Genomic DNA, 60,948 nt, shown 5'->3' on the forward strand with positions numbered 1-60,948 from the left:
TACAGCACCTCTCCCCCTTAATTGTGACCTCCACAGCAGCCCACCCCCTTAACGTTAACCTCTACAGCAGCCCGCCCCTTTAACAGTGATCTCCACAGTGCCCCACCCTGTTAACTGTGACCTTCACAGCCCCCATAATAGTGTTCTCCACAGTGGCCCGTCCCCTTAACACTGACCCTCCACAGCACCCTGCCCTTAAATTTGACCTTCACAGCAGCTCGCCCCCCTAACGGTGACCTCCACAGTGACCTGACCCCTTAACAGTGACCTCCACAGAACCCCACCCACTTAACTGGGACCTTCACCCACTTAACTGGGACCTTCACAGTGCCCTACTCCATTTACACAAATCTACACAGTGGCCCACCCCTTAACATTGACCTGCACAGTGCCCCTCCTCTTTAACCACCCCAGGACCGCCTAACGCACGGATACGTCCTGGAGGCGGTCGATTCATTCCTCCTGGACGCATCCGTGTGTCATCTCGTGAGAGGCGAGATTTCCTGTGAACGCGCGCACACAGGCTCGCGCGTTCACAGGATCGGAAGGTAAGAGACTGGATCTACCGCCTGCCAGCGGCGATCGTTCGCTGGCAGGCTGTAGATGCGATTTTTTTTAACCCCTAACAGGTATATTAGACACTGTTTTGATAACAGCGTCTTATATACCTGCTACCTGGTCCTCTGGTGGTCCCTTTTGCTTGGATCGACAACCAGAGGACACAGGCAGTTGTGTAAAGTAGCACCAAACACCACTACACTACACCCCCCCCTGTCACTTATTAACCCCTTATGAACCCCTGGTCACCCCATATAGACTCCCTGATCACCCCCTGTCATTGATCGCCCCCCTGTAAGGCTCCAGTCAGACGCCCGTATGTGTTTAACGGATCCACGCATCCATGGATCGGATCCGCAAAACATATACGGACGTCTGAATAGAGCCTTACAGGGGGGTGATCAGGGAGTCTATATGGGATGATCACCCCCCTGTAAGGCTCCATTCAGACGTCCGTATGTGTTTTACGGATCCACGCATCTATGGATCGGATCCGCAAAACACATACGGACGACTGAATGGAAACTTACAGGGGGTGATCAGCCCATATAGACTCCCTGATCACTTCCCTGTCATTGATCAGCCCCCTGTTAGGCTCCATTCAGAGGTCCGTATGTGTTTCGTGGATTCACGCATCCATGGATCGGATCCGCAAAACACATACAGACGTCTGAATGGAGCCTTACAGGGAGGTGATCAATGACAGGGGGGTGATCACCCCATATAGACTCCCTGATCACTTCCCTGTCATTGATCACCCCCCTGTCATTGATCACCCCCCTGTAAGGCTCCATTCAGCCGTCCGTATGTGTTTTGCGGATCTACGCATCCATGGATCGGATCCGCAAAAAACATACGGACGTCTGAATGGAGCCTTACAGGGGGGTGATCAGGGAGTCTATATGGGATGATCACCCCCCTGTAAGGCTCCATTCAGACGTCCGTATGTGTTTTACGGATCCACGCATCCATGGATCAGATCCACAAAACACATATGGACGTCTGAATGGAGCCTTACAGGGGGGTGATCAATGACAGGGTGGTGATCACCCCATATAGACTCCCTGATCACCTCCCTGTCATTGATCACGCCCCTGTAAGGCTCCATTCAGACGTCCGTATGTGTTTTGCGGATCAAATCCATGGATCCGCAAAACACATACGGACGTCTGAATGGAGCCTGACAGGGGGTGATCACCCCATATACACTCCGTGATCACCCCCCTGTCATTGATCACCCCCCTGTAAGGCTCCATTCAGACGTCCGTATGTGTTTTACGGATCCACGCATCCATGGATCGGATCCGCAAAACACATACGGATGTCTGAATGGAGCCTTACAGGGGGGTGATCAATGACAGGGTGTTGATCACCCCATATACACTCCCTGATCACCCTCCTGTAAGGCTCCATTCAGACATTTTTTGGCCACAAGTTAGCAGAAATAGATTTTTTGTTTTTGTTTTTTGTTTTTTTCTTACAAAATCTCATATTCCACTAACTTGTGTCAAAAAATAAAATCTCACATGAACTCACCATACCCCTCACGGAATCCAAATGCGTAGCATTTTTTAGACATTTATATTCCAGACTTCTTCTCACGCTTTAGGGCCCCTAAAATGCCAGGGCAGTATAAATACCCCACATGTGACCCCATTTCGGAAAGAAGACACCCCAAGGTATTCCGTGAGGGGCATATTGAGTCCATATTGAAATTTTGTCCCAAGTTAGCGAAAAGGGAGACTTTGTGAGAAAAAAAAAAAAAAAAAGATTTCCGCTAACTTGTGCCAGAAAAATAATAATCTATGAACTCGCCATACCCCTCATTGAATACCTTGGGGTGTCTTCTTTCCAAAAAGGGGTCACATGTGGGATATTTATACTGCCCTAGCTTTTTAGGGGCCCTAAAGCGTGAGAAGAAGTCTGGGATCCATATGTCTAAAAATGCCCTCCTAAAAGGAATTTGGGCCCCTTTGCACATCTAGGCTGCAAAAAAGTGTCACACATGTGGTATGGTCGTACTCAGGAGAAGTTGGGGAATGTGTTTTGGGGTGTCATTTTACATATACCCATGCTGGGTGAGATAAATATCTTGGTCAAATGCCAACTTTGTATAAAAAAAATGGGAAAAGTTGTCTTTTGCCGAGATATTTCTCTCACCCAGCATTTAAATATATAAAAAGACCTTAACAGTGACCTCCACACCAGCCTGCATCCTTAACAGCGATCCCCCCACAGCGGCTGACCCCCTTAACAGTGACCTCCAGAGAATTCGGCCCCCTCACCAGTGACCCCCCCTTAACATTGACCTGCACAGTGCCCCTCCTCTTTAACCACCCCAGGACCGCCTAACGCACGGATGCATCCTGGAGGCGGTCGATTCATTCCTCCTGGACGCATCCGTGTGTCATCTCGCGAAAGGCGAGATTTCCTGTGAACGCGCACACACAGGCGCGTGCGTTCACAGGATCGGAAGGTAAGAGACTGGATCTACCGCCTGCCAGCGGTGATCGTTCGCTGGCAGGCTGTAGATGCGATTTTTTTTTTAACCCCTAACAGGTATATTAGACACTGTTTTGATAACAGCGTCTTATATACCTGCTACCTGGTCCTCTGGTGGTCCCTTTTGCTTGGATCGACAACCAGAGGACACAGGCAGCTCTGTAAAGTAGCACCAAACACCACTACACTACACCCCCCCCCCATCACTTATTAACCCCTTATGAACCCCTGGTCACCCCATATAGACTCCCTGATCACCCCCCTGTCATTGATCACCCCCCTGTCATTGATCACCCCCCTGTAAGGCTCCATTCAGCTGTCCGTATGTGTTTTACGGATCCACGCATCCATGGATCGGATCCGCAAAACACATACGGACGTCTGAATGGAGCCTTACAGGGGGGTGATCAGCCCATATAGACTACCCCCTGTAAGGCTCCATTCAGATCACCCCCCTGTAAGGCTCCATTCAGAGGTCCGTATGTGCTTTGCGGATCTACGCATCCATGGATCGGATCCGCAAAACACATACGGACGTCCGAATGGAGCCTTACAGGGGGGTGATCAGGGAGTCTATATGGGATGATCACCCCCTGTAAGGCTCCATTCAGACGTCCGTATGTGTTTTGCGGATCCATGCATCCATGGATCGGATCCGCAAAACACATACGGACGTCTGAATGGAGCCTTACAGGGGGGTGATCAATGACAGGGTGGTGATCACCCCATATACACTCCCTGATCACCCCCCTTTAAGGCTCCATTCAGACATTTTTTGGGCACAAGTTAGCGGAAATTGTTTTTTGTTTTTGTTTTTTAGACATTTATATTCCAGACTTCTTCTCACGCTTTAGGGCCCCTAAAATGCCAGGGCAATATAAATACCCCACATGTGACCCAATTTCGGAAAGAAGACACCCCAAGGTATTCCGTGAGGGGCATATTGAGTCCATGAAAGATTTAAATTTTGTCCCAAGTTAGCAAAAAGGGAGACTTTGTGAAAAAAAAAGATTTCCGCTAACTTGTGCCAAAAATAAATACATTTCGATGAACTCGCCATGCCCCTCATTGAATACCTTGGGGTGTCTTCTTTTCAAAATGGGGTCACATGTGGGGTATTTATACTGCCCTAGCTTTTTAGGGGCCCTAAAGCATGAGAAGAAGTCTGGGATCCATATGTCTAAAAATGCCCTCCTAAAAGGAATTTGGGCCCCTTTGCGCATCTAGGCTGCAAAAAAGTGTCACACATGTGGTATGGTCGTACTCAGGAGAAGTTAGGGAATGTGTTTTGGGGTGTCATTTTACATATACCCATGCTGGGTGAGATAAATATCTTTGTATAAAAAAAAATGGGAAAAGTTGTCATTTTCCAAGATATTTCTCTCACCCAGCATTTGTATATGTAAAAAGACACCCCAAAACACATTCCCCAACTTCTCCTGAGTATGGCGATACCACATGTGTGACACTTTTTTGCAGCCTAGGTGGGCAAATGGGCCCACATTCCAAAGAGCACCTTTCAGATTTCACAGGGCATTTTTTACAGATTTTGATTTCAAACTACTTCTCACGCATTTGGGCACCTAAAATGCCAGGGCAGTATAACTACCCCACAAGTGACCCCATTTTGGAAAGATGACACCCCAAGGTATTCCGTGAGGGGCATGGCGAGTTCCTAGAATTTTTTATTTTTTGTCACAAGTTAGAGGAAAATTATGATTTTCTTTCTTTTTTTTTCTTACAAAGTCTCATATTCGACTAACTTGTGACAAAAAATAGAAACTTCCATGAACTCACTATGCCCATCACGAAATTCCTTGGGGTGTCTTCTTTTCAAAATGGGGTCACTTGTGGGGTTGTTATACTGCCCTGGCATTTTAGGGGCCCAAATGCGTGCAAAGTTTTTTTAAATCAAAATCTGTAAAAGATGGCCGGTGAAATCCAAAAGGTGCTCTTTGGAATGTGGGCCTCTTTGCCCATCTAGGCTGCAAAAAAGTGTCACACATGTGGTATCGCCGTACTCAGGAGAAGTTGGGTAATATGTTTTGGGGTGTCATTTTACATATACCCATACTGGGTGAGAGAAATATCTTGGTAAAAGACAACTTTTACCATTTTTTTTTAAAGTTGGCATTTGACCAAGATATTTATCTCACCCAGCATGGGTATATGTAAAATGACACCCCAAAACACATTCCCCAACTTCTCCTGAGTACGGCGATACCACATGTGTGACACTTTTTTGCAGCCTAGGTGGACAAAGGGGCCCACATTCCAAAGAGCACCTTTCGGATTTCACCGGCCATTTTTTACAGATTTTGATTTCAAACTACTTTGCACGCATTTGGGCCCCTAAAATGCCAGGGCAGTATAACTACCCCACAAGTGACCCTATTTTGGAAAGAAGACACCCCAAGGTATTTCATGATGGGCATAGTTAGTTCATGGAAGTTTTTATTTTTTGTCACAAGTTAGTGGAATATGAGACTTTGTAAGGAAAAAAAAATTAAAATTCATCATTTTCCGCTAACTTGTGACAAAAAATAAAAAGTTCTATGAACTCACTATGCCCATCAGCGAATACCTTAGGGTGTCTACTTTCCTAAATGGGGTTATTAGTGTTTTTTTTTTTACTGTCTGGGCATTATAGAACCTCAGGAAACATGACAGGTGCTCAGAAAGTCAGATCTGCTTCAAAAAGCGGAAATTCACATTTTTGTACCATAGTTTGTAAACGCTATAACTTTTACCCAAACCATTTATTTTTTTACCCCAAATTTTTTTTTATCAAAGACATGTAGAACAATAAATTTAGAGAAAAATTTATATATAGATGTCGTTTTTTAGAAATATTTTACAACTTAAAGTGAAAAATGTCATTTTTTTGTAAAAATTTCGTTAAATTTCGATGTGGGCCTGCGAATGCCCCTTCTGGGAGAGCAGCCCCTGGATGAGTGGGTGACAGAACTGGAGAGCCTGGTATGGAAGGAGCTTTGGCTAGACAACGCTTACCAGGCACTCTGGTGGTATGTGATTCGGCACTTCCCCTGGATGGCTGAGCATGATAGACCCGAGGGTGAGGGTCATGATGGCCCTGGCCTGTTGTTTGAGGCCTTCGCAGAACCGGAGTTCGGAGATGCTGGAGAGTCCGGTTTCTAGGATATCTATGACTACAGGGAGGCTATGCATGATTGGGCTACAGCAAGAGAGGTGAGACAAGACCTGGCATCTCTAGTGTCAAAGGAGTGGGAGCTGGAGCAGGATTACCAATACCTCTTCAGCTCAATTCGGTCCCAATATACACTGCCAGAGAGCTGGGTGGCAGTCCCAGACCTACAACCCTACAGCTGGGAAGACCCGACTGAAGTATCCCCTGCTTCAGTACCAGCTACAGATGTAGGGCACCTCATAGACTGGTCCTGGGGGGAAACCCATATGGCAGGTGGAGATGGGACCGAGATCTCTCCACCTGCCCTACAGGGATGCTGGGCAGTCGATTCAGATCCGGCAGCCGGAGTTTCAGGGAGTAGGGACAGTTGGTCCTGCTGCCCAGCGGCAATGTACTTTGAAGGGAGAGGAGACAACCGGTCTCTCTCCCCAACCACAGGGGGACAGCACCCCTAACTCCAATGATGCAGATGGCACCGCAGTCTCTGCACCAGGCCTACCGGGATGCTGGACGGCCGGTACAGAGTCCCCACCAACCCCGCAGGAATGCCAGGAGGAGGAGGTAAGCGATCCCTCCTCTCCACAGCTGATCCATCCCAGCAGAAGAGCTGGCATCTGCCAGCGGCGCTCTGCCCTAACTTTCCCTTTGTCACTGGGCAGGACTATACCCCGGTTGCTCCAGCGGAAGAGCTGGCAACGGGGCAGAGCACAGTTGGCCTCTGCCCTCCTTTGTCCCCTTGTCCCAGGCTTGTCTATCTGCAGGTCCCCCCAGCTAAAGCGCTGGCACCAGGGCAGAGTACCACCGGTCTCTGCTCACTCAGCGACCCACAAAGCCAAGAGACCGGTGCCCATCAAGCTTGTTCATGGTTCCTGCTCTCTGGATTTAGGAGAGGTTCACCCACTGGAGCCTGGAGTCTTATCGTAGGTCCAGGGTGGGTAGGAGACGGCGAGACCTCAACCAAGCTTCGTCGGTTCGTGGGGTCTGCAGCGCTTACAGTGTCAAGCAGAGTGCTTGAAGTCCTCGGAAAGCACTAGGAACATCTATCGACGGAGGTACCCGTTCGGGGTTCCAGGAGATCCGTTACATTATATATATTAAGAGATAGTATATAAAGAGGGGACTGGAGGACAGTACCTACTGTATATGTGCACCCCTCTACATACAGTGCACCCCCAACAGAAAAATAAAAATTGCAAGACAAAATAAATAATGCATTTGTGATTATAATCGATAATCATCCATAAAGATTTTTTTTTTTGTCATAACCACCCAGCCCTAGTCCCATTGGTAACCAGAGGCCTAATAAGGGCCACGAGGGTTGCAATGTATGAAAGCCAAGCACTGACAGGGAAAATACATTACAGTGCTGAAGTAGGGCAATGTATTTATTTATTTATTTTATGCACTTATATAGCGCTACTATATTCCGAAGCGCTTTACAGACATTAGCATCCAATTATCCCCAATGGGGCTCACATTCTAAGTTCCCTATCAGTATGCATCTACCAGTGATCAGATAAGTGTAAGTTTAAAGGGGTTATTCAATGTTTAAAACATGCCCACCAATGCACAGGCCTCTCATACAGATTATACTTACCTCGCTCCCCGGCATCTGCTTCGCTCCTGATCCATGCATGGCCACAGCTGCATCTCCCAGTCGCCTGGATCAAAACATCCAGATGCGTTAAGGAGGCTCATCCCCGTCGCTACATGATATGCCTAATTTTTTTCTGCAGGTCTCGCTCCTTTTTTTGTCCTGCGGCAGGCGGGTCTTCATCATGGGTCTCCACTTTAGTAGAACCTTCTGTGGACTCATACTTCGGTAACCTCGCCAATCACCCCGTCCCCCACTACTGCATCTGCATTTGAATGCTGGCAATTCCATTCATGTGCGAGTTTGCCAAAGTGGCCACCCTGCTGCACTCATAGATTCCAGGAGGTAAGTATGGGCCTTTCTCCTTTTATTTTCTTTATCCACCTTAGTGCTTGTGTCCTCTACCTTCCTTTGCCCCCTTTCTTCTGCCAGGACTAGGCCTTGCCAGTCTCACCGCCTCCCGAGACTCAGGCGCATTCTTTGCCCAGGATGACCATTGCTTCTCCCGGGGTGGCTTTCAATGTAGTATTTTTCTTTTTGGGGTGGTTCGTTCTGCACCGCAATGTTTCATGGCCTGAAGCTCCAACAGTGCCTAGTTCCTGGCTTTCTACTCGAGGCCCCAGCTTCCATCCTAAGTAAGCTGTACCTTTCTCTGCCTCTTTCTTCTTCCAATTCTTTTTTTTGGCGCCTTCCCTGCCTTCATCTATTCTTGGGAGGGGCTTCTTTCCCTCCCAATACTTTCAAAGCGTGGACTCCCTGTAGGGGGGCTTCTCCAAGACTTCTTCTCTACTTCTATTTTGTGCTTTTACCCGGCGATCATCAGTTCCTGTGTCCATCACCTCCCATGAAGAACCTCCACCTCCATATAATTTTTTTTTTTGGGGGGAGGGGGTATCTGGGGTCCAGTAGGATAGCCTCTGGCTGACTTTTTTTCTCCTTCAGGCTTTTTCCCCAGGCTCTATGTCCTCTTCTAAGGAAGGCACCCACAAGCCTCCCTTACTGCACCGGGATCACTACATATTTCACGTGTGCCCGTGTCACAATATTTTGCAGGTCACACTCCACCTCCAGAGACAGGTCCCATAAGCAACCTAGGGTTTTGTCTCACAAGTTCTGTTCCTCTCAGCATCCTCAGGTCTCTCTCATTACGGCTGGCGATCTCACTTCTATGGTTCTTTCCACCGCCTCAAGGGACAACGCTGATTCAGATTTTTAATATGAGCAGAGTGGTAGGCTATCTTTGGCCATGCAGAATCTCATCAAAGTGTTAATGTAGTGGGACCGCGCTGCTCCTTGTTCACACAAGGCGTTTTTCCAGGAATGCAGGTAATCACTTTCTCTGGCTCAAGACAGACACCCTTTAGTTGGATAGTGGTGTGCTTCAACCCAGATTGAAGCTCAGCAAATCTATGCTGGATCGTTAAAGGCTTTTCTGCAAGATGTCATAAATCACACAATAGTGAGAGTACCTCCGGCACAGTAAAAACTTTCTGTTTTATTATACTCACAGAAGTAAGAAGGTTATTCAGTATATCAATATGATAGTATTCTTTCCGCACAGCCCGACCCGGGTTTCACATAAAGCTTTGTCAGGGACGAGAATCTACCATGCCTAGGGTAGGCGGCTATTTAAACCCCTTCCCCCCACATGGCACACCTGATGATTGCATTACTAATCTAATTGCTCCAGGGATTTCTCCAAAGTGCTCATTTTCCAAATAAAATACATAAAGAATAAATAAATAAAATGCAAATAAAATCTACTCCATCAAACATTAAACTTTCACTAAAAAGAAATCGTAATTTGTTTTTATTTTTTATTTTTATTATTTACCAAAAATTCTTTCACAATACATCGCAATGGTTTTTTCATGCTGACTCTCCCCTTTGGGAGTTATATTCTAAACACGGCTAGATCAACCAATGACTGACTACAAAAGTGCTTCATTCATGAATTCACTGGTCCAGGTGAGTGCCCTCCCCTTCTGGACCATTCCTTATTCCACTACTGCGGCTCAATGCAATGTCAATACCATAAATATACCTAAACCAGGCACGGCTAGAGATAAAATTCTATATTCATCCCTTTAGGTTGAAGGGTGCCTAATCTGTATATCCATTCGATCTCTCTTCTATTTATTCGCATGACTGAGTCACCACCCCGCCAATGGGGTTTAACTAATTCTACTCCCATGAACTTCAAACCTCTAGGGTTCTTCTCATGGTGCTCCTTAAAATGCATAGAGACACTATGGGTGGTTAGACCTTTTTTAATATTACGGATGTGTTCCTGTATTCTAACTTCCAGTTTTCTGAGGGTTCTTCCCACGTACTGGAGGCCACAAGGGCACTGCAGTACGTATATCACTCCTTCATTCTTACAGGACAGGCCCTTTTTCACTTTAAACTCTTGTTCATTTACTGTGGACTTTACTACCCCCACATGCTGCATTCCCTCTCTCAGGGTTCTATTCTTGCAGGCTACACAAGAGCCGCACCATGTGAATTTCTGTGTGTCTTTCTTTTTGGGGACAGTCGAAATCACGCTATGTACTAAGCGTGTATTCAGATTAGGGGCCTTCTTATATATTATTTGTGGCCTCCTTGGTATCTCTTTCCCCAAAATGGGGTCATTCTTCAATATTGCCCAGTTTCTTTTAATTGCGTTTTTCAAAAACCCTGTATTGACATTATATTGTGTCATGAAGCACACCACTATCCAACTAAAGGGGGTCTGTCTTGAGCCAGAGAAAGTGATTACCTGAATTCCTGGAAAAACGCCTTGTGTGAACATGGAGCAGCGCAGTCCCACTACATTAACACTTTGCATTTGTGAAGAACCCACTTCATTTCGGGAGACCAGCAGCGCAAGTACCGTTGAAACCTAGTGACTCATTTTATTTCTTTTTATTGCATTTATATTTGTGAGTTTTGAGTCACAAGGGTGACAATGGACATCTTCGATTTTAGAGCGAACTTTAAGTTTGATGTTGATTTTTTATCGTTGAAATGTGTTGAAGATGAGGATAAGGGTCTAATGAATCTGTTTTCAGAGCTGGAAAAAGAGCTGAGCAGGGAGGTGAGAACCATATTGGATGTTGCATCATTAGAACGCTATCTGGCTGAATGCAAAATCCCAGATGGCCTAAGATGGCAGCTACCCCTGTGCTCTGAGGATGAGGGGGATTTAGTGGAATGGGAACAGTTAATGAACGAATGTGGCCTGAAGGTCGTGCGATTCATTATTAACATAAGCAAAAACTAATTGAAACAGATTAATAGGAACATAGAAGAATTACAACACAAAATTCAGCCATTTAAATTGGAAATAAAAAGGAATATGAGGATTTGAGCATCAAATGTAAACAGATGGTAGTGAAAAATGAAAGTGAGATTCGAATAAAAAAAGCAGAAGAAGTTTGTGAAAGTTTGTGAGGATTATGAAAACAACAGAGTGTATAAATGGAAAAATAAAAATATAGATTCTAGTGTAATGCAGGTAGGAACTGCTGACTTAGGTTTGCCAAATCAGGGCAATCACACCGAGAGGAAAAACTGTACTTTTGAACCCTATGGGAGAAATAAGAACAACCCCAAAAAAATTTACCAGCAAGGAGGAAATTATAGAGGAAATAGATACAGAGGATACACCAATGACTACTACTACCAGAATGAGAATGTCAGAAGACAGGGAAACCCGAATAATTGGTGGAATGGGAACAGGCAGGAGGGATATTACCAACCACCAGGGAGGAGACCCCCAAACTATGGGAACTATAGAGGAAATGGAAATTATAGGGGAGAGGACGTGGTGGATATTATAGGGAGGAGAGATATAAACCACAGAACTATGGAGTTAGGGATAAACCCCCACAAATTGAGGCACAAGAAAGAAAAACTACCGTATATCCAATAGTCAAAATTTTCCACACCAGGCAACAAAGGGAGTACAAAGGAATATGGTGGGGAAACAAGAGATAGAATGGAATATGACGACCCCACAAAAAATAAATCATATAGAGGTAGGAGAGGAAATGGAAAGAGAAAAAACAAGTCCAGACCCCAAGAAAATCAGGGGACAATAAGAGGCATTTTCAACCTGAGTTCATACAATCTATCAGAGGAAGAAAACCAGATACTAGGGAGGGGTCTAAAATTTGCGTCCACGAAACTGTTAAATAAATTTGAGACGTTCCTAGATATACACAGATTTGTGAAAAAACTGAACATTGCGAAATATTGCATGAGTAATCAGAGTGCCCCCTTGAAAAATGCAGTCAATGCACCATTGGTTGCGTCTGAAAAAGACGCAACCAAGGAAAAGGACATAATACACACCCAGCTTCGGGAAAAATCAGAAGTTTTTTCCGAAAAATACCAACAATGAATGCATTGATGCCTTTAAGAGAGGACTTCTGAATGAGCTGGATAAAATGGAGAGTAAAAAGAAGTATAATAATCTCTCTCTTAAGGAGAAAAAAGCCCTGCAAGATCTGGAAGCTAACCCTTTGATTGTAATAAAACCTGCAGATAAAGGAGGGGGGTAGTCGTGATGGATAAGGAGAAATATGAGACGGAAATGTGTAGATTGTTGGCAGATGAGACTACATATAGGAAGTTAAAAAGTGACCCCACAAAAGAATATAAGAACATTTTGGATATATTATTAAGAGACAGTCTTAGGGATGATATATTAAATAAGAAGGAATTTGAATATCTAACGGTGAAATATCCAGTAACCCCTGTGATATATCACCTACCAAAAATACACAAGTGTCTCCTCCATCCCCCAGGTAGGTCCATAGTCTCGGGAATAAATTCCCTTACAAGTAGGATCACAGAGTACATAGATTCCCACCTACAAAAATATGTCACACGTATTCCTTCTTATTTGAAGGATACGGGTAGCGTATTAGATCTCATAAAAAACTTGAGACATATGGAGAGGAGGTATGGCTGGCGACAGTCGATGTGACCTCATTATACACCGTGATACCGAAGGCCCTAGGAGTAAGGCCCTAGGAGTAAAAGCCATAGAGAACCAGGTGTCAAAAGATCCACTAATGACAGACACACAGGGTACTTTTATCGTGAGATGTGTGGAGTATTGTTTAGATCATAATTATTTTTGGTTTGACGGGAATTTTTACGTCCAATGCACCGGAACCGCGATGGGCGCGAAATTCGCACCAAGTTTCGCGAATATTTTTATGGGGGCATGGGAGGAGGAGAACATTATCCCAATATTAGGAAGTAAAATTGATGGAGGTGAATTGCGGGTATGGAGGAGATTCATCGACGACTGCCTCTTAATCTGGGTAGGAGAAAAAAGTGGTCTGGAAGAACTCATTCAAAATTTAAATGAGAACAACTGGAATTTGCACTTTACCAGCAATATAAGCAATGTGGAGGTAAATTTCCTAGATCTGTGTATTTCCCTGGAAAATGGAAGGTTGGTCACGAAAACTTACTTTAAAGAAACAGACTGTGAATATTGATAAGACTAGCTGCCACCAGGATATATGGTTAGATAACATCCCAAAAGGGCAGTTTAAAAGAATAGCACGTAACTGTACAAAAGTAGAAGATTATAGGAAACAGAGTAAAGTGATTAAAGGAAGGTTTGTGGAAAAAGGATATGAGGAGGAGGAGTTGGAAGAGTGCCGTAAAAATTTGGAGGTCTACACAACAGAGGGTGACTGTGGAAAAAGGTATAAGAAGGAAAGGGATTTCCACTTCATGTTCATGACACAATATAATGTCAATACAGGGTTTTTGAAAAACGCAATTAAAAGAAACTGGGCAATATTGAAGAATGACCCCATTTTGGGGAAAGAGATACCAAGGAGGCCACAAATAATATATAAGAAGGCCCCTAATCTGAATACACGCTTAGTACATAGCGGGATTTCGACTGTCCCCAAAAAGAAAGACATGCAGAAATTCACATGGTGCGGCTTTTGTATAGCCTGCAAGAATAGAACCCTGAGAGAGAGAATGCAGCATGTGGGGGTAGTAAAGTCCACAGTAAATGGACAAGAGTTTAAAGTGAAAGGGGGCCTGTCCTGTAAGAATGAAGGAGTGATATACGTACTGGAGTGCCCTTGTGGCCTCCAGTACGTGGGAAGAACCCTCAGAAAACTGGAAGTTAGAATACAGGAGCACATCCGTAATATTAAAAAAGGTCTAACCACCCATAGTGTCTCTATGCATTTTAAGGAGCACCATGAGAAGAACCCTAGAGGTTTAAAGTTCATGGGAGTAGAATTAGTTAAACCCCATTGGCGGGGTGGTGACCCAGTCATGCGAATAAATAGAAGAGAGATCGAATGGATATACAGATTAGGCACCCTTCAACCTAAAGGGATGAATATAGAATTTGATCTCAAGCCGTGCCTGGTTTAGGTATATTTATGGTATTGACATTGCATTGCGGGGAGGGCACTCACCTGGACCAATGAGTTCATGAATGAAGCACTTTTGTAGTCAGTCATTGGTTGATCTGTTTAGAATATAACTCCCAAAGGGAAGAGTCAGCATGAAAAAACCATTGCGATGTATTGTGAAAGAATTTTTGGTAAATAATAAAATACATTTTTTTTTTTTTTTTTTTTTTGTGAAAGTTTAATGTTTGATGGAGTAGATTTTATTTGCATTTTATTTATTTATTCTTTATGTATTTTATTTGGAAAATGAGCACTTTGGAGAAATCCCTAGAGCAATTAGATTAGTAATGCAATCATCAGGTGTGCCATGTGGGGGGGAAGGGGTTTAAATAGCCGCCTACCCTAGGCATGGTAGATTCTCGCCCCTGACGAAGCTTTATGTGAAACCCGGGTCGGGCTGTGCGGAAAGAATACTATCATATTGATATACTGAATAACCTTCTTACTTCTGTGAGTATAATAAAACAGAAAGTTTTTACTGTGCCGGAGGTACTCTCACTATTGTGTGATTTATGACATCTTGCAGAAAAGCCTTTAATGTTCCAGCATAGATTTGCTGAGCTTCAATCTGGGTTGAAGCACACCACTATCCAACTAAAGGGTGTCTGTCTTGAGCCAGAGAAAGTGATTACCTGCATTCCTGGAAAAACACCTTGTGTGAACAAGGAGCAGCGCGGTCCCACTACATTAACACTTTGCATTTGTGAAGAACCCACTTCATTTCGGGAGACCAGCAGCGCAAGTACCGTTGAAACCTAGTGACTCATTTTATTTCTTTTTATTGCAGAATCTCATCAAGGCAGTCAATATTGCTGTGTGTTCCTGGCTGAACTCGGGTCTACTACTAATGTTGGCATTATGCGAGTACAATTCAGTACATACGCTGTTGGGCAGGAACACGCAGCATTATAAATTTTAAGGCATTGAGTTTATCAGTTTCAGACACTGCCGTCACACAGAGTGCATTTCACGGACTGTATATGTTGATGTGAAATTGGTCTAAGGGTGTACTTAGTTTTTCACACACAGATTCTGAATTGCGGCTTTGTTTTTTTAATAAGTTTTCTCTATGAGGTTGGATTTACTCAGTATCTTCTAATCTAAGGACTATTGGGGAGATTTATCAAACTGGTGCAAAAGTAGAATTGGCTTAGTAGCCCACAGCAACCAGATTCTACCTTTCAGTTTCCAAAGGAGCTTTGAAAAATGAAAGGTGGAATCTGATTGGTTGCTATGGACAACTAAGCCAGTTCTACTTTACACCAGTTTGATAAATCTCCCCCTATACGTTTTTTTCATTATGTCCTGATACATAAATCCATAGAAGTCAAGAGGGTGTACTATAGGGCAAGATAATAAAGTAGTATTTCCCTTTTAGGTGAAAAAAGTCAATATAAGGCTTGAGCTATTTAAACAGGAGATGCTTAAATGTGTTGGTCTGTTTCTACCCTCCAAACAAACTAGAACACCTTTATGGTATCATGATGTGCTTCCCAGTGTTGTCGTCTTCTTTTTCTGACTTCTAAATGCACTATAAATGATCTTTATTCCCAGTTCCCACTGTATACTAATGAGAACTTCACAAAACATCAACTACTGCACGGAAGTCAGCCTAAACCCCCCCGCCCTCTCCTTCTACTGGGAATGTCATCCCTGGTCCTTCCTGAGATCTCGCCTGGCCTCTCGTTGATGTGATGTTGTGTAGCGCTTTCAGCACACGAGCAGTAAGGCTGGACGTACTCATTCTTGTTCTCTTCACTGTGCTCGGCCTGAACTCCGAGAGCATGCTCCAGAACAGAAGTGCACAGTGAGGAGCTGACCTCATGGCAGGAGCTGCTGGCCTCCTTTATCATTAGCATACAGTGTGAGCAGAGAATAAAGATTATTTTTAGTGCATTTAGAAGTCAGAAAAAGATAACAACATTGGGAAGCCTATCATGCGACAGCCTCTACAAAACTTCGGCAGATCCACCGCAACTTCTAAACGTAAGACAGCTCCCTTGCTGTCTTACATTTAGACCTTTTTCTACGCCTAAAACAGGTGTAGAAAATGGTAAATGAGACAGACCTGCTGGCCCATCCACGCCCACAGTTTTAGACCTGGTGTGAGCGGGAAAAAGTTGCAGATTGCGGCTCAACTAGCTGTTGCGCCTGAAATTCACCTAATATAGACATATTTCAGCTTCATAAATGACCCCCAAAGAGGCTTATTATATAGTCTTTGGTATATATGCTAATATGGTAACGTCCTGACACAATAAATTCAAAGTGTCCTATACTAGTGTCGCCTTCTAAGGATTTCATATCCCATGCATTAGCCATGAGAGTATATACAGGTCCTTCTAAAACAATTAGCATATTGTGATAAAGTTCATTATTTTCTGTAATGTACTGATAAACATTAGACTTTCATATATTTTAGATTCATTACACACCAACTGAAGTAGTTCAAGCCTTTTATTGTTTTAATATTGATGATTTTGGCATACAACTCATGAAAACCCAAAATTCCTATCTAAAAAAATTAGCATATCATGAAAAGGTTCTTTAAACAAGCTATTAACCTAATCATCTGAATCAACTAATTAACTCTAAACACCTGCAAAAGATTCCTGAGGCTTTTAAAAACTCCCAGCCTGGTTCATTACTCAAAACCGCAATCATGGGTAAGACTGCCGACCTGACTGCTGTCCAGAAGGCCATCATTGACACCCTCAAGCAAGAGGGTAAGACACAGAAAGAAATTTCTGAACGAATAGGCTGTTCCCAGAGTGCTGTATCAAGGCACCTCAGTGGGAAGTCTGTGGGAAGGAAAAAGTGTGGCAGAAAACGCTGCACAACGAGAAGAGGTGACCGGACCCTGAGGAAGATTGTGGAGAAGGACCGATTCCAGACCTTGGGGGACCTGCGGAAGCAGTGGACTGAGTCTGGAGTAGAAACATCCAGAGCCACCGTGTACAGGCGTGTGCAGGAAATGGGCTACAGGTGCCGCATTCCCCAGGTCAAGCCACTTTTGAACCAGAAACAGCGGCAGAAGCGCCTGACCTGGGCTACAGAGAAGCAGCACTGGACTGTTGCTCAGTGGTCCAAAGTACTTTTTTCGGATGAAAGCAAATTTTGCATGTCATTCGGAAATCAAGGTGCCAGAGTCTGGAGGAAGACTTGGGAGAGGTAAATGCCAAAATGCCTGAAGTCCAGTGTCAAGTACCCACAGTCACTGATGGTCTGGGGTGCCATGTCAGCTGCTGGTGTTGGTCCACTGTGTTTTATCAAGGGCAGGGTCAATGCAGCTAGCTATCAGGAGATTTTGGAGCACTTCATGCTTCCATCTACTGAAAAGCTTTATGGAGATGAAGATTTCATTTTTCAGCACGACCTGGCACCTGCTCACAGTGCCAAAACCACTGGTAAATGGTTTACTGACCATGGTATTACTGTGCTCAATTGGCCTGCCAACTCTCCTGACCTGAACCCCATAGAGAATCTGTGGGATATTGGGAAGAGAAAGTTGAGAGACGCAAGACCCAACACTCTGGATGAGCTTAAGGCCGCTATCGAAGCATCCTGGGCCTCCATAACACCTCAGCAGTGCCACAGGCTGATTGCCTCCATGCCACGCCGCATTGAAGCAGTCATTTCTGCAAAAGGATTCCCGACCAAGTATTGAGTGCATAACTGAACATCATTATTTGAAGGTTGACTTTTTTTGTATTAAAAACACTTGTCTTTTATTGGTCGGATGAAATATGCTAATTTTTTTAGATAGGAATTTTGGGTTTTCATGAGCTGTATGCCAAAATCATCAATATTAAAACAATAAAAGGCTTGAACTACTTCAGTTGTGTGTAATGAATCTAAAATATATGAAAGTCTAATGTTTATCAGTACATTACAGAAAATAATGAACTTTATCACAATATGCTAATTTTTTTAGAAGCTCCTGTATATATAATTTACGTAGCTTTGTCCAAGGCTGATATCATGGGCAGATAAAAAGGCCTTAAAGGGATTCTGTCACCTCCCCTAAGCCAAAAAACGATTGTAAAGCAGCCATGAAGCACAGCTTACCTGGATTAGGCTGTGCTCTTTTATCTTGAAATCCGTCCAGCAGTTACTGCAAAAAACAACTTTGATTGATAAGGAAATGTGTCCTGAAGGTGCCCAGAGGGGCGTTTTTTTCTTCTTAGTGAGCCCAGTACCGCCCCTCTTTCAGTGCCCAGCCCGCCTTCCTTGTACTTTCTAACCGCCCCCAGCCTGCCACAGAGGGGGAGGAGAGGGAGGAGAGGCTGTGGCAGTACAAGGAAGGCGGGCTGGGCACTGAAAGAGGGGCGGTACTGGGCTCTCTAAGAAGAAAAAAACGCCCCTCTGGGCACCTTCAGGACACATTTCCTTATCAATCAAAGTTGTTTTTTGCAGTAACTGCTGGACGGATTTCAAGATAAAAGAGCACAGCCTAATCCAGGTAAGCTGTGCTTCATGGCTGCTTTAAAATCGTTTTTTGGCTTAGGGGAGGTGACAGAATCCCTTTAAAGAGGTTGTCTCGCTTCAGCAAGTGACATTTATCATGTAGAGAAAGTTAATACAAGCCACTTACTAATGTAATGTGATTGTCTATAGTGCTTCCTTTGCTGGCTTCATTCATTTTTCCATCACATTATAAATTGCTTGTTTCCATGGTTACGACAACCCAGACATGCATCAGTGGTGGCCATGATTGCGCACTATAAGAAAAAGTACTGGCTTCTCTGCTGACTGGGACGATGGAAGCGCACATAGGCTAGTGAGTTTTCATATAGTGCGCACGCACAGCCACTGCTTTGGCCGTAACCATGGAAACGAGCAGTCTATAACGTGATGGAATAATGAATCAAAGGAAGCAATATAGATAATAACAATACATTAGTAAGGGTACTTTCACACTAGTCTTTTTCTTTTCCGGCACTGAGTTCCGTCACAGGGGCTCTATACCGGAAAAGAACTGAACAGGTACAGTATATCCCCATGCATTCTGAATGGAGAGTAAGCTGTTCAGGATGTTTTTAGTCCAGTCATTTTGACTAATCAGGCTAAAGATAAAACCTTAGCATGCTACGGTTTTATCTCCGGCCCAAAAAACTGAAGACTTGCCTGAATGCCAGATACTGCATTTTTTCCCAAAGGAATGTATTGATGCCAGATCCGGCATTCAAAATACCAGAATGCCGGATCCGTCCTTCCGGTGTGCATGCACACACCGAAAAAAAGGTGAAAAAAATAAATGCCGGATGACGCCGGAAAGACGGATCCGGCATTATAATGCATTTTTCTGACTGATCAGGCATTTTTAAGACTGATCAGGATCCTGATCAGTCTTAGAAATGCCATCAGTTGGCATATGTTTTGCCGGATCTGGCAGGCAGTTCTGGTGACGGAACTACTTGCCGGATCTCTCTGCCACAAGTGCGAAACTAGCCTAAGTGTCTTGTATTAACTTTCTCTATATAATAAATGCCATTTACTGAAGAGAGACAACCCCCTTTAATGACCAGACACTTTTTTGTGATTTAGTGCACGTGGTGCAGTCCTAACTTTATACTTCCTTTTTTTAAGTATAAAAAATTACACCAAAATAAATTTAAAGGTGTTATCCCATGTCTAATGTAAAAATAAACATCAGACATTATATAGTACATTACATTACCTTTCTACCAAAGCTAGAACCAGCCCTGTACCTCACATAGATCCAGAGATCTCCCCATTCATTGGTCTGCTAGATGTATATCAAGCTGGCAGCTCAGGGGACGTGTCCATGGTCTCCCTATCACAGCTCAGGAGGCAGCTCAAGGATGAAACTGAGCATGTGCGGTCTTCTCAGTGAGCAGGACAAAGAAATAAGAAAAAAGAACAAGCAGCAGGTAGCGCTGTACAGATACATTTTAGGGTCCATTCACATGTCCGTAGTGTATTGCAGATCCGCAAATTACGGATCCGCAATGCACCCTGCTGGCACCCCCATACAACTACCTATTCTTGTCCGCAATTGCGGACAAGAATAGAACATGTTGTATTTTTTTCAGAAGTCGCGGACCGGAAGATCGGGGCCGCGGACCGGAAGATCGGGGCCGCGGTCCGTAAATGCGGATAGCACACTGTGTGCTGTCTGCATCTCTTCCGGCCCCATAGAGAATGAACGGATCCGGACCCATTTTACGGACGTGTGAATGGACCCTTACTCAGTGGCTATGCAAAATGTTTCATTACATGCAATGACAAAAGTATTCAAATACAGGTGCTGGTTTGAAACTGTAGAATATTTTTTGCAGGACAACCCCTTTAAATGAGTCCCCTATTGTCAGTTGTTTATTGTTGATTATTGTTGCAGCCCATGCCCAATGCTGCCTTGCTGTCCCGAGCAGGTGCAGACATTGCTCTCCTCTCCCTGTGTGAATTGGCATTTCAGCTCTGTGAACTTACCTTCATCACTGAGAGAGTTAAAGGGGTATTTCCATCACAGACAATAGGGGCAAACCCCTGGTAGAGAACAAGAGCGGGAAGAACGCAAAGAACGGTGCAGGGAGAGTGGTAGCTGGAGGACCACCAAGCGCTCTCCCAATACAAGTGAATGGGAGCGCACCACACTTGAGCAGCCAACACTCCCAATCATTTCTATGGGGCCGACTGAAATAGCTGAGCCAGTGCTCGGCGGCCCCATAGAAATGAATGGAGGGCGGCTGCACCACTCTCCCCACTCCGTATCAGACAATGGGAGCATATCCTACCAATATGCCCCCATTGTCTGTGATGGGAATACCCCTTTAATGCTTTCCCCCTGCTGGTTAAGTTGCTGATCAATCTCCCTTTAAGGCTGCGTTCACGCGGGCGAGATTTCCGCGCGGGTGCAATGCAGTAGGTGAACACATTGCACCTGCACTGAATCCTGACCCATTTATTTCAATGGGGCTGTGTACATGAGCGTTTTTTTTCATGCATCACTTCTGCAATGCTTTAAAATCGCACCATGTTCTATATTCTGCGTTATTCACGCAGCCCTGGCTCCATAGAAGTGAATGGGGCTGCGTTAATAACGCATTGCATCTGCAAGCAAGTGCGGGTGCGATGCGTTTTTCACTGATGGTTGCTAGGAGATGTTGTTTGTAAACCTTCAGTTTTTTATCACGCGCGTGAAAAACGCATCAAAACGCATTGCACCCGCGCGGAAAAAACTGAACTAAACGCAATTGCAGCCAAAACTGACTGAACTTGCTTGCAAAATGGTGCGAGTTTCACTGAACGCACCCTGAACGCATCCGGACCTAATCTGTCACGCTCGTGTGAACTCAGCCTTACTGGGCTGTGGTTCCTCCTTGCTAGTAACCAGTGAAGGTATTTTCATCTGGATATCTGCATACGGAACCTTGTTTGCCTTCCGATTCCGCTTTTTACTGCCTGCCCCGACCTTGGAACTGCGACCAGGATTATGATTGTGTTCAGCCTGTCCTGACCTTGGAACTGCTATTTGGAATACACAAGTCCTCAGCCTGCCCTGACTATTGGACTGTGTTCAGACTAGGCTTTTGCCTGTGTCCTTCTCACCAGTGTATCTGACCCCAGTGGGTCAGCAACCAACTACACCAAGAGTACTCCAGGGGGTAGCGGCCTGGTTGTATACCTGCGGTAAAGTGCAGATCCCTGTAGGTTTAGATTTATGCCAAACTGGTTAGTTGGCACACTGTACGTAACAGAAACATTTTGGTTGGCCCAACCAAATTTGATTATAAAAATTTATATATACACACAAGCAAAAAAAGAGGGCAGAAGTGGTAATAAACTGCTTCTATCTTCTCCTCAGACTCAAGTCCAGCAAACCTCCGTACATATATGGCGTTTGGTTATTTTAGAATTAATACAAATGCTGCATCCATTTTCAAGCTTTAGGGTCCATTCACACGTCCGTTGTTTCTTTCCTGATCTGTTCCGTTTTTTGCGGAACAGATCAGGACCAGTTCTGGACCCATTCATTTTCAATGGGTCCTGGAAAAAATCGGACAACACAATGTGTGCTGTCCGTTTCCGTTGTTCCGTTCCGCATGTCCGATTAAATATAAAACTTGTCCTATTCTTTTCCGCAAAAATCGGATCCTGCTACAATACAAAGTCAATGGTTCCGCAAAAAACGGATGACATTCGTATGTCATTACGTATGTCATCCGTTTTATGCGGAATCCGTTCCTGGAAATTAAATCCTGCCCACAGAAATCACTTATTCACTTTTTTTTTTCAAAGAAATCCAAACAACTTTATTTGCTTTGTGAAATGTATACATGTTTCTGTTTTTTGCGGATCTGTAAAAAATGGATGACATACGGAAACATTTTCAGGAACAACGGATCCGCAAAAAACTGACCGAAATTCGGGATGTAGAAAAATACTGACGTGTGAATGTAGCCTAATATTCATTATTCGCTGGATCTGTCGGAATGTTCCTTCCTTCTTTGGTTTGACTACAGACATTTCAGTGGAATCAGTCACCCCAATTTTGGACCGTTATCTACAGTTATACTGTACATGAGTAGTACTGCAAATATGGAGTTCAGTGTTTTCTTATGAACCCCCCCCCCCCCCCCCTCCCCCCCTGCTGTCAGTGCTCAGAGCTGTGTTGAAATCTATTGTCAGGACTCTCCATTATGTTAGCACACCACAACAGTTCAATCTACATGTTAGTGCAGCTTTGAGCAATGACTTCAGGGGAACCGGAGGAGTAAGTAAATAAAAAATTGTGATCTGGACTCCTTATCTGCAGTACAACTAATGTCTTACCGTAGATAATAGTCCAGAATCCGTGTTACAGGGCAATATCTTTCCTTTTTCAATTGGGGTGATAGATTCAGTTTTAAGTCAGGGTTTTGCGGACTGTCGCACCCATTTCTAAGGCTAGTCTCAAATGAGCGAGTGTGAACGTACGATTTCCAGTCCTGAGCGCTGCTCCCGTGACAGGGCAGCGTTATGATTTATAATGCTGTTGTGTCCCGGCCAGACCTCATAACTGCAGAATTGTACTGTTGGCATTCTGTCAGTGCAATTCAGTAGATATGAGGTGAGCAGGGACACATAGAATTATAAATTATTATAAGTCTTGAGGGCATGTCAAAGGAGCAGAGTTCAGGACAGAAAATTGCGCTCCTATAAACAGTGTTTCCCACTGTAAATAAGATTGGCCTAAAATTTTTAGTGCTGTCACACAATTATAGCACATCCTGTGGATATGTCATAAGTGACCCTGTTTCAGGTAATACATTGACAGGGATATAGGTGCTCCCGAGAAGAGAATCGACTTGGGGGGGAACCAGCGTGCACATTTTTGTCTCTGCTTCAAAAATCTTCCTCCGAGCGGAAACCTAACGGACCCCAATACAGTCTATGGCGCCCGTGGGCTATGTTCGGCTCAGTTATGTGCCGAATCTGTCCTTTCCTATGAACTCATACAGGCTGTGGGCTCTTTCTCTTGGGTGCGCAACTCATCTGGAAGAGAAGGGCTCACATCTTGTCAGGACCCAGGTGGAAGAGCCTGCAACTGCTGTGAGTGCACTGAAGACAGCAGCATCAACTGAGCAAGGGACGGGTAAGTACTAACTTCCACATTATAGTATAAAAGACAGATGAGGCTGACTTCACATCAGGGTTCAGCCTTTCTGTCCTTCTGCCTCATTATAGGGGCAGAAGAACGGAAAGGATGGATTCCGCATATAACGGAGCCGAATGGAGCCTACGGACCCCATAGACTATAATGGGGTCTGTTAGGTGTCCGCTTTGAGGAGCAGAAAGACGGAAAGCCTAAATGCTGATGTGAACTCAGCCTTACCTAAAATGCCTGGAGAACCTCTTTGATTCTTACCCTGGATACTTCAGTAACACACTGAATACAGGAGAGAAGCTCCAAATCTGAAATAACAACTCATATAACAGAAAAAAAGCTCCTGAAAAACATTTTATTAATTGGCTCCAACATTTTAGTTTAGAAAACAATCATAAAAGCATAAGGCTTCAGTCTTCATAAATGATTACGACTTCTCTGATGTATAACAAGGTTTGATTTCTTTGTGAATAACTTGCCACACTGTGAACAAGAAAACGGCTTCTCACCCGTGTGAATTCTGAGATGTTCAAGAAGCCTGGACTTGTTTGTAAAACCTTTTCCACACTCAGAACATGGAAATGGCTTCTCCCCTGTGTGAGTTCTCCGATGCTCCACCAGATGAGATTTATTCTTGAAACATTTCCCACATTCAGAACAAGGAAACGGTTTTTCTCCTGTGTGAACTCGAAGATGTCCAAGAAGATTGGATTTTTGGGCAAAACTCTTCCCACAATGAGGACAAACATACGGCTTCTCCCCTGTATGAACTCGTTGATGTTCCAAAAGATTTGACTTTTTAGCAAATCCTTTTCCACACTGAGAACACAGGAATGGTTTCTCCCCAGTGTGTGTCTTAAGATGATTGACAAGGTTAGATCTCTGTCCAAAACACCGACCACATTCAAGGCATACATGGTCATGTTTTCCTAACAAAAAGTCATTATGAGAATCTAAACCTGCATATATTGCATTGTCAATGTGAGCAGAACTCTGTGTAACCATTTCATCCACATTAGTGGGGTTATATGAGTGGTCTAGGCCATGAAGGGCTGGGTGTATATTTGGAGTAATAGGATTTTGTACTGAATGATTTCGTAGTACGTTATCATCTTCAACTTCTGGATATAGACTGAGACATTTCTCTGTGGTATTAATCAGGTGTCCATCTGCTGGAAGTTAAACAAAAATTTAAGTAAAGTCAACTGTAAACATTTTTTATATAACATTGTTGCCATTCAGACTATCAGCTTATTTAACAGTGTACATATTATTTATTAACCCCTTTGCGCAAAATCACATACATGTACAGTACAGACCAAAAGTTTGGACACACCTTCTCATTCAAAGAGTTTTCTTTATTTTCATGACTATGGAAATTGTAGATTCCCACTGAAGGCATCAAAACTATGAATTAACACATGTGGAATTATATACATAACAAAAAAGTGTGAAACAACTGAAAATATGTCATATTGTAGGTTCTTCAAAGTAGCCAGCTTATGCTTTGATTACTGCTTTGCACACTCATGACATTCTCTTGATGAGCTTAAAGAGGTAGTCACCTGAATTGGTCTTCCAACAGTCTTGAAGGAGTTCCCAGAGATGCTTACCACTTGTTGGCACTTTTGCCTTCACTCTGCGGTCCAGCTCACCCCAAACCATCTCGATTGGGTTCAGGTCCGGTGACTGTGGAGGCTAGGTCATCTGGCGCAGCACCCCATCACTCTCCTTCATGGTCAAATAGCCCTTACACTGCCTGGAGGTATGTTTGGGGTCATTGTCCTGTTGAAAAATAAATGATGGTCCAACTAAACGCAAACCGGATGGAATAGCATGCCGCTGCAAGATGCTGTGGTAGCCATGCTGGTTCAGTATGCCTTCAATTTTGAATAAATCCCCAACAGTGTCACCAGCAAAGCACCCCCACACCATCACACCTCCTCCTCCATGCTTCACGGTGGGAACCAGGCATGTAGAGTCCATCCGTTCACCTTTTCTGCGTCGCACAAAGACACGGTGGTTGGAACCAAAGATCTCAAATTTGGACTCATCAGACCAAAGCACATATTTCCAATGTCCATTCCTTGTGTTCTTTAGCCCAAACAAGTCTCTTCTGCTTGTTGCCTGTCCTTAGCAGTGGTTTCCTAGCAGATATTCTACCATGAAGGCCTAATTCACACAGTCTCCTCTTAACAGTTGCTCTAGAGATGTGTCTGCTGCTAGAACTCTGTGTGGCATTGACCTGGTCTCTAATCTGAGCAGCTGTTAACCTGCGATTTCTGAGGCTGGTGACTCGGATGAACTTATCCTCCGCAGCAGAGGTGACTCTTGGTCTTCCTTTCCTGGGGCGGTCCGCATGTGAGCCAGTTTCTTTGTAGCGCTTGATCTAGCCCCCCCCCCCCCCCCACATGCAATTTTCTGGTAACATTTGATGCAGGCTAATAGGCCTTCGTTAGATCCGGTAAGATCAAGTGGTTTCAATGTTAGATCTCATATAATTATAGAGATATTATGGATATTTGGAATTACGTCAGGGGGGGGCTAGCCCCCCCACATGCAATTTTCATGTAAAATTTGATGCAGACTAATAGGCCTTCGTTAGATCCGGTAAGATAAAGTGGTTTCAACGTTAGATCTCATATAATTATAGAGATATAAATATTTGGTATTACGTCAGGGGGGGCTAGCCCCCCACATGCAATTTTCTGGTAAAATTTGATGCAAACTAATAGGCCTTCGTTAGATCCGGTAAGATCAAGTGGTTTCAACGTTAGATCTCATTTAATTACAGAGATATTTCACATAAAAACACAGATATTAGGTAGTATTAAATAGGGGGGCTAGCCCCCCCCCACATGCAATTTTCTGGTAAAATTTGATTCAGGCTAATAGGCCTTCGTTAGATCCGGTAAGATCAAGTGGTTTCAACGTTAGATCTCATATAATTACAGAGATTTAATGGATATTTGGTATTACGTTAGGGGGGCTAGCCCCCCATAATGCAATTTTCAGGTAAAATTTGATGCAGGCTAATAGGCCTTCGTTAGAGCCGGTAAGATCAAGTAGTTTCAACGTTAGATCTCATTTAATTACAGAGATATTTCACGTAAAAACACAGATATGAGGTAGTATTAAATAGGGGGGCTAGCCCCCCCACATGCATTTTTCTGGTAAAATTTGATTCAGGCTAATAGGCCTTTGTTAGATCCAGTAAGATCAAGTGGTTTCAACGTTAGAACTCATAATTACAGAGATATTATGGATAATTGGTATTACATAAGGGTGGGGGCTAGCCCCCCTACATGCAATTTTGTGGTAAAATTAGATTCAGACTAATAGATCTGCATTAGATCCGGTAAGATGACGTGGTTTCAACGTTAGATCTCATATAATTACAGAGATATTATAAATATTTGGTATTATATAAGGGGGGGCTGGCCCCCCACATACAATTTTCTGGTAAAATTTCATTCAGGCTAATAGGCCTTCGTTAGATCCGGTAAGATCAAGTGGTTTCAACGTTAGATCTCATATAATTACAGAGATTTTTCAAATGAAAACACAGATATTAGGAAGTATTAAATAGGGGGGCTAGCTCCCCCTTATGTAATTCCTAATATCCATAATATCTCTGTAATTATATGAGATCTAACATTAAAACCACTTGATCTTACTGGATCTAACAAAGGCCTATTAGCCTAAATCAAATTTTACCAGTAAATTGCATGTGGGGGGGCTAGCCCCCCTATTTAATACTACCTAATATCTGTGTTTTTATGTGAAATATCTCTGTAATTAAATGAGATCTAATGTTGAAACCACTTGATCTTACCGGATCTAACGAAGGCCTATTAGTCTGCATCAAATTTTACCTGAAAATTGCATGTGGGGGGGCTAGCCCCCCCTCACGTAATACCAAATATCCATAATATCTCTGTAATTATATGAGATCTAACGTTGAAACCACTTGATCTTACCGGATCTAACGAAGGCATATTAGCCTGAATCAAATTTTACCAGTAAATTGCATGTGGGGGGGCTAGCCCCCCTATTGAAGACTACCTAATATCTGTGTTTTTATGTGAAATATCTTTGTAATTATATGAGATCTAACGTTGAAACCACTTGATCTTACCGGATCTAACGAAGGCCTATTAGTCTGCATCAAATTTTACCTGAAATTTGCATATGGGGGGGCTAGCCCCCCCTTATGTAATACCAAATATTTATATCTCTATAATTATATGATATCTAACGTTGAAACCACTTGATCTTAGCGGATCTAATGCAGATCTATTAGTCTGAATCAAATTTTACCAGAAAATTGCATGTGGGGGGCTAGCCCCCCTATTTAATACTACCTAATATCTGTGTTTTCATGTAAAATATCTCTGTAATTATATGAGATCTAACGTTGAAACCACTTGATATTACCGGATCCAACGAAGGCCTATTAGTCTGCATCAAATTTTACCAGAAAATTGCATGTGGGGGGGCTAGCCCCCCCCCCCCCCCGACGTAATACCAAATATCCATAATATCTCTGTAATTATATGAGATCTAACGTTGAAACCACTTGATCTTACCGGATCTAACAAAGGCCTATTAGTCTGCATCAAATTTTACCAGAAAATTGCATGTGGGGGGGGGCTAGCCCCTCTATTTAATACTACCTAATATCTGTATTTTTATGTGAAATATCTCTGTAATTATATGAGATCTAACGTTGAAACCACTTGATCTTACCGGATCTAACGAAGGCCTATTACTCTGCATCAAATTTTACCTGAAAATTGCATGTGGGGGGGCTAGCCCCCCCTCATTAATCACTTTATAAGTCTGTAATTATGTGAGATCTAACAAAACAACTAGTTGATCATACCTGATCTAACAAATATCTTCCAAAATAGCTAATTGTTTGGTCAATTTTTTGATAAGGGGGGGCTGATGACGGGTTAGCCCCCCCTGCAAATAACTGTTAATATCTCTACTTCTGTATGAGATCTAACGCAAACAACAATTGATCTAACCTGATCTAACAAAGATCTAACCAATTGCATATGTTTTGTTCAAAAATTTTGATATGGGGGGGCTAACACGGCTGAGGTGTTAATTCATAGTTTTGATGCCTTCAGTGTGAATCTACAATTTTCATAGTCATGAAAATAAAGAAAACTCTTTGAATGAGAAGGTGTGTCCAAACTTTTGGTCTGTACTGTACGTGGGGGAATGTAATTCCTTACCGCATTCCCACGTGCATGTACGTGATGTGATCAGTAACAGCCGGGCCCTTGCTGCATTAGACTGTATTGTACTGAATTGAAACAGGGATCAAACCCTGAAAACGTGAAGTCCCACAGTGGGACAAATATAAAAAGTAAAAAAAAAAAGTGAGAAAAAGTGTGTTTTTTTCATTATAAAAAATTGAAAGTTTCAAGTAAAAAATAAAAATAAAAAAAGCGTCTTTTTCCCTAAATAAAGTTTAAAAAAAAGTTGACATAATAGGTATCGCGGCCTTCGTATCGATTGGCTCTATAAAAATATCACATAGTAAAGAAGTGTAAGGCTGGCACTCAAATATGTGATTCAATTGAAGAGTGGCAATTTATTTAAACACTTAATTAAAACCAGCATATAATCCACAATAAAAGGACATAATAAAATGCAATAACTAGTAATAAAAAATGAAATATAAAATATAAAAAACCACAGGGTAAGTGCACACTGCCGATGCTCTCTCTTGCAATCAGTGCAACATTGGAGATGTCCCTTAGAAGACTCGAGATAAATATATCTCCCTATTGAGTCTGCAGAGAAGTTCTTTGGAACAGTCGCTCTATAATATATAGCTGTGTCCTCCTTGAAATAATTCCCCAATTCGGGACAGATGATGATCCGGAATCGGCACTATGGCCGGATGGTAGTATAGTTTCAAGGAGAAGGTATGTAATTCCAGCTAGTATTAGTACAAGGGAATGTTAGTGTAAGGCTGCAGGTGGGGAGTGAGGCAGAACCGTTTCTCTTACACTTATGATTTGGGGCCGGTAACTGGAGAATTCCTCTCTCTAGCCGCTACTCACCACACTGCGCCGCCGTCTTCTCTCGCTGTTTGGCGTCCTCGTTCGAGACTTCCGTACCACGTGATGGTTGTCTTGCGGGATTTGCCTGGTAATTCGTTCAGCACAAAAAAAATAAAAAAAATAAAAATAAATTATATATATATACACACATATATATATATATATATATATATATATATAATGCTCAATGAATAATCCTGCGATCCTATACATACATATCTTGCCACAAGATAAATATATATGATAAAATTGGTATAAAAAGATATCTGAGGAGAATAATAGGACAATGTCTAAAACAATAACTGTATCCTTTGTAATAGGTCATCAATGAGGGTAAAACCTCATGTAGGGGGGGAAACACAGTTCCTGGATTGTTCAACAAATATAATATTTGGTTATCCTGTACTCCATTTTAGATTCTTCAATTGTTTCTTTTATCATTTATTGATGTAGTAATGGGTATGTGAGAAACAATTGAAGAATCTAAAATGGAATACAGGATAAATAAATATTATATTTGTTGAACATACCAGGAACTGTTTCCCCCCCCCCACATGAGGTTTTACCCTCATTGATGACCTATTACAAAGGATACAGTTATTGTTTTAGACATTGTCTTATTATTCTCCTCAGATATCTTTTTATACCAATTTTATCATATATATTTATCTTGTGGCAATACCTATGTATGTATAGGATCGCAGGATTATTCATTGAGCATTGAGAAGTGAAGTTAAATTGACTATATATATATATATATATATATATATATATATATATATTATATTTTTTTTGTGCTGAACGACTGAACGAATTCACAGGCAAATCCCGCGAGACAACCATCACGTGGTACGGAAGTCTCGAACGAGGACGCCAAACAGCGAGAGAAGACGGCGGCGCAGTGTGGCGAGTAGCGGCTAGAGAGAGGAATTCTCCAGTTACCGGCCCCGAATCAGAAGGTGCCTCACTCCCCACCTGCAGCCTTACACTAACATTTCCTTGTACTAATACTAGCTGGAATTACATACCTTCTCCTTAAAACTATACTACCATCCGGCCATAGTGCCGATTCCGGATCATCATCTGTCCCGAATTGGGGAATTATTTCAAGGAGGACACAGCTATATATTATAGAGCGACTGTTCCAAAGAACTTCTCTGCAGACTCAATAGGGAGTAGGGCTGCACGATAAATCTAAAAAATAATCGAATCGCGATAATCGGCAAATGCGATATGGCGATTTGGCCGACCCAAAAATGCAGTGATTATATATAAAGGGGCCCTGCGCACATAACTGCCTTTGCGTGTAAAGTGTTTTACTAGTGTGTGTGTGGGTGAAACAATCTCTCTCCTAACAGGTCCGGCGTCTGTACTCACTTTGAATGCAATGCACTGCAGCGAGCGGAAGCGAGCTGGCCGGCCGGCGCGTGACTGACGTCACTTAGTAACGCTCCTCCCACTTCAGGAAGCAGGAGCGTTACTAAGTGACGTCAGTCAAGCGCCAGCCGGCCACCTCGCTGCCGCCCGCTGCAGTGCATTGCATTCATAGTGAGTACAGAGGCCGGACCTGTTAGGAGAGAGATTGTTTCACCCACACACACACTAGTAAAACACTTTACACGCAAAGGCAGTTATGTGCGCAGTTTAGGACACATGAGGGGGACCAGCATCAGATGCTATATGTCTTAAGCTGGCCCCCCTCATGGCCCTATGTGTCCTCCACACATCCCCTATAACAGTGCCATCCACAGGTCCCCCATAAGTGTCCTCCACAGGTCCTCCATAACAGTGCCCTCCACAGATCCCCCATATAACAGCGCCCTCCACAGATCCCCCATATAACAGCGCCCTCCACAGATCCCCCATATAACAGCGCCCTCCACAGATCCCCCATATAACAGCGCCCTCCACAGATCCCCCATATAACAGCGCCCTCCACAGATCCCCCATATAACAGCGCCCTCCACAGATCCCCCATATAACAGCGCCCTCCACAGATCCCCCATATAACAGTGCCCTCCACAGATCCCCCATATAACAGCGCCCTCCACAGATCCCCCATATAACAGCGCCCTCCACAGATCCTCCATATAACAGCACCCTCCACAGATCCCCCACAACACAGCGTCATCCACAGATCCCCCACAACTCAGCGTCATCCACAGATCCCCCATAACTATGTCATACCCAGCCGCGTCAGCGGCTCATATGGTAAAATCCAAGCAAATAGACCTCTAGCACAATTCCTTTAAAATATCGCATCGCATATCGTTATCGCAATTTTTAGGGCCCTAATCGCAATCGCACAAAATTCCCATATCGTGCAACCCTTATAGGGAGATATATTTATCTTGAGTCTTCTAAGGGACATCTCCAATGTTGCACTGATTGCAAGAGAGAGCATCGGCAGTGTGCACTTACCCTGCGTTTTTTTATATTTCATTTTTTATTACTAGTTATTGCATTTTATTATGTCCTTTTATTGTGGATTATATGCTGGTTTTAATTAGGTGTTCAAATAAATTGCTATATTATTCCTTTTACTGATTGGGTGATCAGTTTTTAGGCTAGAGCACCAGTTCCTGGTTGGAGAGGTGGTGAGCTATCCACTATTGTGTTATAAAAATATCACATAACCTTACCCCTCAGGTCAACACCATTAACCACTTCAACCCCGCTAGCTAAAACCCCCTTAATGACCGGGCCACTTTTTACACTTCTGCACTACACTACTTTCACCGTTTATTGCTCGGTCATGCAACTTACCACCCAAATGAATTTTACCACCTTTTCTTCTCACTAATAGAGCTTTCATTTGGTGGTATTTCATTGCTGCTGACATTTTAACTTTTTTTGTTATTAATCGAAATTTAACGATTTTTTTGCAAAAAAATGACATTTTTCACTTTCAGCTGTAAAATTTTGCAAAAAAACCGACATCCATATATAAATTTTTCGCTAAATTTATTGTTCTACATGTCTTTGATAAAAAAAAAAATGTTTGAGCAAAAAAAATAAAAAATGGCTTGGGTAAAAGTTATAGCGTTTACAAACTATGGTACAAAAATGTGAATTTCCGCTTTTTGAAGCAGCTCTGACTTTCTGAGCACCTGTCATGTTTCCTGAGGTTCTACAATGCCCAGACAGTAGAGAAACCCCACAAATGACCCCATTTCGGAAAGAAGACACCCTAAGGTATTCGCTGATGGGCATAGTGAGTTCATAGAACTTTTTATTTTTTGTCACAAGTTAGCGGAAAATGATGATTTTTATTTAATTTTTTTTTTTCTTACAAAGTCTCATATTCCACTAACTTGCGACAAAAAATAAAAAATTCTAGGAACTCGCCATGCCCCTCACGGAATACCTTGGGGTGTCTTCTTTCCAAAATGGGGTCACTTGTGGGGTAGTTATACTCCCCTGGCAATTTAGGGGCCCAAATGTGTGAGAAGTACCTTGCAATCAAAATGTGTAAAAAATGGCCTGCGAAATCCGAAAGGTGCTCTTTGGAATATGTGCCCCTTTGCCCACCTTGGCTGCAAAAAAGTGTCACACATCTGGTATCGCCGTACTCAGGAGAAGTTGGGGAATGTGTTTTGGGGTGTCATTTTACATATACCCATGCTGGGTGAGAGAAATATCTTGGCAAAAGACAACTTTTCCCTTTTTTTTTATACAAAGTTGGCATTTGACCAAGATATTTATCTCACCCAGCATGGGTATATGTAAAATGACACCCCAAAACACATTCCCCAGCTTCTCCTGAGTACGGCGATACCAGATGTGTCACACTTTTTTGCAGCCTAGATGCGCAAAGGGGCCCAAATTCCTTTTAGGAGGGCATTTTTAGACATTTGGATCCCAGACTTCTTCTCACGCTTTAGGGCCCCTAAAAAGCCAGGGCAGTGTAAATACCCCACATGTGACCCCACTTTGGAAAGAAGACACCCCAAGGTATTCAATGAGGGGCCTGGCGAGTTCATAGAATTTTTTTTTTGTTGCATAAGTTAGCGGAAATTTGAATATTTTTTTCTTTCTCACAAAGTCTCACTTTCCGCTAACTTAGGACAAAAATGTCAATCTTTCATGGACTCAATATGCCCCTCAGCGAATACCTTGGGGTGTCTTCTTTCCGAAATGGGGTCACATGTGGGGTATTTATACTGCCCTGGCTTTTTAGGGGCCCTAAAGCGTGAGAAGAAGTCTGGAATATAAATGTCTAAAAAATTTTACGCATTTGGATTCCGTGAGGGGTATGGTGAGTTCATGTGAGATTTTATTTTTTGACACAAGTTAGTGGAATATGAGACTTAGTAAGAAAAAACAAACAAAAAAAATATATATATTTCCACTAACTTGGGCCAAAAAAATGTCTGAATGACAGGGGGGTGATCAATGACAGGGGGGTGATCACCCATATAGACTCCCTGTTCACCCCCCTGTCATTGATCACCCCCCTGTAAGGCTCCATTCAGATGTCCGTATGATTTTTACGGATACATGGATCAGATCCGCAAAACACATGCGGACGTCTGAATGGAGCCTTACAGGGGGGTGATCAATGACAGGGGGTGATCAGGGAGTGTATATGGGTGATCACCCCTCTGTCATTGATCACCCCCCTGTAAGGCTCCATTCAGACGTCCGCATGTGTTTTGCGGATCCGATCCATGTATCCATGGATCCGTAAAAATCATACGGACGTCTGAATGGAGCCTTACAGGGGGGTGATCAATGACAGGGGGGGTGATCAATGACAGGGGGGGTGATCAGGGAGTGTATATGAGGTGATCACCCCCCTGTAAGGCTCCATTCAGACGTCTGTATGTGTTTTGCGGATCCGATCCATGTATCCGTGGATCCGTAAAAATCATACGGACGTCTGAATGGAGCCTTACAGGGGGGTGATCAATGACAGGGGGGTGATCAATGACAGGGAAGTGATCAGGAAGTCTATATGGGTAATCACGCCCTTGTCATTGATCACCCCCCTGTAAGGCTCGATTCAGACGTCCGTATGCGTTTTGCGGATCCGATCCATGTATCCGTGGATCCGTAAAAATCATACGGACGTCTGAATGGAGCCTTACAGGGGGGTGATCAATGACAGGGGGGTGATCAATGACAGGGGGGTGATCAGGGAGTCTATATGGGGTGATCAGTGGTTCATAAAGGGTTAATAAGTGACGGGGGGGGGGGGGTGTAGTGTAGTGGTGTTTGGTGCTACTTTAGTGAGCTGCCTGAGTCCTCTGGTGGTCGATCCAAACAAAAGGGACCACCAGAGGACCAGGTAGCAGGTATATTAGACGCTGTTATCAAAACAGCGTCTAATATACCTGTTAGGGGTTAAAAAAATCACATCTCCAGCCTGCCAGCGAGCGATCGCCGCTGGCAGGCTGGAGATCCACTCGCTTACCTTCCGTTCCTGTGAGCGCGCGTGCCTGTGTGCGCGCGTTCACAGGAAATCTCGCGTCTCGCGAGAGGACGCGTATATGCGTCCAGGAGGAGTAAAGCAACCACCTCCCGGACGCATATGTGCGTACAGCGGTCGGGAGGTGGTTAAAAAAAATAATAATAAAAACTGTGCTAAAAAACAACAACTTTTCTTTGTCACCTTACATCACAAAAAGTGTAATAGCAAGCGATCAAAAAGTCATATGCACCCCAAAATAGTACCAATCTAACAGTCATCTCATCCCACAAAAAATGATCTCCTACCTAAGACAATCGCCCCAAAAAATAAAAACCCTATGGCTCTCAGACTAAACATGATTTTTTTTTTTTGGTATCGCCGTGTCCGTAACAAGCCTGCTCTATAAAAATACCACATGACCAAACCCCTCAGGCAAACACCGTAAAAAAATAAAATAAAAACAGTGTCAAAAAGCCATTTTTTGTCACCTTACATCACAAAAAGTGTTATAGCAAGTGATCAAAAAAAGTCATATGCACCCCAAAATAGTGCCAATTAAACTGTCACCTCATCCCGCAAAGATTATACCCTACATAAGACAATCGCCCAAAAAATTGAAAAAATGAAGGCTCTCAGACAATGGAGAAACTAAAACATAACATGATTTTTTTTTTGCTTCAAAAATGCTGTTATTGTGTAAAACTTAAATAAATAAAAGAGTATACATATTAGGTATCGCCATGTCCATAACAACCTGCTCTATAAAAATATAACATGACCTAACCCCTCAGGTGAACACCACAATAAAAAATAAATTAAAAAAAGGTGTCAAAGTTTTTGTCACCTTATATCACAAAAAGTGTAATACCAAGCGATCAAAAAGTCAGATGCACCCTAAAATAGTACCAATCAAACGGTCATCTCATACCGAAAAAAAGACAGTCGTCCCAAAAATTAAAAAAAATATGGCTTTCATAATATGGAGACACTAAAAAACATTTTTTTTCAAAAATGCTTTATGTAAAACTGAAACAACCAAATAAAGTAGTCATATTTGGAATTGTCACGTCTATAAGAAGCTCTATGCTCTATAAAAATACCACATGATCTAACCTGTTAGATTAACATTGTTACCTTGACTCACAAAAAGTGTAATATAGAGCAACCAAAAATCATATGTACCCTAAAATACCAATACCAACAAAACTGCTGCCTTATGCTGTAGTTTCCGAAATGGGGTCACTTTTTTGGAGTTTCTACTCTAGAGGTGCATCTTCAAATGTAACATGGCAACTTAAAATTATCCCACTGTATTCCAAAAACCATATGGCGTTCCTTACCTTCTGCGCCCTGCCATGTGCCCGTACAGCAGTTTCCGACCACATATGGGGTGTTTCTGTAAACTACAGAATCAGGGTAATAAATATTGAGTTTTGTTTGGCTGTTAACTCTTGCTTTGTTAACGGAAAAAAATTGATTAAAATGGAAAATCTACCCAAAAAGTGGAATTAAGAAATTTCATCTACATTTTCCTTTAATTCTTGTGGAACATCTAAAGGGTTAACACAGTGTGTAAAATCAGTTTTTAATAGCTTGAGGGGTTTAGGTTTTAAAATGGGGTGATTTATGGGTAGTTTCTAATATGTAAGCCCCAGAAAGTGACTTCATAACTGAACTGGTCCTGAAGAAATTGGGTTTTGGAAATTTTCTTAAAAATTTTAAGATTTGCTTTTAAACTTCTAAGACTTCTAACATCCCCAAAAAATAAAATATTATTTTCAAAATGATCTAAACATGAAGTAGACATATGGGGAACGTTAAGTAATAACTATTTTTGGAGGTATTACTATCTATTATAAAAGTACAGAAATTGAAATTTGCTAATTTGGTAAATTTTGTATATTTTTATAAATAAACATTAAATATTTGGACTCAATTTTGTCACTGTCATAAAGTACAATATGCGACACGAAATCAAACTCAGAATGGCCTGGATAAGTAAAAGCATTTTAAAGTTATTACCACATAAAGTGACATGTCAGATTAGCAAAATTAGGCTGCATCATGAAGGTGAACAATGGCTGTGTCCTGAAGGGTTTAATGCAGATCTCAACTAATATACCCTAAGGTCTGTTTCAGATGAGTGTGTCCAATATGGGAATCACGCCCCTTGTATCAGCATGATTTCCCCTTAAAGACACTGCTCGTTTTGCAGGAGCATGCGGCATTATAATGATTTATGTCTCTGCATGACCTTACTTATACAGAATTATACTGACAACATTATGTCAGTATAATTCAGTAGATTCAGGAGCTGCGCCACCACTCCCCACTGCAGGGACTGAAAAATGTCCGCGGCCCACTTTGTGACTAATAGCTACATGCATTCCCCATGTAATAACAATTCTGGAGGATCTATTCTTATGGCTCTATGCTGTGTCATTCCTTTATTATTTCTACTAGAAGTTATGAGTGAATTGCTAGCAGTCTGCAGTAAGGGTACAGAGGGGTGGTAACCCAACTGGTTACCACCCCTCTGCACTGTTACTGCAGACTACTAGAAAGTCATTCACAACTTCTAATTGAAATAATATAGGAATGGCACAACATACTGACATAAGAATAGAGCCTCCAGAATTGTTATTATATGGGGAATGCATGTAACTATTAACAGGCATGCCAGGAGAGGTGACAGATCCTCTTTAAATCGTAGCTGTCATTTCAGATGACTTTTTAGAATAAGCTGCCATATCTGGTATATACAGTGAGGAACAGAAGTATTTGAACACCCTGCAATTTTGCAAGTTCTCCCACTTAGAAATCATGGAGGGGTCTGAAATTCACATTGTAGGTGCATTCCCACTCTGAGAGACAGAATAATAAATAAATAAATATTCTGGAAATCACATTGTATGATTTTTAAAGAATTTGTCTTGCACTGCTGCACATAAGTATTTGAACACCTGAGAAACAGCAAGAATTCTGGCTCTCAAAGACCTGTTACTGTGCCTTTAAAAAGTCCACCTCAACTCCACTCATTAATCTAACTTAGTAGCACCTGTCTGAGCTCTTTAAAGACACCTGTCCACCCCACAGTCAGTCAGACACCAACTACTACCACGGGCAAGACTAAACAGCTGTCAAAAGACACCAGAGGCAAAATTGTGGACCTCCACAAGGCTGGAAAGGGCTATGGGGCAAATGCCAAGCAGCTTGGGGAAAATAGATTAACTGTTGGGAGAAATTGTTAGAAAATGGAAAAGGCTAAAGATGACTATCAGTCTCCCTCGGACTGGGGCTCCATGCAAGATCTCACCTCGTAGGGTATCACTGATGATAAGAAAGGTGAGGAATCAGCCCAGAACTACAAGGGAGGAGCTGGTCAATGACATGAAGAGAGCTGGGACCACAGTTTTAAAAGGCCACTGTCGGTAGAACACTAGGCCGTCATGGTTTCAAATCATGCATTCTGCAGAAGGTTCCCCTGCTCAAGTCATCACATGTCAGGCCCGTCTGAAGTTTGCCAATGACCATCTGGATGATTCAGAGGAGGCATGGGAGAAAGTCACGTGGTCAGATAAGACCAAAGTAGAACTTTTTGGTCTAAACTTCACTCGTAGTGTTTGGAGGAAAAAGAAGGATGAGTTGCATCCCAAGAACACCATCCTACTGTAAAGCATGGGGGTGGGTAACATCATGCTTTGGGGGTGCTTTTCTGAGAAGGGGACAGGATGACTGCACTGCATTAAGGAGAGGATGAATGGGGCCATTTATTGTGAGATTTTGAGCAACAACCTCCTTCCCTCAGTCAGAGAATTGAAAATGGGTCGTGGCTGGGTCTTCCAACATGACAATGACCCAAAGCACACAGCCAGGATAACCAAGGAGTGTCTCCGTAAGAAGCATATCAAGTTTCTGGAGTGGCCTAGCCAGTTTCCAGACCTAAATCCAATAGAACATCTTTGAAGGGAGCTGAAACTCTGTGTTACTCAGTGACAGCTCAGAAACCTGACAGATCTAGAGGAGATCTGTATGAAGAAGTGTGCCAAAATCCCTGTTGCGTTTTCCCCCTCATTTTCACTCTTACTCATACTACCTATTCCTCCCCCCTCCCCTACGACTTCCATATCACCTGCTGCCAGCCCCCCTCCTTTCTCCACACTGTCTTCTCTCCTAGACCCAAAGATTTGAACATCTTATTCATATTACCCTCTATCAGGTTGTACTACTTTACCCCCCCTGCAGAGAACTGGTCGGTTTCTCTCTCCCTTGATAGGCCTCTTTTTTTCCCTCTCTTGTTGGCCCTCTTGAGGCCCCTTGATACTTCACAGGACCCCCCGCCTGCTAACTCTCCTATTGTCATATTGCTCACGTTTGCTTCAACCTCTCCCAGGCGCTTAGTCGAGTATTTCTCATATTTTGTTGTATGGTTACCTATTGCTTGTTACCTGACTACAGTTACACTGTTTTGTAACCCCACTCCATATGACCCTACTCCTGAGGTATATCCCCCAATCTACCTTCTTTCCTCTACTTCTTTCCATTATGTGCTTCACACTACAGAAGCTGCTGGTATTACCCCCGTACCCTCTTATTGCACTATGTCTTCCATTGTAGTATCTTCGATTAATGTTCGGGGCTTGAACGAGCCATGTAAACGTTCCCAGGTCCTTTCTTTCTTGCAAAAAGATAAGGCGTCCATTGCGAATTTTCAAGAAACGCACTTTAAATCCAGGAAAATCCTTAAACTTCCTCCTAGAAAATTCTCACAATGGTTCCATAGTACCCATAATCAGCATAGCCATTCATAAACATCTATCATTTAAGCCCTCAGCTATTACGACAGATCCAGAAGGGCGCTACCTGATCGTGAAAGGAACCATTGCAGATACCCCGGTAACACTGGCTAACTTCTACGCACCTAATAGAGGCCAAATACCATGGCTCGTTCAGACCCTTAAATTGCTGTCTCCAGACAAAGATGGTTTGATCATTCTGAGAGGAGACTTCAAAGTGGCAGTAGAACCGATTTTTGACTCCTCCACCGGATGATCAGCCATCTCCCATAAATCTCTAACACATCTCAAGCTTGCCCTAAAAACACTTGGAGTGTTAGATGCTTGGAGACTACATCCCACAGGGAGAGATTATACATTCTATTCCCACGCCAAGTCATCTTATCATAGGTTAGATTACCTTTTTCTCTCCACCACACATGTCCAGTCGGTCATCAATGCAAAGATTGGTAACATCACACTTTCTGATCATGCACCGATTTTCATAACTGTTTCTCTATCTGCCCTTCCTAGGAAGGAAGGAAACTGGTGCCTCAATGACACCCTCCTCACAGATCCGACTAATGTTTCGAAACTTCAAGCCTCTCTCACGGAATTCTTCAAATTCAACCCTGTAAGTCCCTCATCTCCCTCCCCCTCAATTATATGGGAAACCCACAAAGCGGTGATTAGGGGAGAACTCATTGCCCTAGGCTCGCTCATTCATTAAGAGAAAACGTTTTTAAGCCATGAATGCTCTTCTCGCCCAAATAACCGCACTTGAACTATCCCATAAATGAACTCAAGCCTTGTCCACTGCAGCTGAACTTTCTGAAGCACGCACCAATTTTTTTTTAAATCAGATCATTTTTTATTGAACATTTATTTTACAGTGTAACTACACGTTTTATCATACTACGTACAAGGATGACATAGAGACATATTGTCCATACGGCTAATAACAAAAAGGACACCAAACTATGTGTAGTAATCAAGTTTCAATCCAACCCCCCCACCCCTCCCATCCCACCCCACCCTAACCTGCAAAATACAAAAGGCACATTGTTAAACAGTTCTATTCAGACGTCGAAACGACAGCCATGGATCCCACAATTTTTCAAATTTCGCTGGGCATCCACGCTTCTGGTATACCATCCGTTCATAACTCAGCATCGTATCAACCGCACTTAAAAATTCGCCTAGAGTTGGCGGCGCTGTCTGTATCCAATGTAGGGCGATTAATTTTCTAGCAACATACAACACTCTACCTATAGCTATTTTATGCACCTGACCGGTGGCCAATTCAGAGACATATCCCAACACACACACCTTCGGGTCAGAGGGTATTCATACTTTGTAAACGTCCTGTGTTGTCTGACGTACCAAGCACGCACCAAATTAAAAAAATCTCCTCAATGTAACTTCTGCAAAAATCCTTTTCCACTCCAAGTTTAAAGCCTACGCACATGACAAAGGCAATAAACTAATGACGGCCCTAGCCAAAAAACAAACAGCTGACTCCTTTATCCCCTCTATAAAAGATACTAAGGGCACCCATTGTAAAACCACTGCAGAGATTGCTAAAGCTTTTTGTAATTTTTTACGCAGACCTTTATAACCTCCTACCCCCTGCCCAATCAACTCCAGAACAGATAACAGAGGCTACTGAAAGGTTTCTTGCTAATCTAAACCTTCCCTCCATCACCCCCTCTCAAGTTTCTCAACTGACAGCCCCAATCACTCAAAGTACTATCCACTATTCCCTCAGGGAAGAGCCCCGGCCCTGATGGCTTCTCCATCTCCTATTATAAGACTTTTAAAGATATACTGATACCCCACTTTACTACCTTATGTAACCACCTTCTCAATGGAGGCTCCCTTCCACCACAGTCATTGACAGCCCACATCAGAATTATTCACAAAGAGAAAAAAGACCCTCTCTGCTGTGGTAGCCATCATCCCATCTCCCTCTTGAATACAGACATCAAATGGTGGGCAAAAATATTGGCCCTTCGCATTCAAGCGATTCTCCACGATATTATTATTAGAGAACAAGTTGGCTTTGTACATGGCAGGCAGGGAAATGAAAACACTGTGCGACTACGCCACCTTAGCGATTGGGCAAGGAACACCTCTACGCCCTTAGCACTTTTAAGTACAGACGCGGAAAAGGCCTTCGACAAGGTCAGTTGGCAATTTATGTCGCTGGCCCTGTCGAAATTTGGCCTACCAGACCAATTCATTGAGGCCATCTTCACACTGTATTCAGCTACCCCTGCAAGGGTCAAAGTCAATGGCACCCTATCACCCGCCTTTGCCATTTCTAATGGCAGAAACCAAGGGTGTCCTCTCTACCCAGCCCTTTTTATAATGGTCATGGAAACCTTACTATGTAAAATCCATCAAGAACCGGATATTAGAAGCTTTGAACTTGACCCAAAAACCCTCCTCACTGCGGCTTTCGCTGATGATATCCTCATAATAACCTCCAACCCAAAAACCTCCTTCCCAAAACTACTCACCTTTTTTGACGAATTTGGTTACGTGTCCAATTTTAAAATAAATTATAGCAAATCCCTCTGCCCCACTTCATTAGTTAATTCCCTAAAACACTCCACCCCATTTACCTGGGCGTCATGGGCCATACAGTTCCTGGATATCCAAATTACTGCTAACACTAAAGATTTATTTGACCTCACAGTGCTCCAGACTAAAAAAAAAAATATCAAGGAGCCATTAGCTCCTAACCTGAAAAATGTAGGAGCCAAATTTAAAATACATATAATTAAGCTTAAAGGGATTCTGTCACCTGGATTTTAGTGACAGAGCTTTTAACATCATCACATCAGTTTACTTGATTTGTATTAAAATATACTAGTATTACTACCTTAAGTGTTGTCATTTTTCTAGAAAATCGCTTTTATTAATATGGTAATTACCTGAGTAAGGTGCCCAAGGGGCTGTCCCTCTGGCCGTTGGTGCCCAGCTGCACCCCTTCTCCTGGAGCCCAGCACCGCCCCACTGCTAATTTATTCACTTCTCATTGCCGGCTGGCGCATGTGCAGTGTATCCTGTGAGGCCGATTCCAAGCGCTGACATGTGTATCCACGGAACGCGTTTGCTGAGCCATAAGCTCGCGCATGCCCCGTGGATACACATGTCAGCAATTGGAATCGGCCTCACAGGACGCTGTCACGCCTTGCCCTGTGAATGTGCGGAGATCTGCCAGGCTGGCTGCACATGTCTGACTCTTCTCTTTGTTTTGTTTTGGGTTTGAGCTGGATCCACCTTCCCTCAGGTGTACTGGGTTGATTGTTAGTGAGGCTATTTATTCCTCCTTCTCCCAGTGGCCTGTGCGGGTTATAGTTCATTCCTGTGGGCTTTGGATGTGTTGTGGATTGTTTGCTTCAGCTCAGCTCAATATAAGTCCTCTCTGTTTCTTCCCTTGGTGTCTTTTATTTAGGCCTCTAGGGAGACGCTTGCTTCCTCCTGTTTGAAGAAGCAGGTCGCCTCTTCCCCTTTCCCTATTGCTCAGGGAAAGCCTTAGGCTGGTTTCACACGGGCGTTGCGGATTGGGGCCAGATGCGTTCAGAGTGCGTTCAGTGAAACTCGCACTATTTTGCAAGCAAGTTCAGTCAGTTTTGTCTGCAATTGCGTTTAGTTGTTCAGTTTTTTCCGTGCGGGTGCAATGCTTTTTGATGCGTTTTTCACACGCGTGATAAAAAACTGAATGTTTACAAACAACATGTCTTAGCAACCATCAGTGAAAAACGCATCGTACCAGCACTTTCTTGCGGATGCAATGCGTTTTTCACGCAGACCCATTCACTTCTATGGGGCCAGGGCTGCGTGAAAAACAACGCTCATGTACACAGACCCATTGAAATGAATGGGTCAGGATTCAGTGCGGGTGCTATGCGTTCACGTCACGCATTGCACCCGCGCGTAAAACTCACTCGTGTGAAAGGAACCTTAGGGATCGCTAGGAGGTGACCCTTTTCTCCCTAGCTTTTGGGCCTAGTAAATTGTTCTGGTTGTTTTCTCTGTGTTTGGTTATTTCCCTGCTTACCTACCTACCGTGACAGAAGCACTGCAAATGCACCAGACGGCAATGAGAAGTTAATAAATTAGCAGTGGGTAGGTGCTGGGCTCCAGAAGGGGCGCGGCTGGGCACCAACGGCCGGAGGGACAGCCCTTTGGGCACCTTACTCAGGTAATTACCATATTAATAAAAGCAATTTTCTAGACAAATGACAACACTTAGGGTAGTAATACTGGTATATTTTAATAGAAACCGAGCAGACTGATGTGATAATGTTAAAAGCTCTCTCACTAAAATCCAGGCGACAGAATCGCAGCCATTTAGCAATTCTAAGTGGCATTGGCAACCATTTTGGTCGCCATCTGGAGCCCTGCCTCAACTACTCATCACTGCTCCAATCCGCCAGGTCACACTTGCAATCTCTCAAAATTGGGAGGAAGAACTACCTTAAAACGTACATACTGCCCAAATGTATCTATCCATTGCAGTCACTACCAATTTGGCTTCCCCTTTCGTTCTTTACCGAGGTACGCCAAATGTTCTCATTCTTTCTGTGGAAGGGCAGATCACCAAGAATTGCATATTCTACATTGATGCGAGAAGAGAGGTTTGGTGGTTTCAGACTCCCAGACATACACATTTACAGAGGAGGGGAGCCTTATAGTATAAGTTTAACACTTCTTTCTCGCCAATCCGAGACCCTATGTGCCCAGGTAGAGCAGTTCCTCTTACCAACCAGGAGAAACTTATCTTTTTGGGGGTCACTTCCTGCTCACCCAATAAGTCATTCCTTTCCCCAGTCTGGAAGGGTATGCTGGTAGAGTGGTCTAAACTCTACAAGGACCACATGCTTCAATTCACTAACCCCCACACTCCATTGCACCTTCTTCAGACATATATACATCCAAAGATATTGGTACCCTCAGGTACCTTACCAATCTCACGCTACAAGACATCTCCTTCCCAGAAAGACGCCTAGACTACAGTTGTTGCAGGTATGGAAATTTCGATACCCAATCGATATTTTTGACCCGGTATCAATACGATACCGGGATTTCCATTTTTTCGATACTGGGCTGCACTGTCTAGTATCACAGAACATGAGCACGCTGCTGTCAGCACGCTTGTGTTCCCCCTTAGCAGCACAGGGGAGAAGGAAGCAGTCTCTCCCTGTGCTGCTGCTGCCACCAATGGGGAGAGAGGGGCAGAGGAGGAGAGGGCGCACTGCGCCACCAATGATAGGACTTTTAATGGGTCCGGACTTTAAGTAGAAGGCTACATAGAGCAGCGCCCAGGGATGTCCCAGCACTTACTATTATTCCTGGGCGCCGCTCCGTTCGCCTGCTGTGCCCCATTACTGTCTCCTGCTCCATATGCTAATTACTATGGGAGGAGTGGGGAGGAGACATCATCTTCTCTCCTGGGTGTTCCTTCTCCCTGTGCTGCGATTGGACAGCGCTACAGCCAGGGAAAAGGAACGCCCACTAGAGAAGCTGATGTCTCCTCCCCATTGCTCCGATAGTAATTAGCACATGGAGCAGGAGACAGTAATGGGGCACAGCAGGAGAACGGAGTGGCACCCAGGAATAATAGTAAGTACTGGGACATCTCTGGGCGCCGCTCTGTGTAGCCTGCTACTTAAAGTCCAAACCCATATAAGGTCGTCTTTAACACATAATACAGGAGGCAGGTGCCGGCAGCAGAATCACATAGCCGGCACCCTGCCTCTGACAGGGATCTGCGAGTTCTGTGAGGCCTAAAGTTTTGCAGGGCAATCTGTTGTTTTTATTGATCCCATTTTGGCATGTGTAGAACTTATTTTATCACTTTTTTATTAAAAACTTTTTTCGGAGGCGAAGTGAAGAAAAAACTGTAAATTGTCCCTTTTTTTTTTTATTTCACGTTAATGCGTTCACCATACAGATTATATCCAAAAAGAAAATGATGAGGCAGCACTCCAATATCAGTGAAGGGTGTTAGACCCATTTATTTCCCCGGTTGCAACGTTTCACGCTTGACAAAGGCCTCATTGAGCTGGCTGAAACGTTGCAACTGGGGAAATAAACGGGTCTAACACTCTTCACTGATATTGGAGTGCTACCTCATTCGCTTTTTGGATATTGTCTGTGGATTTTTGCCTAAAGTTCAGGAGGGATTGCACCCGACTTCACATTGACTGTGCTGCTGCTACATTTTGTTTTTTTGTATAATTCACCACACAGATTAACTATTTTTGTATTTTAATGAACATTTTGTGAAGCAGCTTTACCAATTATGTTTTTATATTTGTTTAAAATATTTTGAAAACATTTTATTTTTACTTTTTAAGTCCCCTTGGGCATTTTAACACGTGATCGTAAGATTGCTATTTTCCTATGCAGCCATGCCACAGGGCAGGGCACCATTGAAACATAGCTTTGGCAGGCTTCGGATCCTTCAGATGCTGTTGCTGCAACTGAGGGATTAAATGTCCATGATCGGTGCTATCGCTGAACACAGACATTGCCTCCAGCCATCTGCTGTGTAAAACTGCAGGCACCCATGGGACTTGCTTCAGAGCAGGCACAGTCTTTAAAAACCCGATAAGCGCCGTACATATACTCCCTGTGTTGGGAAAGGGTTGAACACAACCTTTTCCATAACTTTATTTAAAAGTATTCTAAATGCTCAGAAACTCCTTTTTTGTAATAAAATGTATTTATTGACTTTACTGCTCAGCTAAATCCAAGCATACGATATTGGTGCAGCGTTCCCTGTACTGATGTGCTATGTCAGGATTTAGCTGAGTGGTGCAGCCACAGGCAGGAGCACTGATGTGTTATGCACAGCTCCTGCCTGTTACCGTGTTGATGTGCTAGGCAATGAGTTATCCAAGCGGAGCGGGCATAGAGCAGCACTTTGTACATGTTAGCGGCATACAAATGTACGGATTCCAAAGTGCTACAGACACTTTAAACTTCGGGTGCCTATTTCTTTCAGTGAAACAGTAAAATTGATAAATACAAAAATGAGTTTCAGAGCATTTAGAATATTGTTAACTAAACGAATCTAAAAGTTAGTTACAATGTAACAAGAGTGATTTCGCCTGTACTATGGACTTATGCAAAGTTGTGTGAAACTACAGCGCCCATTTAAAAAAAATAAAAAATTATATTGCATCACGTAGTTTAAGCATAAGATTGAGCTATAATGAAAGTAGAGCTGACTTATTAGACAGCACAAAGCAACAAGCATGCCGAAAAACAATAAACCTGGTGATGCCTAATGCTGGTGGATAGTGGAAAGGGCCTGATAATGCAATGCAAGACTGTTCAATTACGCAAAAGCTGGTCTTGGATTAGGAGCCATTACTCACCTGGACATAAATCTGCAGACACTTCCTCCTCAAAGTTCTGACCATTCATCACTTGCTCTTCATCCATCTCCTCTACTTTAATCTTGATGAAGTCTTCAGCCTAAATAACAGTATAACCAATGAGACGTATAACATAATTAACATCTGCAAGATAAAGCGTTTCAGCTTCTTGATAAAATGTGGAGGGGCCATTAAGAACCGCAGGGTTCGAAACACGTAGGCCAGGCATGCAGTCTTGTGCTACATAGTGTCATTTTATCTATTCAATAAAGCCTGTGGATTTTTTCAAGAAGCTAGAGTGCTGGATTGCTTTATCTTGCACGTTCACCTGCTCTGCCCTGGGTTTTCTGTGCACCTAGCAGTCTGGGTGATGCAACAGAGGTGAGCTGAACTTTTCTTTGATACTTAACAGGTGTTGAAAAGGAGTTTTTGGGACTACAGATATTGATGGGGGTCCAATAACTGGCACCCTCACTGATCATTGTATGGTGTGGTGCCAGACCCTGGCAGTGTACAGTACCGAAGCAGAAGGGGAGATGAGCAGCAACCCAGTACAACCCCTACAAACTGTACATAGCTGTCTGCCTCCATCTCCATATAATGTATACTATCCAGTATCATAGCAGCCCCAAACAGCTGACTGGTAGGGATGCCGAGTGTCATACCCCCACTGATTTGGTGACCTATACGGAGGATAGCTCATAAATATCTGCAGCCTGGAGAAACACTGTAATGCACAATAATGCTTTGGTAAGAGTTCTATCTACCTGAGAATCTTGTGGGACATGGAGTTGTGGCACCAGACAATTCTGGGTATGCTCAGGACTGGAACATCTCTCTGGTGGATCTCTGTTACTGGTTCCGTCTGAATGAAACATACACAATGTACTCAGTCATTGCATGTGATGATGGCTGTATGTAAGTGATCCTGAAAAGTACTTTCCCTTTGTACCCTGTGGTGCCAGCCGCTGATGTTTCTCCATCATGATGTCCTCGTACAGATCCTTGTGTCCTTCTAAATAATCCCACTCCTCCATGGAGAAATAGACCGTGACATCCTGATATCTTATAGGAACCTGACACATGCAATAATATAATCATCAAGCAGACACCCAATTTGATGTTACTATGCAATATCCCAATATTTCTAGCAGCGCTCACCTCTCTACTCAGCAGCTGAGTGATTTTATGGGTGAGTTCTAGGATCTTCTGCTTGTTGCTTTTTTCCTGTGTGAGCGAGCAAGGTGAAGGCACCATAAAGGGGCTCTGGGTCCCACTCCATCTGCCTGATATGTGTGTTTCCCACATTGATTTCATATGTTTACCTGATTTATTCAAAGGTCCATAATTCTACATTAAGAAACAAAGAAATACTATACACAGAAATGTCCTCAATGCACTGTAATTGTTAATTGAGCATCTCCAGAAGCCCTCACCTCTCCAGTCAGCAGGTATATAATCTCCAGAGTAAGGTTTAGTATCATATCAGTGGTATTCTTCTTTTCTTCACCCATCCTCAGTGAATCAGTTTGATGACCCACAGAGTATTTCATCTTGATCCCAAATAGCTGCAAGATCACCAAAAAAGCAAGACTGAACCACAATATACCCAACGGTTCTCAAGATGCTTCTAATCCCATCTAGACAGAATAATATGTGGGAAGAGAATTTCCTATTGCTAAGAAGTAAGGATGAATAAATTATTTTTGCCAGGTCCCTATGGCAACCTGCAAATGAGCCTTGGCGACCAGGAGCTTCCACTTCACACCAAATGACTTTGTACCAAAGGAACTGGGGTAGATGCAGTCCTGTTGGAAGTGGGCCATTACTGTTGAGACAACTGAGTGGAAGTCTGGTTCAGGCATGCTTTCTCCGGCAAAGATTGGGGAAAGCGCCCTCTTGTAATAATGAGTTGCAGTCTGTACTAGGCTTCCAGGCTCAGTACAGAATAATGGACCATTTTACATTATTCTGTACAAGTTGCAATCTGATGATTGCAAGTTGTGGTCCACTTGGGATCATAACAAAAAATGCAAATCAGCTCTACTGGAACTCACAATCTAAGGCCGAATGCACACGGCCGTGAGTGGTCCGTGGTAACGCAGCCTGGGTTCCGGCTGCGAGCAGGAGCGCACGGGTGTATTACTGTAGTACAGCGGCGGCATAAGGCGCACGGCATCATAGCAACCAAGCCGTGCGCTCCTGCTCGCAGCCGGAATCCAGGCCGTGTTACCACGGACCGCTCACGGCCGTGTGCATTCGGCCTAAGGGGGGTCACTTATCAAACTGGTGTAAAGTAGAACTGGCTTAGTTGCCCATAGCAACCAATCAGATTCCACCTTTCATTTTCCATGTTGTGACCAATAAAAAGGGGGCAGTTCTGTTTTGGACACTGAAAGGGGAGGGGTGATCTAGATGTGACCACTGAAAAAGGGACAGTTCAGGTTTGACAAAAAGAGAAGGAAGGCAGTCCCGATGTGACTACTGTGTATGGGGGACCCAGCATCACCTACCAGTACCAGGTCTGCTTGTCTACGGGACTAGCACAGCTGCTCCAGGTGAGCATTCCTACTGCAAGAGCGCCATTGGATATTTTGCCCTAACGATCTGGTGCTATTCCTGCACCCAGTGTTTTTTTTCTTCCTTCTGCAGCATTTAAATTTTTTTAAACAGCACGTAGAGAAGTTTTCTTAAAATCTCATCCACTTTGCTGGTACTGTATAACACCGCACACTTCATGTGTGAAAATCCCCAGTGTTTCAGTCACACAAGGACGTACAGTTACTGTGGTTTTGCTTTAAGTTCATTTTTACTGTAGGTAAAGTAGAACCCTAATCCCGCAGGCCTATTTTTATTCTAGTTACATCGTGAACACTTAGGAGAACTCACCTCATTGACACATGAATAGCATACACCCGTGTGAACATGAAAATGGTTATAGCAGGTATTAGAGCTCAACTCCAGGTGTAACTAGGGTTGTTGCGGGTATCGAAATTTCAATACCCAATCAATACTTTTGTCCCGGTATAGATACGATACCGGTATTTCAATTTTTTTGATACTGTGCTGCGCAGTCTAGTATCTCTGAACATGAGCGCGCTGCTGTGAGCACGCTCATGTTCTCTCAGCAGCACAGGGGAGAAGGAAGCAGTCTCTCCCTCCCCCTGTGCTGCTGCTGCCACCAATGAACGGAGATAGGGACGGGCACACTGCGCCACCATTGATAGGACTTTTCCTGGGTCCAGACATTAAGTAGCAGGCTACACAGAGTGGCGTCCAGAGATGTCCCAGCACTTACTTTTATTCCTGGGCGCCGCTCCATTCGCCCGCTGTGCCCCATTACTGTCTCCTGCGCCATACGCTAATTACTATAGGAGCAATGGGGAGGATACATCAGCTTCTCTAGTGGGCGTTCCTTCTCCCTGCGCTGCGATTGGACAGAGCTACAGCCAGGGAGAATGAACGCCCACTAGAGAAGCTGATGTCTCCTCAGCAGGCGAACGGAGCGGCGCCCAGGAATAATAGTGAGTGCTGGGACATCTCTGGGCGTCGCTTGTGTAGCCTGCTAATTAAAGTCTGGACCCATATAAGGTCGTCTTTAACACAAAATACAGAAGGCAGGTGCCGGCAGCAGAATCGCATAACCGGCACCCTGCCTCTGACAGGGAGCTGCGATCAGTGGCAGTTCACCCCTCAGGTGTGGCACCTGAGGGGTTAACTGCCGCTGATCTGCTGCCAGTACCCGCCTCCTGTATTAAGGGTCAATTATCATTGGTGGCGCAGTGCTCCACCCCACCCCATTAAAATCATTGGTGGCACAGTGCGCCCGCTCCTCTCAACCCCCCAGTATTAAAATCCTTGGTGGCAGTGGCCACAGGGTTCCCTCCCCTTCTCATTGGTGGCAGTGGCCACAGGGTCCCATCCCTTCCTCTTCATTTGTGGTGCAGTGGCAGCTTCTGATCGGAGCCCCAGCAGTGTAATCCTGGGGCTCCGATCGGTTACCATGGCAGCCAGGACGCTACTGAAGCCCTGGCTGCCATGGTGAGCTCCCTGCTGCTGTGTGTACTATGCATAGAGGAGCAGGGAGAGTGTGAAGTCCTATTCACCCTAATAGAGCTCCATCAGGGTGAATAGAACAAGGCATTGCAAGATCCCAGGTTCTAGCCCCTAAGTGGGGAAAGTTATTTAAAAAAAAAAAAAAAAAAAAATATTAAGTATAAATCACCCCCTTTCCCAATTTCACATATAAAATATGTAAGCAATAAGTAAATAAACACATATCGCCACGTCAGAAAAGTCCAAACTATTAAAATATAAAAAAAATCTATGCTGTGAATGCCGGAAAAGAAAATTAATAAATAAAACTGCACGATTTGCCATTTTTTTTTAAAATGCGGAATGCACGTGGCTTCTTTTGTTTATTTTCGCATGGTATTGAGTATCGCAATACTTTTTTATGGTATCGAAATCGAATAAAACATTTGGTATCGCGACATTTATGTGTAACAGCACATAAATCAGCATGTCTAAAGACATACTGACAGGAACGGAGGGGGTCATTTACCAAACTGGTGTAAAGTAGAAATGCCCATAGCAACCAATCAGATTCCACCTTTCATTTTGGACAGCTCCTTTGGAAAATGAAAGGTGGAATCTCATTGGTTGCTATGGGTAACTAAGCCAGTTCTACTTTACACCAGTTTGATAAGTGACCCCTTAGAATATGAGTTCCAGTTGAGCCAATTTGAATTTTTATATATTATTTTTTATATTACATTTTTCAAAACCTTTTACCTTTTTTTTTGTAACGTTTTTGTTAGGATCGCAAGTGGACCACAACTTGCAATCATCAGATTGCAACTTGTACAGAATAATGTATAATGGTCCATTATTCTGTACCGAGCCTGGAAGCCTAGTACAGACTGCAACCCATTATTACAAGAGGGTGCTTTCCCCAATCTTTGCCGGGGGAAAGGGTGTCTAAACCAGAAGCACACGTTTCCGTTTTTTATCACTCTCAGATGCCGTGGAGACTTTTGACCACAGCATCTGAGGGGTTAAATGTCCGCATTACAGCCGATCGTGGGCATAAGCCATGGGTACCTCCTGTATGAAACAGCAGGCACTTGGTTGCTATGGTGCTATGTTTAAAGACCCGACATGTGCCGTGGAAGGGGTTCAATTTGAACTACACTCTCATAGGTATATACCTGTTATTACATGTGCATTATCATTAGTAGCAAACAGAAACGTGTTACACTTGAGCCGTTTTTACACCTAAATCAGATTCCACTTTTCATTTTGGACAGCTCCTTTAGAAAATGAAAAATAGAATCTGATTGGTTGCTATGGGCAACTAAGCCAGTTCTACTTTACACCAGTTTGATAAGTGACCCCTATAGATTGTGAGTTCCAGTGGAGACAGCAAGTGATGATGATGTCTGTAAAGCGCTGCAGAATAAGTGAGTAAAATAAATAAGATGGCCATAGAGATAACTGTTGGCAGAACCATCTTTACCACAAACATGCCAACAGGATTGGGTGGGTATCTCTCAAATGGTTGCATCTGCTGATCTGAGCTCATGATGATCAAAATCAGATAAGCATTCAGCACAGGAGGTCATGCCACCATCACACATGCATTTCACACTGAAAGTATAACTGTCATCTTTTTTTTTTTTTTTGAGTATTGGATTGTGGTGATTAATATCTCCTTGGTGGCCCTATTTTAACTTTTCACTGTGTATTCAATGACCCCTTAATTCCACAGTTTTGTTCCCTGTACTGCCTACTTTTACCTGTGCTTAAAATCAGGTTGCTAGGCATGGTCCGTCTGTCTGTTGAAGGACTGAGGACGCAGAAGCACGCAGCGTGCAAGGTGACATTACTGACAGCCAGGGACTGCAAGTAAATGATTAAAGGGAGTCTTTCACGCCGATTGACTCTATTAACCTAATAACACACTTATGTCCACGGCATCCCCCCTATTAAAACTGTTCTTACCGTTAGTTCCCTGCTAGCATAATTCGTCCAAAAAACACTTTTATTCCGTATGCAAATTAGGCTGTGAAGGTGCCTAGGGGCGGCCTTACAACGGCCGGTGCCCAGGCCCCTGGGTCATTTTCATACCAATTCACTCCCCCTCCTCCGCATCTGCCCGCCCTTGATCTCTTGATCACGGCAAGAACGTAAGTTAGGCCGGTGCCGGCGCATGCGCACAGTAAACTGTGATGCCCCGGCCAGACTGTGGTCATTCAATGCGCACTCGCCGATATCGCGGTCATCGCCGCATGCGCGGGATTACGGACATTAGGAGGAAAGATAGAGAAGAGACCAAGGGCGGGCAGATGCGGAGGAGGGGGAGTGAATTGGTATGAAAATGACCCAGGGGCCTGGGCACTGGCCGTTGTAAGGCTGCCCCTGGGCACTTTCACAGCCTCATTTGCATACGGAATAAAAGTGTTTTTTGGACGAATGATGCTAGCAGGGAACTAACGGTAAGAACAGTTTTATTAGAGGGTATGCTGTGGACATAAGTGTGTTAATAGGGTCAATCGGCGTGAAAGACTCCCTTTAACCACCTCCCGACCGCTGTACGCACTGATGCATCCGGGAGGTGGTTGATTTACTCCTCCTGGACGCATCGGCGCGTCATCTCGCGAGACGCGAGATTTCGTCGTGGGCCGGCATTTCGTCAAGGAGTATTTTGTCAGCTGGCAGGTTGCTGATTTTTTTAAAAAACAAACAATCAGAGTGCCAGATAACAGATCATATTAGTAAATATGATCTGTTATATGGCTGGCCTGCTCCTCTGCTGGTTCTTTTCGTCGGTTGGATCCAGCAGAGGAGCAGGCTTCACAGTGAGTACACCAACAGCACATACTAGCCCCAGATCACCCCCCTGAACCCCAATTAACCCTTTGATCACCCCTGTCAATCACTAGTGAAAGGAAAAAAGTGATCAGTGCAAACTGTCACTTTTTTTTCCACTGGTATTGACCGTTAGGTTTTAGGTTAGTTTAGGCCCCTTTGGTAGGTAGTTTAGGGATAAGTTAGCGCCCAGCCCACCGCACCGCAGTCACTGATTCGCGTATCGCTAATCAGCATTTGTACTTTTATAGTATCTGGAAGTGATCAAAACTGATCACGGTCAGATCTATAATTGTATTAGTGTCACTTTAGGTTCGCCCTCCACCCAAAACGCAGTGTTTGCCCGATCAGGCCTGATCGGTCGCCCACACGTGCGTTCACCCACGCCCGCCCCACCGCAGTGACAATAAATATATTTTTTTTATCACTGCACATTCACTTTACACGCGCTGCGGCGATAAAAAAAAATCAGTTTTGATATTTTTTATCAACCGCAGCGGCCTCCGGTACTTCGCTAGCCTCCCCTTTGTAAGACAGGCTTGCTTTTTTTTCTTGGGTAGTCTCAGGGAATACCCCTAAATTTAGTTGCCCACATGTCAAACAGGGGGTATTCTTCTGAAGAGGCCTACAGGCTTCTGACCCAGTCGGATGAGGAATGATGAATCCAGCGGGTCAGAATACGAACCTGTAGAAAGCAGTGGCTCTCTGACCCAAAGTTCGGACGAGGAGGCTGAGGTCCCTGATAGCACCAGGTGTACCCAGCCCTGTGTCGCTAGACCGCAGGTTTCAAGAGCAGCAGAGTGGTGAGGCATACACCAGCAGCGCAGCCCTTCCTGGACCTAGTACCAGCACTGCCGTAGAACATGGTGAAGTAGCGAGCACCAGAAGGGCAGTTGAAGCTGGTACGGTTGCACGTGCAGTAGTGACCCCGTCGCAGCCACCGCAAAGACGTGCCCGTAGAATCCCTGAGGTGCTGGCAAACCCTGATTGGCAGTCCCCAACTTCAGCCGCACCTGTAGTTCCCCCTTTCACCGCCCAGTCTGGAGTTCGGGTTGAGACAGCTCAGATCGGTTCGGCCCTGGGATTTTTTGAGCTGTTCTTGACTGCGGAGCTCTTAGACTTAGTTGTGGCAGAGACAAACCGGTATGCCACACAATTTATAACCGCTAACCCGGGAAGCTTTTATGCCCAGCCTTTCCGGTGGAAACCAGTCCAAGTTTCCGAAATAAATTTTTTTTTGGGCCTTCTCCTCAACATGGGTCTAACTAAAAAGCATGAATTGCGGTCATATTGGTCCACGAACCCAATTCATCACATGCCCATGTTCTCTGCTGCTATGTGCAGGACACGATTTGAGACCATCCTGCGTTTCCTGCACTTTAGTGATAACAGCACCTCCCGTCCCAGAGGCCACCCTGCTTTTGACCGGCTCCACAAAATTCGGCCCCTCATAGACCATTTCAACCTGAAATTTGCAGATTTGTATACCCCAGAGCAAAACATCTGCGTAGACGAGTCCCTGATACATTTTACCGGGCGCCTTGGCTTCAAACAATACATCCCAAGCAAGCGCGCCCGGTATGGGGTCAAATTGTATAAGCTCTGTTAAAGGGCCACAGGCTATACCCACAAATTTCGTGTCTATGAGGGAAAAGATCAGACCCTGGAGGGTCGGTTGCCCTGACTACCTGGGGAGCAGTGGGAAGATAGTCTGGGACTTGGTGTCACCCTTATTCGGCAAGGGGTACCATCTTTATGTGGACAATTTCTACACAAGTGTGGCCCTCTTTAGGCATTTGTTTCTAGAACGGATTGGCGCCTGTGGTACCGCGCGAACTAGTCGCGCGGGCTTCCCCCAACGGCTCGTTAGCACCCGTCTTGCAAGGGGGCAGAGGACCGCACTGTGTAACGAAGAACTGCTTGCGGTGAAATGGAGAGACAAGCATGACGTTTACATGCTCTCCTCCATTCACGCAGACACGACAATACAAATTGAGCGAGCAACCCATGTCATTGAAAAGCCCCTCTCAGTCCACGACTATAACCTTCACATGGGAGGGGTGGACTTCAATGACCAGATGTTGTCTCCGTATTTAGTTTCCAGCAGAACCAGACGCTGGTGTAAGAAGGTGTCTGTATATTTAATTCAATTGGCTCTGTAAAATAGTCTTGTTCTCTACAGTAAGGCTGGGAGAACTGGATCCTTCCTCAAATTTCAGGAAGAGATCATTGCGAACCTCCTGTACCCAGGAGGTTCCGTGGCCCCATCCACCAGTGTAGTTAGCCGTCTACACGAGCGACATTTCCCCAGTGTCGTTCCTGGTACCTCAAACCGACCGCCACCCCGAAAAAAATGTTGTGTCTGTAGCAGGAGTGGAATAAGGCGTGACACCCGCTATTTCTGTCCTGACTGTCCTGACCACCCTGCCCTATGCTTAGGGGAGTGTTTCCGGAAGTACCACACACAGGTACACCTAGCATAGGGATCATCTCACCAGGACAGGCACACAGGGCTATTAGGGCCCATTCACTCACACAGCTGCTGCAAACGTCTCCTTTCACCTGGGACAAAGTGCATAACGCACTTCACCACATCTTTGGGCGATTCGCGCTTTGCACATTGACCCATGGGGAAGGAGAGGTTTGTTCTATAAAGGTAAAAAAAAAACAAAAAAAACACTAGTAAGCAAAAAGGTTAATGTTTAGTTCAAAAAGTTAAAGTTTATATGTTCTGTTCCAAAGTTAATAAAATTATTGCGTTGCGGCCTGGTTTTTTCTTTTTTTACCTTCCAGGTGGACCAACCGATCGACTAGCTGCAGCACTGATGTGCATTCTGACAGAAGCATTGCGCTGCTGTCAGATTACACGCAAGTCGGTGTATGCGGCGCTGCAAGACGAGATTTCTCCTCTGCAGTAACAGATACATTTGCCGAGGCATACGAGCTGAGGAGGAGGCGGCGTTTTTATGCTTTGGCAAACACTTTGTATGTAAAAAAATAAATAAATAAAATCCCGGCAATGATTTATTCATCCACATCGATTGATGTTAAAGGAGAAATCTGGTTTGCCAGGGCATACGAGCTAAGTGGGTATGGATGTTGGGCGGAGCTCCTATGTCCTGGCAGACGCCTTTCCCCTCCTTTTTTTTTTTTGGGCAGAGATTTTTTCATCCACATTGATCGATGCGAATGAAGAAATCTGTGCCGTTCAGAGAATAGCAGAAACTCCTAATGCTGGCCATACATGTAATGATTGCGGAGACCCTCAAATGCCAGGGCAGTACAAACACCCCACAACTGACCCCATTTTGGAAAGAAGACACCCCAAGGTATTCGCTGAGGGGCATATTGAGTCCATGAAAGATTTAAATTTTTGTCCTAAGTTAGCAGAAAGTGAGACTTTGTGAGAAAAAAAAAAAAAAATTATCAATTTCCGCAAACTTATGCCGAAAAAATACATTTCTATGAACTCGCCATGCCCCTCATTGAATACCTTGGGGTGTCTTCTTTCCAAAGTGGGGTCACATGTGGGGTATTTATACTGCCCTGGCTTTTTAGGGGCCCTAAAGCGTGAGAAGAAGTCTGGGATCCAAATGTCTAAAAATGCCCTCCTAAAAGGAATTTGGGCACTTTTGCAGCCTAGATGCGCAAAAGTGTCACACATCTGGTATCGCCGTACTCAGGAGAAGCTGGGGAATGTGTTTTGGGGTGTCATTTTACATATACCCATGCTGGGTGAGATAAATATCTTGGTCAAATGCCAACTTTGTATAAAAAAATGGGAAAAGTTGTCTTTTGCCAAGATATTTCTCTCACCCAGCATGGGTATATGTAAAATGACACCCCAAAACACATTCCCCAACTTCTCCTGAGTACGGCGATACCAGATGTGTGACACTTTTTTGCAGCCTAGGTGGGCAAAGGGACCCACATTCCAAAGTGCACCTTTCGGATTTCACCGGTCATTTTTTACACATTTTGATTGCAAAGTACTTCTCACACATATGGGCCGCTAAATTGCCAGGGCAGTATAACTACGCCACAAGTGACCCCATTTTGGAAAGAAGACACCCCAAGGTATTCCGTGAGGGGCATGGCGAGTTCCTAGAATTTTAAATTTTTGTCGCAAGTTAGTGGAATATGAGACTTTGTAAGAAAAAAAAAAGAAAAAATCATCATTTTCCGCTAACTTGTGACAAAAAATAAAAAGTTCTATGAACTCACTATGCCCATCAGCGAATACCTTAGGGTGTCTACTTTCCGAAATGGGGTCATTTGTGGGGTGTTTGTACTGTCTGGGCATTGTAGAACCTCAGGAATCATGACAGGTGCTCAGAAAGTCAGAGCTGTTTCAAAAAGCGGAAATTCACATTTTTATACCATAGTTTGTAAACGCTATAACTTTTACCCAAACCATTATTTTTTTTTTTTGCCCAAACATTTTTTTTTTATCAAAGACATGTAGAACAATAAATTTGGCGAAAAATGTATATATGGATGTCGGGTTTTTTTTGCAAAATTTTACTGCTGAAAGTGAAAAATGTCATTTTTTTGCAAAAAATCGTTACATTTTGATTAATAACAAAAAAAGTAAAAATGTCAGCAGCAATAAAATACCACCAAATGAAAGCTCTATTAGTGAGAAGAAAAGGAGGTAAAATTCATTTGGGTGGTAAGTTGCATGACCGAGCGATAAACGGTGAAAGTAGTGTAGTGCAGAAGTGTAAAAAGTGGCCTGGTCATGAAGGGGGTTTCAGCTAGGGGGGTTGAAGTGGTTAAAGCCAGGTCCTCCCCAGCAGCTGATAACAGTGCCTGGGCTGTGTGCACTTCTCCCTGTCCCTGCGCTTGGCAGACGTTTCCTCACTCAGCAGAGCTGGGACAATGCAGAGCCGAAGCAGCGCAGACCAGGGAAGGGAGATCTGCCGTCTGCTCAGTGTATAGCAACATGTGGTAAGAGGACCCCTTTGTGCTGCAGGAGATTAACCCTTTAGGGGGAGGGCTCTGGTTACTGACACTTTTGGGGGGATATTGTTACTGGCTAGTGAGGGCAGGCGGGATTAGCCTCAGGGTGAGGGCAGTGGCGGCCATCTTAACTGAATAGTGAAATTGCAGTTTTATGCAGACTGGTTGCTAAGGGATGAATCTTATTAAATATGGGGTAAGTCGGTCTAATTTTTTTTTAAGCCCGGAAAGGTGTCTATAGTGGTTAAAAGGTGTTTTATGAGCTACCTATAATGATGTCCTATGCTTAGAATAGGGCAGTGGTGGCGTACCTATGGCACGGTGCCAGAGGCGGCACTCAGAGCCCTCTCTGTGGGCACCCGCACGCTGGAAAAACTCTATTGTGTACCAATATGCCTTAGACTTTTCCTGCCATTCATCAGTGCAGTGAATGCAGATATACCATATTGGTATTCAGGGTAAATTGCTGTGTTGGCACTTTGAGATAAATAAGTAGGTTTTGTGTTGTAGTTTGGGCACTCGGTCTGTAAAAGGTTTGCCATCACTGGTATAGGTCATCAATACCAGAACTTTCTGAATTCACCCCATTCTCGGTGTTATTTCCCGCTGGGATCCCCCTCAATCTCACATCACCACAGCTGTACTACAGAATGGGTATCCAGGGGTTATGGTCGTGCCCAACCAGTCCCAGAACATTAGTCCCCCACACCTCCTGCTCTAGGCAGGGACATCCACTGATACATCACCCCTGCCAGTCCTCTTTGTGCCGGCCGCTCTGCACCGCCCCCTCACCTCTGACCCGGAAATGATTGCCATCATTACACTTTCCCTTCTACATTCACACCCCTTCACTCTTATTGGTCCCATCATTCAGCAGAAAGACGTCGCCTGTATAAAATCATACATCCTTTCGTCCGTTTTCTATTGAGGAGACTAGCCTCCACTTTATTCTCATGCGCCTCTAAGGACCTTGCGATGTCACCGGGTCACGTGGGTTCGAAGCAGACGAATATGTACATCCCGGTAATAGTGACGTAATGAAGAGGCGTTCAATGTCACGTGACAAGGTCCTTTGGGTGCCCCGGATTTAGACACAGACTTGCTGTTTTTGCCCTTGACTCTGTGATTGTTGCAGGTGTAGATTAGTTATATAGGGGAGGCAGACTGTTTCTGTGTATTAAAGGGGAGTTTGATTTTGACATAACGTTCAGCACCGCTAGATCTAGGTACTGATATGTGCTGCCATAAGCCGTCTATTGGCGCCATCTAATGGTCATGTTGTGTATTACATGTCAACTGCTGATGCGGTGCACTTACTATGCTTTCTGCAGATAACTTACCTGACATCATTAACCCTTTCCTAATGTGCCAATTTTCATTTTTCGCTCCCTGCCTTCCCAGAGCCGTTTTTTGTTTTGTTTGTTTTTTCGTTCACATAACCGTAGGGCTTGTTTTTTGCCAGATAAACTGTACTTTCTACCGCCCCCATTTACTATTTACATAGGATGGAGTGGGAAGCGGGAAATAGATCCCAAATGGGGTGGAATAAAAAAAAAAAAGAAATTCTGC

The 60,948-nt window shown here is 43.8% G+C and overlaps 1 protein-coding gene across 1 annotated transcript; it reads right to left on the minus strand.

Annotated features, from left to right (window-relative positions):
* Positions 1 to 24,220: 24,220 nt before the first annotated feature.
* On the minus strand, positions 24,221 to 60,159 carry LOC122941350 (oocyte zinc finger protein XlCOF7.1-like). Its single transcript, XM_044298515.1, has 9 exons — positions 60,126 to 60,159; positions 48,984 to 49,115; positions 48,709 to 48,897; positions 48,500 to 48,623; positions 48,315 to 48,412; positions 47,548 to 47,647; positions 36,716 to 36,771; positions 29,963 to 30,047; positions 24,221 to 25,051 (listed from the first exon to the last, which is right to left on the minus strand). The coding sequence occupies exons 2-9, from the start codon at positions 49,098 to 49,100 to the stop codon at positions 24,297 to 24,299; spliced, it is 1,524 nt and encodes a 507-aa protein (XP_044154450.1). The 5' UTR covers positions 49,101 to 49,115; positions 60,126 to 60,159; the 3' UTR covers positions 24,221 to 24,296.
* Positions 60,160 to 60,948: the final 789 nt, after the last annotated feature.

Source organism: Bufo gargarizans, chromosome 6, assembly GCF_014858855.1.
Source record: "Bufo gargarizans isolate SCDJY-AF-19 chromosome 6, ASM1485885v1, whole genome shotgun sequence".
Classification (NCBI taxonomy): domain Eukaryota; kingdom Metazoa; phylum Chordata; class Amphibia; order Anura; family Bufonidae; genus Bufo; species Bufo gargarizans.

What these genes read in the sequence shown, in the direction of transcription:
- LOC122941350 (XM_044298515.1), bottom strand. Translation starts at nt 49,100, where the DNA reads ATGAAATACTCTGTGGGTCATCAAACTGATTCACTGAGGATGGGTGAA. An exon ending in TCAGCGGCTGGCACCACAGG is followed by an intron (nt 48,413 to 48,499) that starts GTACAAAGGGAA and finishes TGTTTCATTCAG; the next exon opens with ACGGAACCAGTAACAGAGAT. An exon ending in CACATGGCAGGGCGCAGAAG is followed by an intron (nt 30,048 to 36,715) that starts GTAAGGAACGCC and finishes ACGAATTACCAG; the next exon opens with GCAAATCCCGCAAGACAACC.